At 46.7% G+C, this 72,089-nt stretch overlaps 1 protein-coding gene and 1 non-coding gene across 4 annotated transcripts; one reads left to right on the top strand and one right to left on the bottom strand.

The window, feature by feature from the left end:
* Positions 1-25,623: 25,623 nt before the first annotated feature.
* On the top strand, positions 25,624-70,561 carry LOC132209797 (neuropeptides capa receptor-like). 3 transcript variants are annotated; one of them, XR_009445880.1, is made up of 3 exons: positions 25,624-26,308; positions 30,058-30,312; positions 68,140-70,561. XR_009445880.1 is itself a non-coding variant. In XM_059646977.1 (3 exons), the coding sequence occupies exons 2-3, from the start codon at positions 30,261-30,263 to the stop codon at positions 53,357-53,359; spliced, it is 960 nt and encodes a 319-aa protein (XP_059502960.1). In that variant the 5' UTR covers positions 25,624-26,308; positions 30,228-30,260; the 3' UTR covers positions 53,360-53,605. The 3 variants fall into 3 exon arrangements, 2 of the variants coding, with proteins under 2 accessions (XP_059502960.1, XP_059502959.1); XM_059646977.1 differs by lacking the exon at positions 68,140-70,561 and adding an exon at positions 52,452-53,605 and having other exon boundaries at positions 30,228-30,312; XM_059646976.1 differs by lacking the exon at positions 68,140-70,561 and adding an exon at positions 52,452-53,605.
* On the bottom strand, positions 57,075-57,189 carry trnal-caa (transfer RNA leucine (anticodon CAA)). Its single transcript has 2 exons — positions 57,152-57,189; positions 57,075-57,109 (listed from the first exon to the last, which is right to left on the bottom strand). It is a non-coding gene; the product is annotated as a tRNA-Leu (tRNA).
* Positions 70,562-72,089: the final 1,528 nt, after the last annotated feature.

The raw sequence follows: 72,089 nt of genomic DNA, 5'->3' as shown, positions 1-72,089 counted from the left end.
TTCAGGTGGCATCATTGTGGCACTGCAGGAGGCCCAGGATGGACATATTGTCTGCAGAATGCGAGGGAGAGTTGAAATGGTTTGCGACTGGGAGGTGCAGTTGTTTGGTGTGAACCAAGCGTAGGTGTTCTGCAAAGTGGTCCCCAAGCCTCCGCTTGGTTTCCCCAATATAGAGGAGGCCACACCAGGAACAGCGGATGCAGTATACTTCATTGGAAGATGTGCAGGTGAACATCTGCTTGATGTGGAGAGTCTTCTTGGAGCCTGGGATTGGGGTGAGGGAGGAGGTGTGGGGGCAGGTGTAGCGCTTCCTGCAGTTGCAGGGAAAAGTGCCGGGAGTGGTGGGGTTGGCGGGGAGTGTCGAGCAGACAAGGTTGTCACGGAGAGAGTGGTCCCTCGGAAGGCAGATAAGGGTGGGAAGGGAAAAATACCTTTTGTGGTGGGTTCAGATTGCAGATGGCGAAAGTGTCAGAGGATGATGCGTTGGATCCAGAGGTTCGTGGGGTGGTGTGTGAGGATGAGGGGGCCTCTCTTTTGGTGGTTAATGCGGGGATGGGGTGTGAGGGATGAGTTGCGGGAAATGCAAAAGATACGGTCGAGGGCATTCTCCACTCTTGGGGAGAAGTTGCTGTCCTTGAAAAACGAGGACATCTGAGATGTATGAGACTGGAATGCCTCATCCTGGGAGCAGTTGTGGTGGAGGTGAAGGAATTGGGAATAGGGTGTGGCATTTTTGCAGGAAGGTGGGTGGGAGGAGGTGCATTCTAGATAGCTGAAAGGAGAGAAAAGTATTAGAGATGGTGCAGGTGAAGTTACGTTTGGAGTGGAAGGTGTTGGTGAAGGGGATGAACTGTCCGTGCACCTCGAGGGAGCACGAGGTGGCACTGATACAATCATCAATGTAACGGAGGAAGAGGTGGGGTTTTGGGCCTGTGTAGGTGTGGAAAAGGGACTGTTCCACATAACCTACAAAGAGGCAGGTATAGCTTGGCCCAAGCGGGTACGCATGGCCACCATCTTTGCTTCCAGAGGGGGACAACATTGGCCAGATGCCTGTTCCCACTGCATCCCATGAGGGACCTGCATGAGTCATATCTCTTTTTGACCCTGAGGTTTAATGTGGGGTATGGAGGAGGGCAGCGTGATAAAATGTGACAATGAGAGAAAGATTTGAAGAATTGAAAGAGTAGGACAAACAGGAGAGCCAGGGAGAGTATTTGAGATTGTGAATTAACTGTAATGTCAGATTCTGGGGTCACAGGAAATAATTAAATTGAGCCAGCATCACAGAAGGGGAACAAAATCAAATTATCTGGTTGCTGGTACACTGCTGCCTGTGGGATCTTGCTGTGTATTAATTGTCCCAGTGCCATTGTTACAGGCCGTGACTGTTTTATTCAGGTAACCCATCATTTCAAAGCTTTACAAAGGGCCTGGCACGAAAACTCAACGCATCACCTGATATGTTTGTGTTCAGATGTTGCTGAGAGATTGTCCATGTGACAGAGAGGAAATTCCAGAATCTTGCTGCACTGTCTCTGCTTTGCCTTTCAACCATTCCTGTCTCTTTTTTTTTTCCAAAGGGATTAGTAGATCCAAAGGGGAAGCGTTTGGGGCCCACAAGACATAGAACAAGGGCTTTCTCCAAAGGGGGACATCATCCTGAGGCTTATTGGACAGGCTGCGCCACAGGGTTTGAAGCCTGGGGAGAAAGTAAGCAGGGCCTTGGGATTTGACAGAAACGTGTGTCAGGGCTCCCCAAGGAGGGAATTAAAACTGTAAATGTGAAATCTCGCACAAGACTTGTTCTGTTGTCAGAGTAATAATGTGTGAATGTGAAGTCAACATTGGGAGTGACAGACAGACTTGCAACAGAGAGAGGGGCAGGGGAAAAGGGAGAGGGAGGGAGGGAGAGATATTTGAGATTCTTAAGTATCTGTCATGGTAGTGCCAGGGGATATAGAAAATATTTACCATTTAACCAACATTGGGTTTATCTTGTTCCTGACAGATTGCTGGAAGTGGGATCTTGCTGTGCCTCATTGGCCTGCAGCAATGCGACTGTCTCGATAATCTCCTCCTTTTAACCCTGCCTCATAGGTCAGGGATTGAAATTTCCCAAAGTTTTCCCCAATTTGGTCAGAGCCTGACATTGATAAGGGATGGCTTGTGTGAAGGAGAAACATCAAACCCTCACCTCTTGCTGTGCGATTACTTTAACACTGTCCTTCCCTTCCAGTTCCAATAACGTTCCCCCTCTTGCTCTATCCATTTCTTTTGAAACTACAATGGGACAAGAAATCCTTCCCTTGGACACAAGTTTCCTCCAGAGCGAGGAGGGGTGGTGGGGTCAGGCATTGGCCAGAGGCCTGTTCAACACACTGCACACCGCAGGGCCCATGCAGTTTGTGTTTGTTCATTACTTCAAGGTTTGAATTCCTCCGGTGTGCCCCGGTTTTCTTTTAGGAGCCTCCAGGTAACTTTAAAAAACAACTTTGAAGCCTGTGGTAAAGTAAGTGGGGCTTTGGGATTTGACACAAATGTGTTAATTCTCCTCCCAGTGAGTGTCTGACTGACAGAACTCCCCACGGAGGAAATTAAAACCATAAATGTGAAACTCTCTCCTAAGACTCATTCTCACATCAGAGTAATGTGTGATGTGTGTAGGCCACGATGAAAATAATTGAAAATCACAAAAATAAAATATTGTTTGGCCATTTTACTTCAACCCCCTGAGTATCTGCGAGGGCATCTCTGTCTTTCTCCATCTGTCTCCTCTCCTGAACCCTCTCCAGCTTCCTTTCATTGTTTTTTTGTCAAACAAATGGAAACATCCCACACACAGCAACATGACCCGTCATTATTTGAAATGGGGGAGTTCGAAATAGTTTGCAGTACAAGGTGATTTGGGACAAGAGGGATAAAGGGACAAAATATGTCTTTGTATCTGTGTTGGGAAAGGGAGGCAGGATCTGGGGGAGGGGGCATGTTGTGAGGGAGAGAACTGGGGTCTCCAATATCTCTTCACAGCTCCAATCACTTTGTTCCAGAAAGTGCCATCCAACAAATTACATCCTGGGATGGAGGGGGTGATTTTTGTCCCAACGAAACTGATAGCCTCTTGCCTGAATGGAAATTGTAATTTCAACACATTTTGGAGCAGGAAGGGGTGACCTGTAGGATCACACTGTGTATCAATGACCTGCAACATTACTGGCACAAAATGCTGGGAAACAGTGTCCCCGTTTATCAAACAGAATATCCTCAAATATAAATGTCACAGACTTTTTAAAAGATAAAGATTACAATGCTCAAGATTAAATCTGGGAGAGAGAGAGAGAGAAAAAGATCAGAGATAAGGGGAGGGGAGAGGGAACCAGTGAGAGAGGAACAAAGACAGAAAGATAAGAGATTTAGAAGGGAGAGAGAGTGACACACAAAGAACTGGGCAAGACAGTGTGAGAGAGATATATCAGAGGTGGAGGGGAGACACAGAGAGAGACTGAGAGAAAGAGAATGGAGTATTTTGAATTTCGTAAATGGGAAGATTTGTCCCTTTTTGTCAGCCTGGAGCCAGAATTGAACCCTTAACCAGCATCAGTGAGACACACAATCTGTCTACAGTCACACTGCTGCTTATGGGATCTTGCTGTGTGTCAAATTACCTGCAGTGTGGCCTACATTGCAACAAGATGCCCAGTGTCCAAATGTTGTTTACAGAGCCTTTGCTATTACATTTTCTTTGTCTCACTCTGTCCATCTCCTCCACGCACCTTCCTCAGACTGGGGTCTTCCTCACTTTCTCTCTGACCATACTCTGGCTCTTTCTTTCTCTCTTACTTTATCTATTCCCCCTTTCCCTCTCTCCATTGCCATTCCTCAGTTTAGGGCTTCCCCACTCCCACCACTCTCTCCAGACGGTCCCATCATTTTAGACAGTCAATGCTGCAGTATGACAGGTCAGGTTTACGAAATGACAGGGGTGACAACATTTCAGACACACAGGTTTAATTCAGAGAAAGTGTTGGGATGAAGGAGAAGTGGAGCCAGAGAGGAAAAGCTTAGAAAGGTGGGGATGGAGTGAGTTCGGAGGGCTGTGGGAGTGGGGAAGTAGGGATGTATGGGTGGTGGGGAATAGATACAACGGCTGGGGGAGGTGGAGATGGAGTCTAGAGTCATTGAATATTTAAAATGCAGAGGAAATTGTTCACAACACATGAGTAAGATGAAGCCTTGGATAGAGAGAATGAGACAGAGACAAGTCAGAGAGATACACAAACATGAGGGGAGGGGGATGATTGTCTCAACCTTTGCAGCCTCTGGTTTTGAACTGTGTTTGTGATGTGTTTCTCCTGGAATGCAGTGAGTCTGTGTTGGGATCTTGCTGTGTGGTTGCTCGTTCATTCTAATTTTAGCCACTTCTGGGTGTTGTGTATGGGGATGGGGAGAGGGGAGGGTTGGGGGAGACCAGGAATCCTAACCCAATGTGATACTGTGTGAGTCATATCTGTGTTTCAGATGGGGCCACGTGGCAGCAAGCAATAAATGGAAGGTACAGGCACCACTCGAATGAAGTGTATTGGCAAGCTGAAGGCTATAGGGGAGGGGAGGTGGGGGGTGGGTGAGCTGGGTACTTCTGTCCATCCATCAAACTGTTTTCTCTCCTGCATTTCATCTTGGAATATCTGGGAGAAACTCCGCTGGGACTTATTATCATTTTAATGGAGAAGTGGGTAGGTAGGATGGGGATGCCAGGTTGTGGGAAGGGAGGAGTAGGATCCCACAACCTCCCTCAACAGCCCCATGTCCCAATCCCGCCTCTTGGCCCCTCTCTGCCTGTCCATGAGGTTTTGGGGTGAGTGGAGGGAATTGTTCCCATTGACTGGGACCGTATTTTAATTTGTGGGAGGGGTGGGGGTTAGGAATTGGGGGTCAATGCAGGCTCTGGGACAGGGGAGGGGCTCAGCATTACAAAGGGGCAGAAACTGCAGGGTCTGACATCCCAACCCCACTCCCTCTATGCCAGTGTTCAGGGTGAGCTTCACCTTCTCCATCAACGTGTGGCCATTTTCACATTTTGCTGTTTGTGGGACCATGCACAGCGGGGAGTGTGGGGGTGGGGTTGGGGTGAAGATGGGAGTGTTGGGTGGGAAAAGGAATACAGCTGAAACAGGTAGATTTGTGCATGTTTAGTGGGCCTAGGTACAGGATCTAGGGAGGTGGTGGTGAGGGGTTAACTCCCGTGTTCAGTCTGAGCCAGCTCCAAGTTGAAATGGGGGAGTGTAATATTTGCTGGCGGGTTCAGTGGGGGAGAGGCCTGTTTTCACATTGCAGCCCATGGAGGGGGTGGGCCGGGCTCCGACAAGGTGTTGAGGGAATCCCTCAGCAGTCCCACACACATCTACGAGTGGGATCTTACTGTGCACCACTGCAGCCTGCAGGTCACCTTCATGTGCAACACGAGGCTGTCTACAGGGTCGTGGCCTGAGTCTGTTGACTGCCTGATAGTGAGTGTAGTGAGTGGGTGTGTCATCCCTCCATCCCCAGACAGCTCCCCCGCCCCACACAGCCCAGGCCCACCCCACATCCCATTACACCCTCAACCTCCAAAATGTGACATTGACATTGCAAATATCCACAAGACACAGCAGGGAGGTGGGAACACATGGCAAATTTGAGGCAGGAGAGGGCATTGCTGTTGAAACATGGAGGAAATGGAGAGAGTGATGGACATTGATCGATTCTTGAGCAGGAGAAAGTCAACAAAGTGTGGGGCTGTATGAACACAGCAGGCCAAGCAGCATCTTAGGGGCGCAAAAGCTGACGTTTCAGGCCTCGACCCTTCATCAGAGAGGGGGATGGGGGGAAGGAACTGGAATAAATAGGGAGAGAGGGGGAGGCAGACCAAAGATGGAGAGAAAAGAAGATAGGTGGATAGGACAGTATAGGTGGGGAGGTAGGGAGGGGATAGGTCAGTCCGAGGAGGACGGACAGGTCAAGGGGTGGGATGAGGTTAGTCGTTAGGAAATAGAGGTGCGGCTTGAGGTGGCAGGAGGGTATAGGTGAGAGGAAGAACCGGTTAGGGAGGCGGGGATGAGCTGGGCTGGTTTTGGGATGCAGTGGGGGGAGGGGAGATTTTGAAGCTGGTGAAGTCCACATTGATACCATTGGGCTGCAGGGCTCGCAAGCCGAATATGAGTTGCTGTTCCTGCAACCTTCGGGTGGCATCAACCTATTACCTCACTTCTAACAATATCTGAGAACCCATTCCTATTCTACTGTCCTATTTATAGATCAATGCACTGGTGTGGTCTGCACAGCTCTCCGTGCTGGACTGATATCTGTTTGACTGGTGAGGCCTGCACAGTGTCCCACTCTGGACAGATTGCCTGGCTGTATTGAGCAGGACATTAGCCTGGTCTGCATAGTGCTCCATGCTGAACAGATATTTCCTCTGGGTTTGTGGTGTCTGGGCTGGTTCTGTGAGGTGGATTGTGAAGGTGAGATAACTGACCACTTCAGCTGATCTGGCAATGCCTTTAATTTGTGTTTGTCAGTTGTGTTGAGTTTGGGGAGAGATTTCCACCGCGAGGCTGAGTGGGTCTCACCAAAACTGATGGACAGAAGGGCCTTTGTGTTGTGGATCTTCATGACTCCATCACATTCTGTTACCGACATTCCCAGGAATAGTCTGTTTGTGATATTATTTGTGAAGGGCTGGATGTCAATTAATTGAAGACAAGACAAGGTCCCAAGGGAAAAGACCCGCTCCAGGGAGAAGGGGACACTGTTTCAAAAACCCCTCAGACAGTTAAAGGGGTGAATACATTTTCCCTATGTTCATGTTTCTTCACAACCGAAAATTGACCACAATTTAGACGAAAAGACAGAAATTTCCAACCTCCGTTTGTGTTCAGGGAACTGCGAGAGAATCCTTCACAAAAAAACGTCTTCATCCTCTGTATCAGGAACTCTTAAGCAGTGACCTGTGCCTGTTCTCGAGTGATCGAGTCTGTGGGAATGTTCTAGAAACCATCCTTTCTTATAGATGTGCATTTTTGTGTTTGGGGAGGGAGAGTTTCTTGTATTTTATGGGTTTTTTTGTTAAAAAGAAACATTGCGATTTGCTATTTCAGCTTCATTTTTTTTATTTCAATAAATCAGTGATACAATTGAAAGTGTCACTGGATCCTCAACCAAACTGGTAACTTGGCCTCCAGGCTGATGTATAATTTATCTGTTTTCCTTCCCCACAGTTAACGTAGTGACAATCTAGAGACTATTTCCCAGGGCAGAAATGGCTAGTACGAGGGGTCATAGTTTTAAGCTGGTTGGTGGAAAGTATAGAGGGGATGTCAGAGGCAGGTTCTTTACGCAGAGAGTTGTGAGAGCATGGAATGCGTTGCCAGCAGCAGTTGTGGAAGCAAGGTCATTGGGGTCATTTAAGAGACTGCTGGACATGTATATGGTCACAGAAATTTGAGGGTGCATACATGCGGATCAATGGTCGGCATAACATTGTGGGCTGAAGGGCCTGTTCTGTGCTGTACTGTTCTATGTTCTATGTTCTATGTTACCTGGGGGCCATGGCAGTGGCCGATCTACTGGTCATTATCTTCGACCTGATATTGAGACACACTCCCATTGCTTATGAGGAACAGTTTTATTGCCTGTGGTACATCCCCGTGTGTAATATCCACGCCGTCCTGCTTTATGCAGCCACTGACTGTTCTGTCTGGTTCACCATCACTTTCACCTTTGATCGATTTGTGGCCATTTGTTGCCAGAAGCTGAAAAGTAAATATTGCAGTGAGTAAACGGCGGCTGTTGTTCTGGGAACAGTGACTGTGCTGAGCTGTTTAAAGAACATCTTCTGGTATTTTATGCTCACAGCTCGCTATTGGCTGGTGAACGTCCCCTGGTTTTGTGAGGTAACACCCGTTGTTCAAATGTCTCGTGCCTGGGTCACAATCGAGTTCCTCCACCACATTCTAACCCCGACTCTCCCGTTTCTCCTGATTCTGCTGCTCAATGTTTTCACTGTCAGACACATTTTAGTGACCAGCAGAGCCCGCAGGAGACTCCGGGCTCACACCAATGGGGACGGTCAGTGTGACACAGAAATGCAAAATCGAAAAAAATCCATCATTTTACTGTTTGTGATCTCGGCCAATTTCATCCTGTTATGGTCAATGTTAATTCTATATGGAACAGGATGTGGAATATGGGGTCGCAGCATGAGTGTTTACCTACATTTGTGCAGGAATTGGGCTTCATGCTGCAGCTCCTCAGTTGCTGCACAAACACCGTGATTTATGCCGTGACCCAGACTAAGTTCAGGCAGCAGCTGAAGAATGTGCTGAAATATCCCTTTACCCAAATTCATCCATCAATCAAATTCACTCATTAATCAATCCATCCAGGATTTTCTCATTTCAGTTCAATGTTTCAGCAGTGAAGCAGCCTGTCGCCTGTGCAACAGACTGAGGGTGATGCTGTTTTGTCCAAATATATTCCCCACAGGTTGACAGGAACACATTCCAATGTTCATCTCAACTCAGGGGACATTGAGAAAAGGCATCATTCCACTGACTCTACCTATAGCTTCAAACAATAAATAATATTATAAAAATGGTAAATAATAAAAAAAAGTAACATTAAAATGTAACAAGCAGCAGAGTGAACTTTCTTGTTCGCCTTTATGTTGAAGCAGCTGAGCTAGAGAGACAGACTTGCCCCCAAGTCCTGATCCTCAGGGAAGGGGAGGGGGCTGGGGCCGAGCTCAAGAGTTGAATTTCAGTCACTCTGTCCATGCTTTCACCTCTGGGTCATCCAATCTGACCAGGTTTTGGCAGAATCCACCTCTCTCGCTCGCTCTCTCTCTTGCTCTCTCTCTCTCAGTCTCTCTCACTACCTCTCCCTCCATATCTCCCTGCCACTCTCAATGTCCATCTCTCTCATCCCTCCTACACTGTTCATGTTTTTTTCTTTTCCAATGCCCTTCCCTCCCCCATCGTCATTCACAGTCTCTCACACCTGCACATTCTCTACCTGCCAAACTACCTGCGTTCCACTTGCCTCATACCCTGCATATCTTCTGTTACTAGGAAAACAGAGTACATTTTGGTTCACAGGTCAGTGAGGGCAACGGACTGGGGATGGGTTCAAAAGACAATGGCCAATGGAACAGAATGGGGATTGTTTCAAAGCCATTGTAAGAATAACAGAAGGGAGATAGATTCATTGGCCAGTGCTCGGGGACGACACTGGGGATGGATTCACGGGCCATTGTTTGGGGAACAGAGTGGGGATAGCTTCACAGGCTCTTGCAAGGGAAACAGAGTGGGGATGGGTTTACAAACCGCTGCTTGGGGAACACGTAGGGTCGGTTCACAGGATGTCCCTGGGAGAAGAGGGTGGCAATGGGTTCACAGGCCATTGCTAGTAAAAGAAAGAGAGGAGATGGTTTCAATGCCATTGCTTGGAGAAAAGCATGGGGATGGGTTCACAGGCACTTGTTAAGATGTGGCAGTGGGGTTGTGATCACAGGTCGTTATTGGGCAGCCGACTGGGGATGAGTTCAAAAAGCCATTGCTAGGGCAACAGAATGGGGATGCATTCACAGACTATTGTTCAGGTGTGCAGGCTAGGGATGTGTTCATTGGCTGTTGGTTGGAGAACAAAGCAGGCACAGGTTCACAGGCCATTGTTAGGCGAGCAGACAGGAAGTGGGTTAACACGCTGTTGCTCGCAGCTCTGAACAGGGGATAGATTCTAAGTCATTGCCAGGGGAACAGATTGGGGGTAGGTTCACAGGCCGTTGCCAGGGGAAAAAGTGAGTATGGTACACTGGCCATTGTTTGTTGTATAGAGTGGGGAGAGGTTCATTGGCCCTTGCTAGGTGAGCAGACGGGTAATGAGTTCTAAAGGCCATTGCAAAGAGATCAGAATATGGATAGGTTCACAAGCTTTTGCAGGGGACCAGAGATGGGATGTGATCACAGGCTATTGCGAGAGGAACAGGGTGGGCATGGATCGCAGGCCATTGCTAGTTGACAAAAAAGGGATGCATTCAAAACTATTGCATGGGATCACCAGCAATTGCTAGTGGAACAGATTAGACATAGGTTCACAGGCCATTGGTAGGGGAACATTTGGGTATGGCTCACAGTCCGTGGTGCAGGGAACAAAGTGCAGGAAATGGATTCACAGGCAGTTGCTTGGAATGGAATGGTAATGGGTTCACAGGTCATTGTCATGGGTACAGTGTGGGGATATATTCATAGGCCATTGCCAGGGGAACAGTGTAGGGATGGGCTCACAGTCCCTTGCTTGGTGAAGAGATTTGAGGCGGGTTCACAGTCCATTTCAAGTGGAACACAGTGAGGATGTGTTCGCAAGCCATTGTTGGGGATCAGAGTTGGAATGGGTTCACAGGCAGTTTCTAGGGGGGACATAGTGGGGCTGAATTTACAGGCAATTATTATAAAAAACAGAATGGTGACAGGTTGAAAAGGCCACTGCGGGGAGAACAGAGTAGGGAGGGGTTCACAGGCCTTTGCTGGGACAAATTGAGGATAGGGCATTCCAAAGGAACAGAATCAGGACATGTTCACAGGCCATAGCTCAGGGAACTGACTAGACATGGAATAAAAGGCTTTTGCTGGGGCAACTTTTGGGATAGTTTCACAGCCCATTTCTCAGAGAACACGGTGGGGATAGGTTCGCAGGTGTTTGCCAGGAGAACACAGTGGAATGGGTTCACAGGCCAATGCGAGGGCAACAGTGGGGACGGGTTCAAGGGCTGTTGTTAGCGGAACAGAGTGGGGACAAGTTCACAGCCGTTGTTGGAACAGAGTGGGGATTAGTTTACAGGCTGTTGCTAGAACATAGTGGGGGCTGGTTTACAGGCTTTTGTTAGCGGAACAGAGTGGGGTCTGGTTTACAGGCTGTTGTTAGGGAAACACAGTGGGAATGGTTTCACCCATTGTTGCTAGAGGAGCAGTGGGATTGGCTCACAGGCTGTTGTTCGGAGAAGAAAAGAGAATGAGTTTAAAGTCACTGTTGGGAGAAAACAGCAAGGATGGATTTGCAGGCCTTTACGTCGGGAAGAGTGGAGATGCCTTCATAGCCCGTTTTTGGAGGAATGGAGTGGGCATGAGTTCACAGGCAGTTGACAGGCAAAAAGATTGGGGATGGGTTCACAGGACATTGCTTTGGGAATGCTGTTGGGACAGGATCACAGATCATTGCTAGTGGAAGATTGTGAGGATAGGTCACAGACTGCTGTTCGGACAGCAGAATAGGAATGGGTTCTCAGATATTGTTAGAAGTGAGGTAATAGGTTGAAAGCCATTGCTGGGAGAACAGAGAGAGGATGTGTCCACAGGCCATTACTCGGGGTATAGAGTGGGGAAGGGGGCCATCGGCCGTTGCTACGTGAGCAGAAGTGTGATGGGTTAACAGGCTGTTGCTCAGAGATCAAAGTCATTACTAGCTTAACAGAATTTGCATGGGTTTAAAGGCCGTTGCTTGGGGACCACAGTGGGGATGGGTTCACACAGGCTTTTGCTAACGTACAGAGAAATGGCCAGTTAAACCTACAGAGTGGGGACAGTGTCACATAAGGCGAGCAGGTGGGAGATGGGGTTACAGGCAGTTGCTCATTGATCAGAATAGAAATCGTTTCACAGGCTATTGCCAGGGGAACAGAGTGGGAATGGGTTCAAAGCCATTGCAAGGAACAATGAGTTTCGGTGCGTTCTCAGGAGTTTGCTTTGGGAAATAGTGTGAGGATAGGTTCACAAGCTGTTGGTAGGGGAACAGAATGGGGATGACTTCACAGGCAGTTGCTAAGGCAACAGAGCAGGCATTGGTTCACAGGCCATTGTTCAGTGAACTGTGCCAGGATGGGTTCCCAGACTGTTTCCATGAGAAAAGTGCTGGGACGTGCTCACAGGCCCTTTTCAGTTAATAGATTGGGGATGGTCTCAGAGACTGTTGCCGTGGGAATAGAGGGGAGATTGGTTCACAGGCCGTTGCCAGAAGAATGGGATGGAGACGGGTTCACAGGTGGTTGCAACGTGAACAAAGTGAGGCTGTTTCTAGTGAAACAGCGTAAAGACGTGTTCATTGTCCACTGCTCGACGATGAGTGTGGAAGTTATGGCAGGACGTTGACACAGGACAGGATGGAGTTCGGTTCACAGGCTGTTGCTTGTGGAACAGTTTGAGGATGGATTCTCAAGGACAGAGTGGGGATGTGTTCACATCTTGTTGCGATGAGAACATTGTGGCTATGGGTTCAGAGGTTATGCTAGGAGAACAGAGTGGGAATGGGCTCACAGGCTGTTGCTATGATAAGCCATTGGGAGGGAAACTGAGATGGGATGGCGTCATACTTCATGCTAGGGGAGCAGATTGGGAATAGTTTCACAGGCCTTTGCTAGGAGAACAGAGTGGGGATGCATTCACAAGCTAGGAGAACATAGTGGGCATAGTTTCACAGGTTGTTGCGGGTGGATCAGATTGTGGATGAGTTCACAGACCATGGTGAGGGTAACACAATGGGAATGGGTTCGCAGGTCGTTGCTAGGGAACAGAGGGGGAACGGTGGGGATGCTAGGACAACAAAATGGCAATGGGTACACAGGCCGTGGCCAGGAGAAAATAGTGGGGATGTGTTAACAGGCTGTTGCTAGGAGCACATCGCAGGGATGGGTTCACTTGCATTTGCCATGAGAACATAGTGGAGATGGGTTCACAGGCCATAGCTAGGAGAATATAGGGGGTACGTGTTCTCAGGTTGTTGCTAGCGGATCAGTTTGTAAATAAGTTCACAGGCCGTTGGTCAACAACACAATGGGGATGAGCTCACAGGCCTTTGCTAGGGGCACAGAGTGGGGATGGGTTCACTGGCTGTTGCTAGGATTAACAGTATGAGTTGTTTACCCTGGGTCTTTCATTTGTTGGCTTGACAACTTTCTGTTATTTATGTACAAGATGTGCTGAAACCCCTGACAACTGTGTTTCATAATTTCTCGCCATTTTGAACTGGAACATTCTATTTTTCTGTTCTTCTCACAAAGAACAATGCAGTGCAATGACATGCCCTTTGGCCCACCAAGCCTGAAGTGATTCCTAATCCTTATTTAGATCCATTATTTGCAGTCCATGTATGGTGTCTATCCCTCTGTTCACCTCCCGTTCCCATGTCTATCGAGAGATGCCTTAAACATCACTATGCCTGCTACCACCACCTTCACTGGTGGTGTATTCCAGGCACCCTCCACTCCCTGACGGTGCATTTTCTCTGCACCTCTCCCTTAAACTTTCCCCCTCTCACCTTGAAGCTGTGCCCTCTCGTAGGTGACCTTTCGAAAGGATCTATGCCTGTCAAATTTGTAGACTGCATCCAACATGAATCACATTTCACCACGTTGATTTTCATCTGCCAACATTTAAATTATAATTCGCATGACAGAGACAGCAAAGTAGGTGGTAATGTGGGATGTAGTGAACCTTGTTATACTTAGTATCTTAATGTTGCAATGTTATAACATCCAATCAGAAAACTGCCCTCCCTCAGGGACAAAACCTCACTGGCTCTGGGTTGTGGACTGAGCAGGGAATGGGGGTTTTAATATTCCACCATATGTGTAAGCCTCTGCCACACATGGTATTTTCTCCACAGTATAAACCATTTCCAAATTACCTGTCCACTCAGTGAACCTGTCCATATGTGTTTACAGCGTGAAAATATGAGGGTCCCAAATCAAAACGTCGACTTTCCTGTTCCGCTGATGCTGCCTGACCTGCTGTGTTCCTGCAGCTCCACACTGCGTTGACTTTAACTAAAGCACCTGCAGTTCTTGCTATCCCATATTTGTTTACAGCCTCTTTGGTTTTCCCGACAGCTATCTCTCCCACCCAATTGAAGTCTTGTCAGTGAATTTGGAGACATTACACTTGTTCCCATTGTCTAAATCCCTGATATCAATTTTAAATGACTGTGGCTTTAGCAGTGACCCTCTGGCACCACCACTAATATCAGGTCACCAAGCTGAAAATGACCCTATTTACTGTCTATCAGCCAATTCTATACCCTCCAGAACCTTGCAAACACTGTAACACTCAGTACACAGTGTGCCTTAACATCACGATGCTACAGTGTACAGTTCTTGACATTTATCTTAAGACTATCATCTGAAAATTTCTTCCCTTCAAAAACCTGTAAAGATAGGAGAAGTCATCACTGTCAGTACAGGATGGAATTCAAATAAGTCCGGTCTGTATGGAATATAATTTCCTCTTTGTTCCCCAAACCTGTTTATCCCAGTCCCACATACTCTTCATTCTCCCTGGGCTGAAATCCAAACTCATCTCTCTATTTACTTCCTCCACTTCAAGGTTTCCTTCTCAATCCTGAGCATGCCCAGATCACAGTCCACTTTTGCATGATTACACTGGCCTCTGAATGTTAGAGCAGACCGGTGCACGGGCACAGGGCTTTACTTAATGTGTGAAGAGCTTGCACAATGTGACCCCATCCCATCATGTATCCTTGGGGCTTCCCCCGCCTTTCCTGGAGATATTAGTTAGTTGTTTAATGGGAAGGAGGCTGAGGAATCAGCTGGGTCTGAGACAAGATGAACTCAGAGGAAGCTTCAGGGGTGAGAAATTAGTGGAAGATCCAACGTCAGGGCCTAGATGAAGTTGAGGCTTCAGAGAAGGCTTTGTCCAGTGAGTTATGGCAAGCTTTTTTCCTTCCACAGTTAACTGCCAATGATAATCAGGTCTAGATGATTTCACTGACTCTGTTACAACTGGTTTTCAGATCCCAGTCTGCAAATTATTCTCAATTAATATCCTGCGAAACAAATTCACCAGGCAACTGTCACAGTCAGACCAAGACTGATATCTAGAAAAAATAAACACTATCTTGGTTTCAGTTTGCTGTGTGCAAGTCACCCTCTTCATATCTCCCCAACATCCACCCACAGGAAGAAATCTGTGTTTACGGTGACCCATGCTCAGAACTGATGATATCCAGGAACGCGTCAATTTATATTCAGAAGCTAGCTTGGGGGAGGGGTAAGGAGTAAACGTTAGGTGAGGATACAGCCCAAAGTGAGAGAAGAGCAGCTGAACAGACAAAGGAGTGAATAACAATCTGGCTCGGAGAGTGAATAGCTGCTGATGAGGACAGTTCCTAACAACACAAAGCGGGTAATGGCAGGTGACTGTTGAGAAGGCCTGATGTGTGTGGTTGGGGGTTAGAGCATTGGAGAGCTCAGGCCCTAAAATTACTGAACTCGACATTGAGTCCAGAAGGCTGTTGAGTCCCCAAGCAGAAAACGAGGTGTTATTCTTACAGCTTGTGCTGAGTTTCGCTTGAGCACTGGAGCAATCCTGAGACATGGATGTTGGCCAGGGAACAGGATGGTGTGTTAAAGTAGCAGACAACAAAAAGCTTGGATTTTTTTTGTCAGCAGTACATAGATGTTCTGCAAAGCTGTCACCCAGTGTACACTTTGTTTCCCCAGTGTAGAGGAGACCACATTGTGAGCAGCCAATGCAATAGACGAGATTGTGGGAAGTGCAGATAAAATGTTGTTTCACCTGGAAGGTATATTTAGGCTTTGGGATACTGAGGAAGGGGGAGGCAAAAGGGCAGGTGTTACAGCTTTGGCGATTGTAGGGGGTGGTTCTGTGGGGCTGTTCAGCGGGTGGTTGGGGGGTTGTTAGCAGTGAATGAAGAGTGGGTGAGAGTGTCCAGGAGGTAACAAAGGGAGGAGAGGGGGATTTGTGTGCAGTAGTGGCATCTCATTGGACATGGAGGAAATGCTGCTGATCTTCTGGATGTGGATGCTGGTGGGACAGTAGGTAAAGAGAGGGGTGACCCTATCGCTGTTGTGGGAGAGGAGAGAGGAGGGAAGGGTGGAAGTGCAGGAGATGGGTCAGACCTGGCTGAGGGCCCTGTCAACATTGGTGCTGGGGAATGCTCGGTTGAGGAAGAATGTGGACCTTTCAGACGCTCCCTTCTTGAAGTTGGCCTGTATTGGAAGAGATGCAATGCAGACAGAGGAACTGGGAGAATGGATTGGAGTCTTTACAGGAAATTGGGTGAGTGGATATAACGTTCAGGTAACTGTGGAATAATTTTAGGGCCCGAATTCTCCCATGTCCCAGCCCCCTTCCCCACACATCAAGACTTGTTATTACAGAGTCCGTCATCCATCGTTGGCCACTACCAGTCTCTATTAACAGCCATTCATCCTCCGAGACAGATGGTGATCCACGCCTTTATCTGTCCAATTGCTCTTCTCTCTCTCTATGGGTTCTATCCCCACCTATCGTTTACTCCATACCCTTCCTGTCACCCTACCTTCCACATTCAAACCAACAAATTCCGAGCTACTATCAGTTCTGAGGAAGGTTCACCGAACCTGAAACATTAATTTTGATTTCTCTTCACAGATGCTGCCAGACTTGCTGAGGTTCTCCAGCATTTTTTTATTTTTGTTTCTGATTTACAGCATTCACAGTTCTTTCAGTTTTCATTTACCAGGAGGTTCTAAGTCCGGTCCAGCAGCCTGCACTGCATGTTCATAAAACCTCTTGCTGAATCCATCTTTCTCCTGATCTTCTCTATCCCTCCTATCCCAATCTTTTCCATCATCTCCCTTTACACTCACTGAGGTGACACAGCACCTGCACAGTTCTTGCTTACATGTTGTCTTTCCAACCTGCCCCTCATTCACTCCCATTGGCTGGATAACCAGCCAGTTGCTCCCGGTTACACCCACTTTCTTCCTATAAGTCCAGAGCTGCCATCAATCTGCCAGGTCCTGCTGTGAGGCAGGAAGTGAGTGGCAGGAGCATCCCTCTTTCTGCCCTGAGATAGGCTTAGTGGTATCCCAGAGCGCAGAGGCTGTTCATCTGGCTGCTTTTAGAAATGCTGCAAATCTGCCCCAACTTCCCTGCAATTTGCCCATAACCTCCACATCTCTCTTTAAAAAGAGAAATTCAAAATTTCTTTTGAGAATAACTGTTCACTCAGCATCCAGCTTTCGTTCAGACAATTCCAGATCCTCAGAACTTACTGAATGAAATAATTTTCACCCCACATTATTTTCCGAATTACCTGGAAGTTGTTTCTAACAGTCATGACTACGTTAATAATATTTCTCTCGGTCTCTCTCTGCAATTTAAATATCATGGAAACAAAACTGCACCTGGACTAAATCATTGCTTAACCTTCACAGCTCCAAGGAGAATAATCTGAGCTTCTGCTTCCACAAAAGAGTCACAGAGATGTGCAGCATAGAAACAGACCCTTTAGTCCAACTCGTCCATGCCAATTTGGTATCCTAAATTAATGTTTCCCATTTGTCAGCATTTGCCCTATATCACTCTAAACCCTTTCTATTCATGTACCCAACCAGATGCTTCGACTTATTCTGTGCATGTACAACGCTCATCTTGAAAACCTTGCCCTTTTGATCACTTAACTTTTTCCCTCTTTAAACCTACGCCCTCTAGTTTTGGACTCACCTAACCCAGGAAAAAAAAAGTCCTGGCTGTTCATCCTATCTATGCCCCTCATGATTTTATAAAGCTTCCATAAAGGTCACCCCTCAGGCTCTGATGCTCCAGGGAAAATAGCCCCAGTCTATTCAGCCTCTCCCTATAGCTCAAACACTCGACGCCTGGCAACATCATTGTGAATCTTTCCTGTGTCCTTTCAACTTTAACAACATCTTTCTATTGCAGGAAACCAGAAGTGGCCTAAACAATGTCCCGTACAGCCGCAACATGGCATTGTAACTCCTGTGCTCAACACATTGACCAAAATAGGCAAGCGTACCAAACACCTTCTTTACTGCCCTATCCGCCTGCAACTTCACTTTCAAGGAACAGTGAAACTGCACCTCAAGGTCTCTTTGTTCGGCAACACTTCCCAGGATCTTACTATTAAGTGTATAAGTCCTGTCCTGATTTGCCTTTCCAAAATGCAATACCTCACATTTATCTAAATTAACCCCCATCTGCCACACCTTGGCCCATTTGATCATGGTCCCACTGTCCTCTTTGCCATGCACTGCAGCTCCAATTTTGGTGTCTTCTGTAAACTTACTGTCCATACCTCCTATATACATATCTAAATAATTTATATAAGTGATATAGCAGCAGATCCAGTATCAAACCTTGCAGTACACCACTGTTCACAGGCCTCCAGCCAGAAAAGTAACCCTCCACCACTACCCATTATCTCCGACCTTCAAGTGAAGTTTGTATCCAAATGGCTAGTTCCCCCTGTAATCCATATTATCTCACCTTGCTAACTTGTCTATTATGTGGAACCTTGTTCAATGTCTCTCTGAAGTCCACATTGGCAATGCCCACACCTCTGCCTTCATCAGTTTTCTTTATCACTTCTGCAAAAAACTCAATCAAGTTAGGGAGGCATGATTTCCATGCACAAAGCCATGTTGGCTATGCTGAACCATTCCTTGTCTTTCCAAGTACATGTAAATCTTGTCCCTCAGAATCCCTTCCAACAACTTGCCTGCCAATGACTTCAGGCTCTCCGATCTGTTGTTCCCTGACCTTTCCTCACAACCTTTCCGAAATAATTACATCCGTTTTCCAGCACTTCATTTGTGGCTATCGCTGATATAAATATTTCAGCAAGAGTCCCAGAAATCACTGACCCAGCTGTCCACAAAGTTTTGGGATGGGCCTGATCAGGTCACAGGGATTTATCCACTTTTATGCAATTTAAGACATTAGAAACTCTTCCTCTTCTGTTTGATAGACACTTTCAAGTTTTCACTATTTATTTCTCCACATTCTCTAGCTTCTCTACGTTTGTCCAGTAAAATCTGACATGAAATACTCACACAGTATCTCTCCCACCTTCTGCAGTTCCATAGGTGGACTTGTTGATATTTCGGGGCTCTATTCTCTGCCAAGTTACTCTTTTATCTTTGATGTATATGTAGAATATCTTTGGATTCTCCTTAAACCTATTCCATAAACTGTCTCATGCCCCCTTTTTGCCCTTCTGATTTCCCTCTTGAGTATACTCCAAATGCACTTATACTCCTCCAGGGATTCACTCAAACCCAGTTGCCTATACCTTACATGTGTCTTCTCCATTTTCTTGACAAGTGCCTCCATTTGTCTCATCATCAATCATTCTCTACACTTGACAGTCTTGCTTTTAACAGGAACATACTGTCTCTGTACTCTTGTTGTCTTATTTTTGAAGGCCTGTACAGGCAATGGCAGATGAAGACACAGAAACGATCATTATCACTAAAAAGGTATTATTGGGAAGCTAACGGCTCTAGGTAGACACGTCTCTTGGCCCTGATTGAATGCATCCCAAGGAACTAAAAGAGATGGCAGGGCAAATAGCAAATGTGCGTGTGACAATTCACTAAAAAAATGCTGGACTCTGGGACGGTTGCGGCAGATTGGAAAACAGTAAATGTGATGCCACTATTTAGAAAGAAGGTGGACAAAATGTGGGTAACTATAGACCCGTTAGCTTTACTTCTGTTGTGGGGAAACTTCTTGAATCTATAACAGATAAAACAGCGAGACATCTGAATAGAAATTGTCCCAAACAGTAGACACAGCATGTATTAATGAAAGGCAGGTCATGTTTAACTACTTTACTGGAATTCTTTGAGGATATTACACAATGGGCAATGGATAACCAGTGGATGTGGTGTATCTGGATTTCCAGAAGTCATTTGACAAGTTGCCACACGAAACACTGTTCCAAAAGGTAAGGATGCATGACATTATGGGTAAGAATTAGCATGGATCGGGAATTATTTAACTAACCATAAGCAAAGTTTGAGGATAAATGGGCATTTGGATTAGTGTTGGGACCCAATTGTTTACAATTTACCCAGATAATTTGAAGATAGAGAACAGTGTAGTGTGTCATAGTTTGCAGATGACTCTTAGACGAGATGTAGAGCAAAGTGTGCAAAGGCCACTGTAAGTGTGTAGAGGGATACAGATCGGTTAAATGAGTGGGCAAGGGTCTGGCAGAAGGAGTACAGTGTGGGTAAATGTGAGGTCAACCATTTTGGTAGGAATAACAGGAAATTGGACTCATCTTAATGGCAAAAGATCAGTGCATACTGCTGTGCTGGGGGAGCTGGGTGTCCATATGTATGGATCACAAAAAGTTGGCTTGCAGGTGCAGCAATTAATTAAGATGGTGAAAGGAATGCTACGCTTCATTGATAGAGCAATGGGGTTTAAAAACAAGGAAATTATGATGCAGCTGTATGGGTTCTGGTGAGGTTATGCCTGGAGTATTGTGTTCAGCTTTGGTCTCTACTTCAGCAAGGATGTACTGGCACTGGAGGGAGTGCAAAGGAGGTTTACTGGTTTGATTCTGGAGTTGTGAGGGTTGGCAAACGACAAAAGATTGAGTTGACTGGTACTACACTCGTCAGAATTGTGAATAATTCGGTGGAGGCATCTTACAGAGAACTATAAAATTATGAAGGGAATAGATGGGATAGAAGCCGCGAGGTTGTTTCCACTGGCGGGTGAACGAGACAGCATAGCCTCAAAATAAGGGGGAGCAGATCTAGAATGAGTTGAGGAGGAACTTCTTCAGTTAAAGGATTGTGAGTTTGTGGAATTCCCTGCTGAGTGAAGCAATTGAAGCTACATTCTTGAATGTTTTTAAGGCAAAGGTAGATTTTTGAGCTGGAAAGGAATACAGCATTATGGTGAGCCAGCAGGAAGGTGCAACTGAGTCCATAAAAATATTACCCATGATTATATTGAATGGCGGAGCAGGTTCAGCGGGGCCAGATGGCCTATACCTGCTCTTATTTCTTATGTTCCCACTAACCAGCCATCCATTTACCAGTGTATAGCTCCCCCAGTTTAAATTAAATTTTGAAAGTTTTTGCCGCGTACTGTCAAAATTAACCTTAGTCGAATTTTGAACTTTAACTTTTAGATACAGCCTATCCTTGTCCATAACTATTTTTAATCTAATAGAATCCCTACAGCGTGGAAGCAGGCGATTTGACCCATCAAATCCACACTGACCCTCTGAAGAGCTTGCTATCCTAGTCCTGTAATGCTGCATTTCCCATGGCCAATCCATCTTGCGTGCACATCCCTGGACACTATGGGCAATCCATCCAACCTGCATATCTTTGGAGTGTGGGAGGAAACCAAAGCACCTGGAGGAAACCCATGCAGACAGAGGGAAAGTTTGCAAACTCCACATGGAGTGTGACAGGTTGGAATGAACAACAGCAGAATTGTATTCCAGCGCAATATTTAATCTCATAACCCAGTGCATCTCACACTTAACTAGTACCATCAATCCAGGCGATAAGCACTGATTGAATGGATAGTACAGGAAGGCATGCCAGGAGCAGCACCAAACATACCTAAAACTGATGTACCAACCTGGTAAAGTTACTAAACAGGACCACCTGCATGCCAAACAGCATAAACAGCAAGTGACAGATCTATGTGACTCCACGACCAACAGATGACATCTAAGCTCTGCAGTTTTGCTACAGCCAGTCGTGAATGGTGATGGACAATTAAATAACTAACTGGGGCATACAGCACAAAAATCACCACCGTACTGGAGAAGCCTAACACATTCGCACAAAAAACAAGACTTGGGACAATCTCCAGCCACAAGTGGCAAGTGGATGATCAATCTCCAGGCTTCTCTAGAGGTCACCAACATTACAGGTGCAAGTTTCCAGACAATTTGATTCATGTCACATAGTATAAAGAAATGAACTCACTGTGCAAAGGCTACAGGCCCTGCCAACCTTCTGGCAATAGTACTGATGAACTGTTCTCCAGAACCCGCTACCTGCCAAGCCAAGCTGTTCCAGTACTTCTACAGCACAGACATCCTTGACAATGTAGAACATTGCCCGGGTATGTTCAGCACAAAAACACAGAGTAAATACAACCCGGCCAACTTCCCCTCCATCCATCTACTTTTGATCATGAAAGTAAACGAGAAGTGTCACCAACAGTGCTGTCCAGCAGCAGCTGCTCAGAAATAACCTGCTCAGCGACATCCAGCTTCAATTCCTCAAGGGGCACTCAGCTCTTGACTTTATTACACACTTCATTCACAACTAACAAATGACTGAATTGCAGGGGGGGAGGTGAGAGTGACAGCCATGTTCCACACCGAGATCACCTATTTCCGCTTTTGTGACATCACCTGATTCCACCCTACTCTCACGCAATCCCGTGTTAGCTCTGGACTTAACTATCCAAACACACACCTAGCGGGCCTCCCTCATTCAATTTCCCTGTAATCTGAAATACATCTAAAACTCTGCTGCCCACATATTCACTTGTACCAAAACTTGATCCCCCATCAAAAGGCTTCTATTTATAAACAACACTTTAAAATTTGTACCCCTGATTTAAATCCTGGTTAGGATCATGCTTATCTCCCTGTACCACACAACCTTTGAGAGTTCAACAACAGATTTTGTTTCAGACTCCAACAATGCACTTTTTCACTGCTTCATGACAAGTAGCTGTTTCTTTAGTTGCTGAGGCAACAATAGAATTACCACCCTCAACCTCTCAAGTCTGTTTTCCAGCTTTAAGATATTCCTGAAAACCTGCTCATTTGGGAGTGATTTTGGTCACCTGTCTTAATGTCTCCATCTGTGGCCTCACATCAAAAGTTCCGAAGAGAATATTTTCGTCAAATTATATATGATATAAAAATACAAACCACTGCTGATTTGGAATTTCATAAACTTTTCACTGTCGCTGGGTGAATGATCTGTAACTTCTTATCTAAAAGCATTGTGGAAGGACCATCACCATACAAACTGTAGCAGGACAAGGGAGTCGAACATCACCTTTGCCTCAGGCATGAGGGGCCTTGGCAATAATTACTGGTATCTGTGGAGGGAGAAACAGTTGATATTTTAGGGAATACGAAATGAATTACAATGAAAATGGTGCAGACAAGGGAGGCCCAGTTGTAGTATGGTGCACTGACCTCAACATTGCCGAGTAAAGATGCCAGCTCTGTGACCCCTCCTCCTATCACCCTCTTGATCATCACCCCACCCCCGAGCACCAAACCATCATCTCCCAAACCATCCACAACCTCATCACTCAGGTGACCTCCCACCCACAGCCTCTCACCTCATTGTTCCCCGACCCCGAACCACCCGCTTCTATCTCCTTCCCAAAAAACACAAACCTGACTGCCCTGGTCGATCCATTGTCTTCGCCTGCTCCTGTGCCACCGAACTTATCTCCACCTATCGCAACTCCATTTTTTCTGCTTGGTACAGGGACTCCCTACCTAAGTCTGTGACACCACTCACTGTATCCTATGCCTTGAGAACTTCCAATTCCCTGGTCCCCAACACCTCATTTTTACTATGGACGTCCAGTCCCTATACACCTGCATTCCGCATGCAGATGGCCTAAAGGCCCTCCATTTCTTCCTGTCCCGCAGGCCCGACCATCCCTTTCCACTGACACCCTCATCCACTTCGCCAAGCTCGTACTCATTCTCAACAACTTCTCTTTCAATTCCTCCCACTTCCTACATTCAAAGTGGGTTGCCATGGGTACCCGCATGGGCCCAAGCTAGGCCTGCCTCTTTTGATCATACGTGGAACAATCCAAAGCTGCACCAGCCCTATCCTCCACCTCTTCCTCCGTTACATTGATGACTGTATCGGCGCTGCCTCGTGCTCCCACAAGAAGCTTGAACAGTTCATCCACTTCACTAACACATTCCCCCCAAACTGAAAGTTCACCTGGACCATCTCTGCTACCTGTCTCCCCTTTTTGGAACTCTCTGTCTCCACTCTCTGCAATCCACCTGGAAACCCATACCCATTTTCAGCTTACCGACTCCCACAACTACCTAGAATACTCCTCCTCTCACCCACCTTACTGTCAAAAGGTCATCCTCTCTTCCCAGTTCCTTTGCGTCCACCGCATCTGCTTCTGATATGAGGCATTCTACTCCCGAAAATCCCAGGTGTGCTCTTTTTCCTCAAGGACCGCAACTTCCCCTCCAGTGACCAAAAATGCCCTCAACCATGTCTCCCGCATTTTACGCAACTCATCCCTCATACCCTCTACCCCCAAAAACAAAAACATAATCGCCCTTGTCCTCATGTACCACCCCACCAACCTCCAAATCCAACACATCATCCTCCAACATTTCCGCCATCTGATATCTGACCCCACTACCAAAGGCATTTTTCCCTCCCCACCCTTATATGCTTTCCAGGGGGACCACTCTCTGCGTGATTCCCTTGTCCGTTCCACACTCCCCTCCAGCCCAACCACCCGGTACTTTTCCCTACAACTGAAGCAAGTGCTACACCTGCCCCTATACCTCCCCACACACCCCCATCGCAGGCCCTAAGAAGACCTTCCACATCAAACAGATGTTCACCTGCACATCTGCTAAAGTGATATACTGTATCTCTGTTCCCGTTGTGCCCTCCTCTACATCGGGGATACCAAGCGGATGCATGGGGGCCTCTTTGTGGAACACCTCCGTTCAGTTCACATCAAACAACAACACCTTCCAGTCACGAACCATTTCAATACCTAACCCCCAACCACCGACTCCTCGGAAGACATGTCTATTCTGGGCCTCCTGCATTGCCAAAATGATGCCACCCAAAAGATGCAGTAACAGGATCTCATATTTTGCTTGGGAAACCTCCAGCTCAAGCTGATCAATGTGGACTTCACAAACTTCAGAATCACCCCTCCCCCGACCACATCCCAAAACCAGCCCAGCTCGTCGCGCCTCTCTAGTCATTTCTCCCATCTCAAGCCCCACCCCATCCCCTATTCACTAACCTCATCCCGTCTCCTTGACCTATCCATCCTCCCTGGGCTGACCTTTCCCCTCCCTAACTCCACACCTACGTTCACTTTCTCTGGCTCTAACATTGTCCCTTTTGACCTGTCTGTCTCCTCTCACCCTATCTTCTCCTCTATCCATCTTCTACCTGCCTCCCCCTCTGTCCCTATTTATTTCCGAATCCTCTCACCCCTCCCCCATTTCTGAAGAAGGGTCTCGACCCGAAACGTCAAACTTTCCTGCTCCTCTGATGCTGCTTGGCCTGCTGTGTTCATCCAGCTTCACACCATGTTATCCCATGGTACAGAACTTGATGGTCAGAAACGGAAGGGAAATAGACTCTCTTGCTCGTAAAATAATTCCAGACTGTGAAAGATATTGGGGAAAATGAATCTTGGTAATACAGCAGCACAAGATTTGTGAAAGTAACAGTAAAATACGAAACAGAGACAAAAAATACTCATTCTTAGAGAGTGAAGTTAGATATTGACAAAAAGGCGATCAAGGAGCACAGAGGAGAATTACAGCAGTGTTGGCTGTTATGAGCCTACGATTTAGGAAAGAAATCCAGAAGAAACAAACATTTCCCTTGATTTAACTTTACTCTGTTTAAATCCTCCCCTTGCACTCTCCACCAAGGAAGGCTGTGTATATGTCCCACCGCAACTTGCCCTCTACAAAGTCGGTGGCTGCGCATGCGTCTCGCTCATCATTGCCCACCACTAAAATGGCGGCGGTCAGTGGGGTCTGTCACCGTCTGAAGTGTTTATTCGTTTTCTGCAAACAGGCCTAGGGAGTTTCATTTTGTGTTTTTCGACGCATAGCAAGTGTTTGAAAAACTTCCAATCTCATAAGAAGATAATTTTTCTGCCGTTTAACTTTCTGTGCCGTGTCCTACTCTGGCCTCAAATGCGCAAACCTTGGTCTCAGCGAGTGGGCACTGCCCGCGTGGATGATCACGTGGTTTACACTGGTTCTGTCCCTTGTTTACTCCGAGATAACAAACTGTGAGGCTGGATGAACACAGCAGGCCAAGCAGCATCTTCGGAGCACAAGAGCTGACGTTTCGGGCTTAGACCCCTCATAGGAGCAGCTGCCTCCGCCCAGTTCGCTAGCACCGCCCCTGTGCTCCGATTGGTCCAACGCTGATATCAATCACCCAGGTCACCGAACGTCAATTGGAGCATGCGGAGTGCTTCTTGTTGTCATCAGAAGCTTGCGTTTTCAGTCCAGGAGAAACGAAACTTAGAACTACATTGAGAGGATGTACACTAGAGACCCTGGGATTTTAATAAGCTTGAAAGAGCTGCCTGCAGCTAAAAGCTAAAGATAGCTCTTGACGTTGCTCTGTCAGCGAAGAGAGCAATGTTGGTGAAATAAACGGAATCAATATCGACATAGCAGTCCTCAGGTAAGATGTCACAAGGTTGTCATAAAACGATATTTGATACCAGGCACTTTTGGACATATTAGGATAAGTGACCAAAAACTGGCCAAAGAAGTAGGTTTAAAGGAATATCCTGAACAAACAAAGGGACTTTGAAAACCAGGGATGTTCAGGGAGTAAATTCAAGAGCTTATGGCCTTGGAAACTGAAAACATTTAAAAGGTGGGAGAGTTAAAACCAGAAATCCACTGGAGGTTGGAAGTCAGGGAGAACAAATGTCTTGAAGGAAAAACCAAAAGAACTGTCGATGCTTGAAAGTAGTAACACAAACAGAAACTGACGAAAAATTCAGCATGTCTGGCAGTGCCTGTGGAGAGAAAGCAGGATTATCGTTTTGGGTCAGGTGAACTTTCTTCAGCTCTATCTCAATGGGTTTTCAGGCTGGGGAGATTATCAAAAGGAGGTGTGATGGCAAAATTTCAAAATAAGGATATGAAATTCAATATCTTGGTGCTTTGCCTCCCAGAAAATGTGTGTGTGAGTGAGCACAGAATGGAAAAGCACCACGATATTGAAATGTTGAGAGTAAACACATGGGCAGCAGGTTTTTGGATGACCTCAAGATTATAGGGAAGTAGAACAGAGGATGCCAGCTCGGAGTGTGTTTGGGGAGTTTCATCAAGAGATATCAAAGGAATGGATGTGAGCATCAGCAGCAGATGAACTGAGATGGTACTGAGGTTGAAATGTATGTGTTTTTTGTGATGATGGGGTTGGGGGTTGTGTAAGGTGGTTGGAAATTCACACAGGGGTAAAATATTGCACAATATTTGTGAGCAGTGTGGTTCAGCTTCAGCCAGTTACTAGGAAGAGGGATGAAGTCAGTGGTGAGGGAGTGGAGTTTGGCTGCCAGCCTGGGATTGACATGTAGCATTGTCTTTTTAAATGTGATAAACTCCCCTCTCCAAGCAGGGGTGGGCTTGCAGCAGAGTTGAGTTGTAAACCAATGATCAGTTTTCTTGAGACACTGTGGAGATTTTTTTTCTTCTGTTGTGAAGCAAACTGCAGTGACAAACTCAGAAAGCTGTTTTGAGTTGAATGCAGGTTATACTGTACATGCCAATAGCTAGACAGTGGAGCTCTGAAAGGACCCATTGTAGGCTTTGCAGCCATGGCCTTCAAACTTTTCCTCTAACTTTAGTTTTTATCTTCTGATTCTAGATGCCTTCCATTGCACCACCTGTTTCTATCTCCATCCCAAAATCCACAAACCTGACTGTTCTGGTCAATCCATTGTCTCCGTTTGTCCCTGACCCACCGAACTTATCGCCACTTATCTCGACTTTATTTTCTCCCCCTTGATCCAGGAACTTCCCACCTACATCCATGACACCACCCACGCCCTCCACCTCCTCCAAGACTTCTGATTCCCTGGTCCCCAACACCTCCCTATTTCTGAAGAAGGGTCCAGACCCAAAACATCGGCTTTCCTACTCCTCTGATGCTGCTTGGCCTGCTGTGTTTCTCCAGCTCTACACCTTGTTGTCTCAGACTCCAGCAGTGGCAGCTCTCACTGCCTCCATCAGCATTTATGACTGGTTGTAGTAGGATTGTTAGCCTGTTGATCTTTCAATCATTTCGCCCTGACTGCAAAGCATTAGTTTTGTTGTTTGTAACGCAAACAGTTGAATGTTGTATCTACAACAGTAAGTGCAGTGTAATTCAGCTGCCTGTCCCCCAGTTCATACCGAGTCTCCATTGCCCTTGTACGTCATGACCCACTCAGTTTTCTGATGTGGCAACACTTCCATTTTAATATTCTGATTCTTCTGATGGTTTTACCATAGTGCCACGTCTCCAATTTGTCACATTCCTCAAAACCCTTTGACATATTCATCTGAGCCTTTTTCCTTCCAGTAGGGGCATTTTTGGGCAGCATGGTGGCTCAGTGGTTAGCACTGCTGCTTCACGGCACCTGGAATGTAAGTTTGATTCCACCCTTGGGTGACTGTGTCTGTGGAGTTTGTGTATTCTCCCTGTGTCTGCTTGGGTTTCCTCCAGATTTTCTGGGTTTCCTCCCACGGACCAAAGAGGTATAGGCGAGGTGAATTGGCCATGCTAAATTGCCCGTAGTGTTGAGGGATGTGTAGATTATGTGGGTAATAGTGGTATTGGTCTGGATGGGATACTCTGAGGGTCGGTGTGGGATTGTTAGGTTGGAGGACTTGTTTCTGCACTGTAGGAAGGTTTTAAAAGTGAATGTTTTTCTCCCTGACCTATGATTAAGAGCTCTGTAGTGTCAATGACGCCAGTGTTATGTCGTTTGGAACCAATGCATTTGTGAACCTTGCGCTGCCATTCACTTCTCAGTGTTTGGTGCTCCATGTTGGAGGGCGTTTGAGCAACTTCGACACACATTTTTGGAATTTATTCAAAAACACAAATTGCTGAAGAAACTAAGCAGGTCTGGCAGCATCTATAGAGTGAAGGCAATGTTAAGCTGTTGGATCCAGTGACGCCTTTTCAAAGCTCCCAGTTTCTCCAGCAATTTTTCTTCTTGTTTCAGAGTTCCAGCATGCACGGTTCTTTGTTTCATTGAAAATTCAGTTAGTGCTGATTCACTTCTGAAGAAACTCAGCAGGCCGAGAGCATCTGTGGAGACACAAAAACAAAGTTAAGATTTCAAGTCCAGTGAGACCCTTCTTCAGAACTGAAAAGGATTGGAAAATGATCTTTTTAATCCCTTGACAGAGGTGGGGGAGTGGTGACAGAAAACAGAGTGTGGGGATGCAGTGCAAAACACAAATGGGCTTTTAATTGTGGTCAAAGAGAAGCAGATGTACAATGGGAATAAATAAAGGTGTGAACAGGGGAGACTGATTCTCTCTATTGAGTGCAATGTTAACAAGATACAAACAAGACAAGGTCACATCATCTGCATCATTTTGTACCAACTATGTCTCCATTAATAACTCTGAATGTCTTGCGCATACATGACCAATCTTATCTATCTGCACACACACATTGATTAAACAGTATATATAAACTCATTTCTCCTCCATTCCATTTCAATCTATCGTATTTTGTTTACATTGTCACTCGCCATTCCTTCAACCAAATTTATTCTGTTTCTTTCTCTGTGTTTTATTCTGTCATTGAAGAAGGAATTGCCTACTGGACGATATCAGGTTATTTCAGTCCCGTCTGCACAGCCACCGTTCTCCTCTTCCTTACTGTTTCTTATTCAATCGGCAACTTCAGAAGCAAATTATTGAAAATGTTGTGTTAAATATAAAATATTGCCTTATTAGAGCAGTGAGAGAAAAGTTCAGCGACATCCACATTTCTTGTCATTCTTCTGGGCAGTTGTGGCCAGAGACAGTTTTTAGATGGGCAGCTGTTGTGGTGGAGGAGACTTCAGTGAGGTAACAAATTCTTGATTGGCTCTGAGGTGCACGGTTACATATGGCATCGCATGTGGATGACATGGAGGAATCATCGAACCTGTGCAGAGAAAGCACCACCTTTCTCCTCTGTCTCTATCATTGTGAGAGTAATTGGAGATGGGCACTAAGACCAATAGCAAGTGATGTCAGCATCCCACCTAGACCAGGTATTGTTGTTATATTAAAAGTGTCAGAGTGAAAGGGGTTAACTGGAGCTGTTTGTTCCGTGACTCTAATTAATGTCAGTCTCCATGGATACTAACTGTGTCACTGGAGGGTTTCCCTCGTCTATTAATAAGAGGTTTCTTTCAATGCGTTATCCCCCAGTATCAGTGGCTGTGCAACACAATTGGGATGTTCCAATTATGGATCAGAATGTGAGAACAATGGATGGGAATGTTACAAGAACGTACCAGAATCTGAGAGGAATAGATTGGAATGTTCCAACAATGGACAGGAGTTTATCCAATGGCCTTCACTTGTTTTCGATCGATCAGGTACCATTAACATGGCGGATCGAAGCTGTAGTGATGATTATTCAAGCGGGTTACTATCCCATCCTCGCTTTTGTTGGTGTTCCCGGTAAGTCTCTCTAAATCTGTCCATATATTAATTTTGTCAAACTTTGTGAACAACATCTTAATTTCTGTGTTTGTTTGGCAAAGATGGAAACTGTTGTATTCACTTTCAATTACAAACTCAATTCTTATTCAATGACTTTTTTTCACATTCACTTACAAACATCTGAGGATGAATAAAAGTGTTCGGAACCACCATTGGCCCATTTTGCCCTGAGCTGTTTCATATCATACTATTCACTTTATCACCAATAATATTCCCAGTTTTCACTTCTGCCTCAGTGCTCTTTCTGAATACCCCATAATCTTCTTTCCAGTTGTAGCTGTCCTCTGGCCACACTTGAAGTCACTAAAATTTTGATTTATACTTATTCTTATCTCTACCGGGACCTATGCCTGTACCAAACTGTGAAGCTATTTTGATTCCAAAATGAGATGGTCACAGCTTTGTGTCACCAGTTACAGTGTACTCCATCGATGGCCATCAAATGACAGTTTCATTGAAAGCTTTAGATTCTAGAACTCTCCGAGCAGGAGTGAGTGCCTTGTCCATCATCTCCTAAGTCAGTGCTCCGGTATATTCACTTGGTGACAGAGGCCATCTCTCTTCACCTCATCCCCACTGCTGACTGGGATACGTTACTCTGTCTCCATAGAAGAAGATGCAGAAAATCTTCCAGAAATTCTACAGGACAGTGACTGTGAAAATGAGAAACTGTGGGAGATTAAAATTGATAAAGAGGAATTACTCAAAACTAATTGAACTGAAGTTTGGTACGTTGCTCTGGTATGTCCTAGGGAACACATGAAGGTGGTAATAGTGCTCGTGAAAGAGTTACAGGGTCAGACAGCTCTTCAGTCTAATCAGTCCATGTCAAATATAATCCCAAACTATCCTAGTCCCACCCGCCTGGGCTTGGCCCATATCTCTCCACCTATTTCCTGTTCATGTACTTATCCAAATGTCATTTAAAATTTGTTACTACAAGAGAGAATTATTGATTACCATTCAAAATTCTTTAGATTCTGGAATTTCTGGTTCCTACACTGTGGAAGGTAACTGTTATGACCCAAATAAAAACTGGAATGGGAGGGAAAATAAAATTGAATTAAATTTGGACAACCTGATGTCAGTTATGAGGAAAATACTGGAATCTTTTATGAGGACTGTGAAAACTAAACGTTTTGGGAGTCATGATATGATCTGGCAGAGTAAACTTAGATTCAGAAAAGGGAAGTTATCTTTGGTAAACCTGTGGAGTTTGTTTAAGTAAAGCATCCGTAAATTATAGGTGTGTGCCCAAATTATCCCTAGAAATGTTTTCCATTGCTGCTTCACCATCTTCCCCGCTAAGATGCGAGTCCGATTGATTCTGGCCAGCTGCTCCCTCATGATTTTTTTTTAGTTTCATTAATCAATTATAATCATGGCGTATCCAAATGTGAGCAATACATTTAAACTGAAAGAGGTCGGTTTGAGAGACAAGACATTCAGAAATATTGGAGTATTTATTAACTCAGTATATGTAATATATGAATGAGAGCAAGAGAAAGAGAGAGAACTTGATTATCAACAGAAGGAGATGTACTTTCCTGTTTGTTTTGGCAATTCCTGTGTGTTGCAGTCTTCTGCCCAGTGCATGTAAGACTGAGTAATATGCGTATAATGGTTGAAACATCCACAAATGAGAACCAGTGGGAGTGATGTATTTGAATTGACAGAATACTTTTGAATTAGTTGCACACATGTCAGTGAGTAAAGCTGGAGTCCAGAGGAAACGGGAAATATACTACATGGATTGAGAATTGTTTATTTGAGGCAATGCAGAGAGTTGAGCCCTTTTCCAGACTAAATGCTGTTACGTGTGGGGTATCACGTTATCAGCATTTGGACCACAGTAATTTGAAAGGCAAACAAACAATTTGGATGTGGCCAGCAATAGCATACATCTCATTTTGTAATGATTAAATGGCGTGAGGTTGGGAAGTGCTGTTGTCCAAAAGGACCTGCATGTCCATAATCATTGGTCGCCAAAAATAGTACATACACGGGTGTCAGGAATGAGGGAAGTAAATGGTATGTCGTCCTTCATTGTAAGATGATTCCAGTAAATAAATAAAACCATCTTTCTGCACTTGTAGAGCCTAGATGAGAGAGTATTTATGGGCATTGTGTGCAGATTTGATCTCTTTTCGAACGAAAGATCTTGCCACAGACACGGTACAAATGAACATCGCCAGTCTAATCCCTGAGATGATGGTACCATGAGGAGAGAGTGAAGAAACTGTGTATTTACTCTGTAGCGCTGTGTGAGAATAAGAGATAATTGCATTAAAAGTTGAGTGTTGGCAGTAAGCACTTATGTCCAAGGAAGGCATTGATAGTTTGAGAAATCCCATACATTCCCCATGTAAGTACATATGGAATTTACACATAAAATGACATTGAGCTTAGCAGCAATTGAGAGAGGATGGTAGACTCTGAATGAACTCTCCCCACATTAACGTGTGACCCTACACTGGATGTCATATTGTTCACAATGCCAGCATCAGCCGTAATACTCGCCTTCTGAAATGGTGAGACATCCCAACCAGATTCTGATCTTCAGAGAGAACCCAAGTCTGTTTTCTCGGATTATGCCACTTTGAGATTTTTCGCAAAACATTAGGCTTCCCACCTCAAAGCTAGAAAACTGCATTGAAGTCCCACATGTGTACCATGAGCAATGGATGCATGAAGAGTAGTGTGAAGCAGATAATCTGTGCAGCCTCTACCCCATTTGCTTGCCATATTGGAGCATCAGTTACCTCACTCTGTTTCCATGTAAGTGACTGTGTGGGCTGAATTGCCTCCTCCTGTTCATAAGTCAGTGACTCAAGGGGCTGTACAGCAGGGCCAAGTGCCTAATTGGGCTTCCCCAGGTTCCTGTGTAATTGCACAATGTGCGAACTAGTGAAACAATGCTGTAACTGTAAGGCGTTATTTTGTCCTGGTTTCTTTTAAGAGAGGGATTGAACGAGCAGCACAAAGCTGTCTGGTTAAGACTACTTGAGTAAATAGCTTGAGAGGTCTCAGACTTTTTTTAAAGCAGCCTGAATGAGTGCAACCAGCTCTCACAGACTAAAATTTTGCTGTTTCGCTTTTCAGTTGCATCAGTAGCTGTTGGGGTCTCAACAGAGTTGGAAGCTTCAGTGAATGTTTTCTGGCTGCAGAATTTTCTGTGGATGATTTGTTCTCCTACTGGATTGGAGGAGTGCATGTGCAAACCTGTGTCTGAATATCATTTCTTGCCAAAGAGTGTGATTATGGGCTGTGACCATATTGGAACAGTTAACAGTAATACTTGCTGTAACTATTACGTTGTTCGGTGTTCCAGCAGAATTAGGTTATTCTAAATTCCTCTTTCTTTGGTTGTATTTTCACTACAGTGTTTAAATAAATTGTGTTTCGCTTAAGATCTGTCAACTATTTCATTACCTTAGCTCTGAATAAATTTCAACAGAAATGCACCACAGCCTTCTATGGAAGATAATTCCCACTCCAAATTCCCTTTTAGAATTCCTTCCTATCCATTCTGCAGACTCGGAAAGTCACACAGCACAGAAACAGACCAGTAAGTTCATCTAGTCCACGCTGACTCGATATGTAATCTGATCTATTTCCATTTGCCAATATCTGGTCCAAATCCCTCTAAAGCTTCCCTATTCATGTATCAATCAAGATGCTTTTTAGCTGTGTAATTGCACTCACCTTCACCACTTCTGACAGCACATTCTGTTCACACACCACTCTCTGTATGAAAACATTGCCCTAAGTTCCCGTCTCAGTCGTTCCCCTCTCACCTTCAATCTTAGCACTTTACTTTTGCCCTCCCCTGTCCTGAGAAACAGACATTTGTTATTCAGACTAGTCATGCCCCTCATGATTTCATAAACCTCTGTCATGCCACCCCTCAGCCTCTGACACTCCAGGGGAAAACACTTCAAACTGTTCAGCTTCTCCATCCAGTTCAAATCCTCCTGTCCACGAACATCTTTGAAAATCTTTTTTTCTCAAGTTTAACAACTTCCTTCCTTTTAGCAGAACCAAACAAAATGTACACAGTATTCTTAAAGTGGCCTCATCAATGTCCTGTGCAGGATCAACATGCCATCCCAGCCCCTATACCCAATGCTCTGACTGATTAGGGCGCGCATGACAAACATGTCCTTCAGCATCCTGTCTACCTGCTACTCTACTTTCAAGGAACTAAGTGCCTGCACCCAAGGTCTCTTTATCTGGCAACGCTTCCCAGGGCCTGAGCATGAACTGTATATGTTCTGTCCTGCTTCACCGTAACAAATGCTAAAACTCTTATTTATCTTAAGTAATTTCTATCAGCCGCACCTTGACCCATCTGCCCATCTGATCAATGTCCCATTGCACTCTGAGATAATCTTCACCACTGTCCACTGCACCACTTTTTAATGTGATCTGTAAACTTATCAACCATGTCTCTGATATTCACACCCAAATCCTTCATATCAATGATGGAAAGCAGTGAAATCAGCACTGATACTTGTGGCACACCACTGGTCATCGGCCTCCAGTCTGAGAAACAATACTCAGCCTTCAAGTCAATTTTGGAATTCAATTGGCTAGCTCCCTCTGGATCCCATGTGAACTACCATTAATAACCTGTCAACCATTTGGAACATTAGCGAGTTTTGAGAAGATTTGTAGCTCAGGTCGAGGTTCTGGATGTGAGTTTGCTCGCTGAGCTGGAAGGTTCGTTTTCAGACGTTTCGTCACCTTTTTAATTTTTTTTATTTGAAAATATATACTTTATTCATAAAGATGTACAAAAAAACATATTTATACACCTACCCAGTCATGCAAGCCGCTCCGCCTTACCCAGGAGGTACGTACACCAACTAAAGGAAAAAAAAACAAACAAAGAAGAAAAAAAAACAAAGCAAAAAAAATACCCCGGCAGTAGTCACCCGGCACAGTCCCATTTGGCCCCCTGACCAGGTGGGGAAGGCGCCAGCTAGGCCCAGTTTCCAGATCGGGCCCTTTTTTTGATTCTGGATGAGGGGTTTCATACCGTGGTCTTTCCCCACCGCGCCTTGGCGGCAGCTGCTCCAAGCTTTAGCACGTCCCTCAGCATGTAGTCCTGATCCTTGGAGTGCGCCAGTCTGCAACACTCGGTTGGGGTCAGTTCTTTCAGCTGGCAGACCAGCAAGTTGTGGGCAGACCAAAGAGCGTCTTTCACCACATTGATGGTCCTCCAGGCGCAGTTGATGTTGGTCTCGGTGTGTGTCCCGGGAAACAGCCCGTAGAGCTTGGAGTCCCGTGTCACGGAGCTGCTTGGGACAAACCTCGACAAATACCACTGCACCCCCCTCCAGACCTCCTGCGCATAGGCACACTCCAGAAGGAGGTGATCGACAGTCTCGCCCCTTGCAGCCACCTCGAGGGCAGCGTGCGATGGTGCAGAGATTCCGGGCATGCATAAAGGATCTCACTGGCAGAGCCCCTCTCACCGCCAGCCAAGCAATGTCCTTGTGCTTGTTCGAAAGTTCTGGCGATGAGGCATTCTGCCAAACGACTTTGGCAGTCTGCGTGGGGAACCACACGACTGGATCCACCCTCTCATTTTCCCGAAGGGTCCCGAGGATACTACGTGCTGACCACTGCCTGACGGCCTTGTGGTCAAAGGTGTTTCCCTTCAAAAATTTCTCCATGATGGGCAGGTGGTACGGGACGGTCCAACTACTCGGAGCATTCCGTGGCAACGAGGCCAGGCCCATCCTTCACAACACCGGGGACAGGTAGAACCTCAGTAAGTAGTGACACTTGCTGTTTGCGTACTGAGAATCTACGCACAACTTGATGCAGCCGCGCGCAAAGGTAGCCGTCAGGGTGAGGGTGGCATTCAGTACGCCCTTTCCCCCAATTTCCAGGTCTTTGTACATGGTTTCCCTGCGGACCCGGTCCATCCTTGACCCCCAAATGAAGTGGAAGATGGCCCGGGTGTCTGCAGTTCCGCAGGTCCAGGGAATAGGCCAGCCCTGCGCCACATACAACAGTACCGAAAGCCCCTCTCACCTGACAACCAGGTTCTTACCCGCGATGGAGGGCGACCGGAGCATCCACCTGCCCAGCTTCTGCTTCAGTTTGGCGATATGCTCCTCCCAAGTCTGAGAGCACGCCCCAGCTCCACGGAACCAAATACCCAGCACCTTCAGGTAGTCTGTCCTGATGGTGAAGAGGATGGAGGAGCGGTCGTCCCAGTTCCTGAAGAACATGGCCTCACTCTTACCCCTATTGACTTTGGCACCCGAGGCCAGTTCAAACTGGCCACAGATGTCCAACAGCCTACTCACCAACCGACAATCGGTGCAGAAGATGGCGACATCGTCCATGTACAGGGAGGTCTTGAACTGTAGGCCTCCACTGCCTGGGATAGTCACTCCCTTCAGGCTCGTGTCCGTCCTGATGGATGCGGTGAAGGGCTCCACACAGCACACGAACAAGGCAGTAGAGAGCAGGCAGCCCTGCCTGACTCCAGATCTGACGGGAAAACTGTTCAATTCCCACCTGTTGATCGAGACTGCACTAACGATGCTGGTGTAGAGCAGCCGGATCCAATTGCGGATGCCCTCCCGTAACCCCAATTTGGAGAGGATGTCCCTCATGTAAGCATGAGAGACCCTGTCGAAGGCCTTCTCCTGGTTCAGGCTGACGAGGCAGGTGTGCACCCGCCTGTCTGGCACGTAGGCGATTGTATCTCTGATGAACGCGAGGCTCTCAGCAATCTTCCTGCCCGGCACAGCAGAGGTTGTGTCAGGGTGAATCAGCAACTCCAGGACAGACCTGACCCGGTTGGCTATGACCTTGGCCAGGATTTTGTAGTCCACGTTCAATAGTGAAATGGGACGCCAATTCTTAATTTCTTCCCTCTCCCCCTTCCTCTTGTAAATGAGGGTGATGATGTCCTTCCTCATGGACCTGCACATTTCCCCTGCCTAAAGCGCATATTCGTACACCTCCAGCAGGTCCTGGCCGACCAGGTCCCACAGAGTGGAATCCAGCTCAACCGGTAAGCCGTCACTCCCGGCAGTCCTATTCCTCTCCAAGGACTTGAGGTCTCTGGTCAGCTCGTCCAGGGATATCGGCCGGTCCAGCCACTGTCTCATGCCGTCGTCTAAGACCTCCATGATAGACGACAGGAACGACTTGGAGGCCGTGCTATCCACGGGCTTCATGTCGTACAGTCCGGCATAGAAGGATCTGCTGATCCTCAAAATGTTGGGCCGAGACGACATCACCGAGCTGTCGTCCTCCTTCAGCCGGCTAAGCACAGAGCTCTCTTTGTGCACCTTCTGAAAGAAGAAACGCGAGCATGTCACGTCCTGCTCCACGGAGTGGACCCTGGTCTGGAAGATTATCCTGGAGGCCTCTGCGGCAAAGAGCGAGGCTTGCTGGCCCCTCACCTCGCAGAGGTCCTCCGTGACATTGACTCCCATCAACTGCAGAAGGAGGAGGTTCTGCACCCTTTTCTGGAGTCGCAACAGCTTTCCCTGCCTCTCTTTGGCCTTCCGAACACCCTTGAGGACAAAGAACCTCTTGATGTTCTCCTTCACCGTCTCCTACCAGTCGCCCGGAGACTCAAAGAGGGGTTTCACTGTTATCCAACCAGCGTACTCCCTCTTAAGCTCCTTGACGTTCTCTGGGGTCAACAGAGTCGTGTTGAGCTTCCACGTCCCCTTGCCAGCCGGCTGGTCATCCTGTAAGTGACAGTCGGCCAGCAGGAGGCAGTGGCCAGAGAATAACACCCGCTCGATGCCAGTGGACCTGACTGAGAACGCCCGTGACACAAACAGGCTCCGGTCGCCCAGATCTGGAGTCAGGCAGGGCTGCCTGCTCTCTACTGCACGTTACGTCCAGTTGACTCCCCCCACCCGCTGTCCCCACGCCGGATCTTCCATCTGCATCGATGATGCAGTTGAAGTCTCCGCCTAGGATTACCGGCCTGGACGTAGCCAACAGTGGTGGAAGCCGCTGCAGGACGGCCAACCGCTCACTCCGTACCGCTGGGGTGTACACGTTGATCAGCCTCAGGGAGCGTTCCTGTAGGTGGCATCAGCCACTAGGAGGCGCCACCCCACCAACTCCTGAACTTGAGAGATGGTGAAGTTGCGCCCCCGCAGCAGAATAGCCAGGCCCAAGGAGCGACAGTCATTACCCCCCGACCAGATTGAAGGCCCACAGGTCCATGCGCCGGACCATTTCCCGTACCTGCTGAGGTGTGGTATCCCGCACTCCTGCAGAAACAGGAGGTCTGCCTTGATGGTGGTCAGATAGGCCAACGTGGACACACATTTTGCAGTGGACTTGATACTGCGCACGTTAATGGTCGGAACTCGTACCCCCATTGTGGGCAGTGACCGCAGTACCCTCCCCAAGTCCAAGGTCTAGCCCATCCATCTGTCCCATCATGCCCATTGCCCGGGCTAACTGCTGGACGCTCTCTGGGCTGAAGAAACCGTCTGTGCTGTCTTCCAGGTGGCATCCCCCCGCGTTGGGGGTACTGATGCAGGAGAGTCTGGCTCTGGGTCAGGCTGGGGACGTGCTGTTTCCTCCTTCCCGCCTGGAAGTTCCAGAGTTCCCTCCCGGGCCCCAGCGGCGCGTGGCTGGGTGCCGGAGGGAGACTCAGGATGCCTCCCATCACGTGGAAGCAGGGTGCTGCTTTCCTTCTCCCTTGAGATCTTTAGCTTCTGTTTTGGGCGGGCCCCATCGAAATCTCCCTCATCAGAGGAGCTTTTATAGCCCCCCTGTAGCTGCCTCTTCCCGCCTGATGGTTGCGGTTCCTGGGCTCGCCGACGCACCTTCCTCCTCGCTTTCCGGACCATCGTCCACTCCCCTGGGTCGCCTGTTGCTGCCTCTGTCGACTCCAGGCTGTCGCGGGGGAGCAGAGCCTGGAGGGTCGCTTTGCTGGCCTCGGGCCCATCCTGCGGGGCTGGGCCCTCCTGCATGACCTGGCCCACCTGCACATTAGTGGGGTCACTGCAGGGCCCTGGTGCCTTCCTCTTCTCCGGTGGGGGGCTGGCCCCGCATTTTCCCCTGCCAGCGATCTGGGCGTAGGTGGTCCCCTGCCGTGGGCTTGCCCTATCGATGTGGCCCGCTTCCCCGCAAAGGTTGCAGCTTTTTTCCTTTGGGCATTCCTTTGCAAGGTGTCCCTCGTTCCTGCAGATGGTGGCTTTGCAGTCGGCCGCCACGTTACCTGACCTACCACAGGCATGGCAGACTTTAGGTTGCCCTGCGTACGTCAGGTAGCCCTTGCTCCCGCTGATCGTGAAGCTGGACGGGGGGTGTACAATGTTTCCGTCCGTGCCCATCCTCAGCGTCACCTTGACCTGCCTCTTACTGGTCCAGATGCCAAAGGGGTCCATGATGTCGGTTAGGTCCCCTTCAACCTTCACGTACCTTCCCAGGAAGGTCAGGACATTAACTGCCGGCACATGCGGGTTGTATATGTGTACAGTCACCATACGGCTCGGCTGCGCTGGCATGACAAACTTCGGGACAGCGGTCAATACAGAGAGGGGGCCCTCACCTCCTTTCTCCTGGAAAACCTCCAGGAAGCGTTCACAAAGCTGGGCACTCCTGAAGTTTGCGTCGTGAAAACCTCCTCCGGGGAAATCCTGCAGGCAGTAAATGTCCACAGCAGCGAACCCACAACAGTCCAACAGGACCCTCTTCACCAAGAAGGTGCGGTCCACTGGTGAAAATTCATCCACCTTCTTCACAGAGACACAGACGGTGTTCGGGACCCCCTAACCTGGGGCACGAGCACTTGCTGCAGCCATCGTTGCAGGTTGGCTGCTCCCCTGAACCAGCGTTAGGCCGAAGCCAGCATTAAGATCCACCAGTTGCAAGGGTGCACTGCCAACCCGACGTCTTCCTTCCACCTCCAACACAGCGCTCTCCTCCTCCCGGTCTACAGAAGAGTGGGTCTTTATTTTGTTCCAGATGTAAGCTGGTTCACTGAGCTGGAAAGTTTGTTCCCAGATGTTTCATCACCATTCTAGGTAACATCAACAGTGAGCCTCCAACGAAGCACTGGTGTTATGTCCCTCTCTATTTATCTGGTTAGGTTTCCTTGGGTTGGTAATGTCATTTCCTGCGTTGGTGATGTCATTTCCAGTTCTTTTCTCAGAGGATGGCAGATTGGCTCCAAATCAATGTGTTTGTTGATGGAGTTCCGGTTGGAATGCCATGCTTCTAGGAATTCTCGTGCGGGTCTCTGTTTGGCTTGTCCTAGGATGGATGTGTTGTCCCAATCAAAGTGGTGTCCTTCCTCATCTGTATGTAAGGATACGAGTGACAGTGGGACTTGTCTTTTTGTGGCTAATTGATGTTCATGTATCCTGGTGGCTAGCTTTCTGCTAGTTTGTCCAAAGTAGTGTTTGTCACAGTTCTTGCAAGGTATTTTGTAGATGACGTTCGTTTTATTTGGTGTCTGTATAGGGTCTTTTAAGTTCATTAGCTGCTGTTTTAGTGTGTTGGTGGGTTTGTGGGCTACCGTGATGCCAAGAGGTCTGAGTAGCCTGGCAGTCATTTCAGAAATGTCTTTGATGTAAGGGAGAATGGTTATGGTTTCTGAGCCCGCTTTGTCTGTTTGTTTGGGTTTATTGCTGAGGAGTCGGCGGACTGTGTTCATAGGGTACCCATTCTTTTTAAATACACTGTGTAGGTGATTTTCCTCTGCTCTGCGTAGTTCCTCTGTGCTGCAGTGTGTGGTGGCTCGTTGGAATAATGTTGTAATGCAGCTTCGTTTGTGGGTGTTGGGATGGTTGCTCCTGTAGTTCAGTATTTGGTCCGTATGTGTTGTTTTCCTGTAGACGCTGGTTTGAAGTTCCCCATTGGCTGTTCGCTCTACTGTGACATCTAGGAATGGCAGTTTGGTGTTGTTTTCCTCCTCTTCTGTGAATGCTATGCCAGTAAGGGTATTATTGATGGTCTTGAATGTTTCCTCTAATTTGATTTGTTTAGTGATGACAAAGGTGTCATCAACACAGTGGGCCCAAAGTTTGGGTTGGATGATTGGCAGAGCTGTTTGTCCGAGTCTCTGCACTACTGCCTCTGCTAAGAACCTTCAAGACCATCAGTTATACCCTTACTGGCATAACATTCACAGAAGAGGAGGAAAACAACAACAAACTGCCATTCCTAGATGTCACAGTAGAGCGAACAGCCAATGGGGAACTTCAAACCAGCGTCTACAGGAAAACAACACATACGGACCAAATACTGAACTACAGGAGCAACCATCCCAACACCCACAAACGAAGCTGCATTAGAACATTATTCCAACGAGCCACCACACACTGCAGCACAAAGGAACTACGCAGAGCAGAGGAAAATCACCTATACAGTGTATTCTAAAAAGAATGGGTACCCTATGAACACAGTCCGCCGACTCCTCAGCAATAAACCCAAACAAACAGACAAAATGGTCTCAGAAACCATAACCACGCTCCCCTACATCAAAGACATTTCCGAAATGACTGCCAGACTACTTGGACCTCTTGGCATCAGGGTAGCCCACAAACCCACCAACACACTAAAACAGCAGCTAATGAACTTAAAAGACCCTACACAGACAACAAATAAAATGAACGTCATCTACAAAATACCTTGCAAGAACTGTGACAAACACTACATTGGACAAACTGGCAGAAAGCTAGCCACCAGGATACATGAACATCAACTAGCCACAAAACGACATGACCCACTATCACTCGTATCCTCACACACAGATGAGGAAGGACACCACTTTGATTGGGACAACACATCCATCCTTGGACAAGCCAAACAGAGACACGCACGAGAATTCCTAGAGGCATGGCATTCCAACCGGAACTCCATCAACAAACACATTGATTTGGAGCCAATCTACCATCCCCTGAGGAAAAGAGCAGGAAATGACATCACCAACGCAGGAAATGACATCACCAAGCCAAGGAAACCTAACCAGATAAACAGAAAGCGGGACATAACACCAGCGCTTCGGAGGCTCACTGATGTTACCTTTAGTGGTGACGACACGTCTGAAAACGAACCTTCCAGCTCAGCGAGCAAACTCTCATCCATTTGGAACATTATTGAGAACGTTCCTGAAGCCCATATAGAAGATGTCTGCCACACTGCCTTCAACAATCTTCTTTATCACCTCTTCAAAATAATCAATTTAGTGAGACAAGCCCTTCTTACCATCCCTAATCAATGCTTTCCTTTCCAAGTGCACGTAAGTCCGATCCCTCAGAATCCCCTCCAGCAACTTACCCAGCACTCACTTCAGGCTCACTGGTCTAAGATTCCCTGGCTTGTCGTTCACTGTTTCCTTTTTCAGTCCCACTCCTCCACTGGTCACAAGAAATTTTAAATGTAACCAGATTGGTGATGTGGCCGATTGATGTTGTTCTCAGATTGGATCAGGGTCAGAGTAAGGACCGAATCAGGCAGTTTTTCTTAATCTGCCAAAACAACATGTTTATGACCAAAACAAATTTACTCAAATGATGATGGACTAAAGAATGAAACACACACACACACACACACACACACACACACACAAGTTCTTGGGAATGGGGTTATTTCCTGGAGCAGTTAGATTTGGCTGAATTCCCTTTGCTTCAGGCAGGTGGAGATTCCAATGAATCCTTGTCATGAATTCTCAGGAGTGGTAAAGATGATTGGTGCGCTTTCAGCTCTCACACGTTGATGTGATGAGGAACAAGGAAATAGAGAGGGACCAACAGGCTGTTGCTTTTGAGGCGGGTTGCATTTTTTTTCCGTCTGAGTTGAATCGCGCAATAATGTTATCCAACCCCCAAACTTGAACATGTGAGGTCTCCTTGAACATTGTCTGAATTATATGCTTCCATCATATTCCCTGCTTCATGTAGGTGTATCGTTGCTCCTGTCATACACAGAGCCATTTCCTTAACAACAAATGGCCCCACTTGTCTTAAAGATATGTTTATATGTGCCTGCATAATTTAAAAAATAACATGTTTAATATCTTCACAATATCTATGTTAAAATGAATCTGTCTTATTCCCAAAGAAATACAGAAATTACTGGAAAAGCTCAGCAGCCTGGCAGCATCTATGAAGAGAAATTAGAATTAATGTTTCAGGCCAAGTGAACCTTCTCTGATGAAGGGTCCAGGCCCGAAACGTCAGCTTTTGTGCTCCTGAGATGCTGCTTGGCCTGCTGTGTTCATCCAGCCTCACATTTTATTATCTTGGAATCTCCAGCATCTGCAGTTCCCATTATCTCTTCCTCAGAAACTGTTTTTTTTTGTTTTTACTTTATTTTCCCAGTTTTATTCTTTCATACAAGAGCAAATATCTCTCAGGTTCATCATTTACACTCTCCTCCGGATCTTATATGGTCAAGAGCATTTCTCGTTCTCAGGCCGAAACTGTTAATCCTCCAGAAACGTAATGCCTTCATCACTGGTCAGTATAGAGAGAACCAGCTCTGAAAAGTTTCAATGGCCACTTTTTTTTGTTCAGTTGAGGGAATCATAACTACAGATAGTGCACCAGGTGGAATCTCAGCATTGTCCTCGACAGAAGCAGGGAAACTTGCCAAAGATCATACCCAGCACCCTTTGCAAGAAACAGCACTATTCCATTTAATTTCCAAATCATTTGCGATATCTTCAGACAGACTTCGTATGATTTATGTACCAGGACACACAAATCCCTCTGCAGTACCGAGCTCTGCGTTCTCCCCCCAGTTAAATAATCTACTGTCGTTTTATCCTTTTTCCCAAAACACAAACATCCCATAACATTGTACTGATTTATTTGCATTGCTGAAAGTTTGCTCACTAACATCCCCTGTCTGTACCCCATTGTACATGATCTGCCTCCAATTGACATTTTATTGGATGACTACACTGGTGTGCGTGGAAATTCAGCACCAACCTTTTCAGACCTTTGTCCAAATCATTAATCTAGAGTGTCAACTGTTCATGACCTCACAATGATCCCTGATAAATTCCACTAGTTGCAGCTTTCCAACCTGAAAATAAATTATTATCTCGAATCTGCATTTCCTGTTAGCTAACCTGGGCTCACTGTGTAGCAGCCTAGAGAGGTTGCAGGGCCTCTCCTGTGGTGTGCAGCTGGTTGTTGAGGTGTTTCTGAGCTCAGCAATACACCGTGAGGGCTATTTGTCGTCAGATCATCAGGCAGAGGTTGGACTGTCAATGATTCCGATCCTTGAGCGTTTAAAAGACAATAACAGAATATAGACTGACATTTGAGTAGAATATTGCACGTCAAAAATGCTGCCTTTCAGAATCTGTGATAAATCTAGTCTGCCATCTCAATCAGGTGCTCAATTTTCCCCGGAAATGTATTGAGGAGGAGGGGAGATTTCCGACAAGCCTGGTTTACTTTTGTCTCTTTACAAACACCACAAGTGCAGATAATCTTAATGATTAATTTCATTTTTGGCTGTCGGTGCTATGTGGAAAAATTGCCACAATTGGTACACAATAAAATAAAATAAAATGACTTTGACGAGTGACCTTACAGACGTTTGTATAGTTAGAAGGGGCACAGATGTGTAAAGAGCCAAGGTCTTTTCCCCAGGTTGGGGGAGTCCAAATCAAGAGGGCACAGCTCTAAGGAGAGAGGAGAAAGGTTTAAAAGGGACTTAAGGGGCAACATTTTCATGCAGAGGGTGGTGTGTTTATGGAATGAGCTGCCAGAGGAAGTGGTGGATGCTGGTACAATTATATTTAAATGGCATCAGGGTGAGTATATTTTTAGGAAGGTTATGGAAAGTTATGGGCCAAATGCTGGCAAATGGGCCTTGATTTATTTAGAATGACTGGATGGCACGGACGAGTTGGGCCGAAGGGTCTATTTGCATGCTGTATATCTCTGTCTCTGACTCCATGCCTGAATATTTTTTCTAGTCCTGTGTAACTCTGGAGGGAAGAAGAATGATCTCCTATCTCGGTATAACAACCAGGACTGTTTGAATGGGGACTTACTTTCCTTTTGGAACAACCTCGAGGGGTGGACTGAGAGAACAACACACAGGATAGGAACTGCAGTTGGCCATTCAGACACTCTGGCCTGCTGCTCAGTTCAGAAAGATTATGACTGATCTGTTTGTGGCTGAACACCCCTTTCCTGTGTAATCCCTGTAATGGACGCTCCTGTCCATTAAAGTTCAGTTGAGCTCTGCCTTCAATATCTTCAGTAACCCAGTCTTCACTGTTCCCCGGGGATGGGAACTCCACAGACAGCAAAATATTAAAGAGAAAAATACATTCGTATCTCAATCTTAATTAGGAGACTCCTTAAAGTGTGTTAACCTCACAGCAGGTTACCTCCTCTTTAAAGAGCACAACAAATAGGAGCAGATGTAGGTCATTCATTACCTCAAACCTACTCCACATTCCCATTGACTCAGTTCAGTAAATTATTTATCAATCTCAGCCATTTTGGGAAAATATTCCCGATACCTTCAGATCAGATAGCTTGAGAAGTTGGAGTAGATTTGCCATTTGGCCCATCAAGTCTGCTCTGCAGTTCGATTATGCTTGACATGCTTCTCAAAACAATTCCCTTGCCTTCTCACCATGACCGTTGATCTGCATATTCATCAGAACTTATCAAAGTGTGTGCGTGTGTGTGTGTGTGTGCGCACGCCAGGAGACAGGGTAGTCATGGAGGATTCTTCTTTTGACTGTAAGCCTGTGATTTAGCAGTGATCCCCAGGGATCGGTGGTGGATTTACTTTTGTTTGTCATTTAAATAAATGATTTAGATGAAAATTGTAGAAGGCATGGGTATCAAGTTTAAGGATGCCACTGAGATTATTTGAACTGTTGACAGGGAAGGTTATCCAAGATCACAAAGAGATATTGATCAGCTGCATGAATGAATCATAAAGATGGACAGTATGGGAATAATCCCTTTGGTCCAACATGTCCATGCTGACCAGGTATCCGAAATTAATCTAGTCCCATTTGTCAGCATTTGGCCTATATTCCTCTGGACCCTTCCAATCCATACATCCATCCACATACCTTTAAATTGGTGTTTTCACAAGCTTCCAACATTTCATCTGGCAGTTCATTCATATGTTTTTAAAATCTCTCCCCTTGCACCTTAAACCTGTACCTTCTAATTTTTGACTCCCCGTACTCTGGGGGAAAAAAGACCCTGACTATTCACCCTCTCCATGCCCTTTATGATTTTATAAACATATGTAAGGTGCACATTTTACTCCAATCAACACGAATGGCTGTGCTTTCTGTTATCCCGGGCCTGAATTCTGAAATTCAACACTGATACCACTTCCTTCTCGGTCAAGTCACAATTCGAGGAAAGAAAATCGTTTATCTAACTTGTTGAGATATTTTATGAAATACATCTGTGGGATTTGAATCTTGACCTTTGGGCCCAAAGATGGAGACACTACTACCATAATGCAATGGCCCCTGAATCTGTTACATTACTCTCCTGTGTATTTGCTCATCAACCTGTTCTGGCAGGCTGTGACACACCTCTGCAAGTGGAAGGACTTGAATCCAGAAGTTTTGTTTCAGAGCTGGTGACGTTGCCACAGGCTCAGGGATGGGAATATAATCCCGAGCTCTGGCACAGAGGTATTCTACTCATTACACAAGACTGAAGTCATGCCCAGATTTTTGAGTCACATTTTGCATGCCAGCTTTCAGCTGAGTTTGGATTTATCAAATTCTGGTTAACTTTACTGAATTACACAGGGAAGATTTTTCAGTGTTGAACAATTGAAAGGTACTTGCCCCAAATACAGGATGTTGAGGGCATGTGCTGTCACATTGAGATAAATTATTAACATCTTTAATTGCTTGGCTATGATTTCCAGCTTTAGCGGTTATTGTCTTTAACCCTCCCTCGACTAACCCCTTCTCCCATCGCCAACACATCCTGTCCTCCAGGACACCACCACAAGGCCTCCTACACTCCCTCAACACATTCATCTCCAACTGCCGCCAATACATAGAACATTACAGCACAGTGCAGGCCCTTCGACCCTCGATGTTGTGCCGACCTGTCATACCGATCTCAAGCCCATCTAACCTACACTATTCCATGTACGTCCATATGCTTATCCAATGACGACTTAAATGTACCTAAAGTTGGCGAATCTACTACTGTTGCAGGCAAAGCGTTCCATTCCCTTGCTGCTCTAAGTAAAGAAACTACCTCTGACATCTGTCCTATATCTTTCACCCCTCAATTTAAAGCTATGCGCCATCGTGCTCGCCATCACCATCCTAGGAAAAAGCCTCTCCCTATCCACCCTATCTCACCCTCTGATTATTTTATATGTTTCTATTAAGTCACCTCTCAACCTTCTTCTCTCTAATGAAAACAGCCTCAAGTCCCTCAGACTTTCCGCGTAAGACCTTCCCTCCATACCAGGCAACATCCTAGTAAATCTGCTCTGCACCCTTTCCAAAGCTTCCACATCCTTCTTATAATGCGGTGACCAGAACTGTATGCAATACTCCAAGTGCGGCCGCGCCAGAGTTTTGTACAGCATCACTATAACCTCTTGGTTCTGGAACTTGATCCCTCTATTAATAGAAGCTTAAACACTGTATGCCTTCTTAACAGCCCTGTCAACCTGGGTGGTAACTTTCAAGGATTTGTGTACATGGACACCGAAACATCAATTGCCTCAACCTCTCCACCCCTCTCACCCATTCCAACCTGTCCCGTGCAGAGCGTGCAGCCCTCCGCTCCCTCCTGTTCAAACCCACCTTCACCATAAAACCCACAGACAAGGGAGGCGCAGTTGTATTATGGCACACTGACCTCAAAATTGGTGAGGACAGGACCAGCTCTCTGACACCACTTCCTTCCGCCCCTTCATCATGACCCCACCCCCAACAAACAAAACATCATTTCCCAGACCATCCACAGCCTCATCACCTCAGGTGACCTCGCAACCACAGCCTCCAACCTCATTGTTTCCCAACCCTGCACCGCCCGCTTCTATCTCATTCCCAAAATCCAGAAACCTGACTGCCCTGGTTGACCCATTGTCGCCACCTGCTCCTATCCCACTGAACGTATCTCCACTTATCTCGATTCCACTTTATCCCCCTTGGTTCAGGAATTCCCCACCTATGTCTGTGACACCACCCACGCCCTCTACCTCCTCCAAAACTTCCGATTCCCTGGTGCCCAAATCCTTATCTTCACTATGGACATCCAGTCCCTATATACTTGCAATCCCCATGCAGGTGGCCTAAAGGCCCTCCGCTTCTTCCTGTCCCGCAGGCCTGGCCAGTCCCCCTCCACTGACACCCTCATCCATTTTGCTGAACTCGTCCTCACACTTAACAACTTCGCCTTCAATTCCTCCCACTTCCTGCAGACAAATGGGGTTGCCACGGGTACCCGCTTGGGCCCATGTTATACCTGGTTCTTTGTGGGGCGTGTGGAAAAATCCCTCTTCTGAAGCTACGCTGGCCATGTAACCCACATCTTCCTCCGTTATATTGATGACTTTATCGGTGCTGCCCTGTACTCCCACGAGGAGCTTGAACAGACCATTTTCTTCACCAACACCTTCCGCCCCAACCTTAAGTTTACCTGGATTATCACTGACACCTCTCTCTCCTTCCCGGACCTCTCTGTTTCCATCTCTGGAAACCCCCTGGAAATCGATATCCATTTCAAGCCTACTGACCCCCACAACTCTTCCCACCCATCTTCCTGCAAAAATACTGTCCCCTTTTCCCAAATACTTCGCCTCTGCTGCATCAGCTCCTGAGATGAGGCATTCTACTCCCAAACATCACAGACATCTTCGTTTTTCAAGGGCCGCAAATACCCCTCCACAATGGTCGAAAATCCCATCGACCACATCTCCCGTGATTCCCACAAGTCACCTCTCACACCCCTTGCCTGCAATAACAACAAAAGTAGAATCTCCCTCCTCCTCACATTCCACCCCAAGAACATCCGGATCCAATGCATCATCCTCCAGCACTTCCACCACCTGCAATCTGACCCCACCACCAAAGACATTTTTCCCTCCCCAACCTTATGTGCCGTCTGGAAAGACCACTCTCTCCGTGGCTCCCTTGTCCACTCCACACTGCCCATGAGCCCCATCACCCCCAGAAATTTTTAATGCAACTGCAGGAAGTGCTACACCTGCCCCGAAACACCCCCAACCCCCATCGCAGGCCCCAAGCCACCTGCCCAGACACACCCCCTCACCCCCATCCCAGGCCCCAAGAAAACCTTCCACATCAAACAGATGTTCACCTGCACATCTGCTCATGTGGTATATTGTATGCCCTGTTCCTGATGTGGCCTCTTATACATCACAGAAACCAAGCAAAGGCTCAGAGGCCACTTTGCAGAACAACTATGCTCGTTTCGTGACAAACGACTGCACCTTCCAGTCGTGAACCACTTCAACTCCCCCCAACTCTTTGGACGACATGTCCATCTTGGTCCTCCTGCAGTGCCACAATGATGCCATCTGAGGGTTGCAGGAACAGCACCTCATATTTCACTTGGGAACCGTGCAGGCCCAATGGTATCAATGTGGACTTCACATGCTCCAAAATCTCTCCGCCCCCAACTGCACCCCAAAACCAGCTCAGCTCGTCCCCGCCTCCCTAGCCTCTTTGTCCTTTCTCCCACCTATCCATTCCACGCACCTCAACCCTCACCCCCACCTCCAACCTACCAGCCTCACCACGGCTCCTTGACCTGTTCGTCTTCCCTTGGCTGACCAACCTCCACCCTAACTCCCCACCTACACTCCCCTTTACTGGGTCCACCCCCACCTCCATGACCTGTCCATCTCCTCTCTGCCAATCTGTTCCTTTATCCATCTTCCACCTGCATCCCCCCTCTCTCTTTATTCATTCCAATATCCCCTTCCCCTCCCCCATTTCTGGAGGTGTTGCACCTTCGCCAGTTACAGGGCAAGGGCCGTCGGGCTGTGGGGCGGTGTTGGGGGTGAATGAATTGTGGACCAAGGTATCCCGGAGGGAATGGTCCCTGCAGAAGGCAAACAAGTGTGAGGGAATTTGTGTCTGGTGGTGGCATCTTGCTGAAGTTGGCGGAAATGGCGTCTGATGATCTTCTGGATATGGATGCTGGTGGGATGGTCGGTGAGGATAAGGGGAACCCCATCCCTGTTGTGAGAGGAAAGAGAAGAATTGAGGGCAGAAGTGTGGGAGATGGGTCGGACCTGTTTGAGCGCCCTGTCCACACGGAGCTGGGGAATCCTCGGTTGAGGAAGAAGGTGGACAAGTCGGAGGCTCCCTTGTCGAAGGCGGCCTCATCTGAACATATGCGACGGAATTGGAGGAACTCAGAGAATGGGATGGAGTCTTTACAGGAAGTGGGATGTGAGATTGAATAGTTCATGTAGCTGTGGGAGTCTGTGGAATTGGAATGGACATTAGTGGCCAGTCTATCCCCAGAAATGGAAACAGAAATGTTGAAAAATGGAAGGGAGGGGTCGGAGGTCGATCAGGTGAAAGTGAGGGCAGGGTAGAAATTGGAAGTAAAATATTTGCAGTTTTCCAATTTCAGATCAGAGAGAGAAACAGGGCCGATGATATCATCGATGCATTGGAGAAAGTGGGGGCGAGAATAACACAGGGAAAAGGAATGTTTCACGTACCCCATGAAGAGACAGGCTAAGCTCGGGCCCATCTGGGTTCCTATGGCAACCACTCTTACCTTATAAAAATGCGTCTCCTCACCACCGGCTGGTCTGCAATCCATCCACAACCGGAATCCTCCTGCCCACGCAAGGAAAACCAAGCTCAGGGTCTTTGGGAAAATAAAGACGGAGTTTGTAGGCCTGCTGGAGATGGGAGGGCCTTTCAAAACATGTCAGGTTTGGTGGTGAGAATATCACTCACTGGGCTGAGGGGTGGCAGACTGTGTTTAATTTGCACAAATGCGAGACATTGCTTTTTGTAAAGCAAAAACGGACAGGACTTATACAGTTTACATTAGGACATTTGGTAGTCTTGCAGAACAGAGGCCCTGGGTTTACAAATCAGTTCAGTTGTGTTCACTTCACAGAGCCCCGTGCTGGAGAGATACCTGGTCCGGGTTTATAGATCAATGCACTGGTGTGGTCTGCACAACTCCCCATGCTGGACTGATATCTATTTGACTGATGAGGCCTGCACAGTGCCCCACTCTGGACAGATTGCCGGGTTGTATTGAGCAGGACACTAGCCTGCACAGTGCTCCATGCTGAACAGATATTCCATCTGGGTTTGTGGTGTATGGGCTGGTTCTGTGAGGTGGATTGAGAATGTGAGATAATTGACCACTTCAGCTGATCTGGCAATGCCTTTAATTTGTGTCTGCCAGTTGTGTTGAGTTTGGGGAGAGATTTCCAACGTGAGGCTGAGTGGGTCTCACCAAAACTGATGGACAGAAGGGCCTTTGTGATGTGGATCTTTATGACTCCATCACATTCCATAACTGGCATTCCCCGGAACATTCTTTAACCCGCATTATTTGTGAACAATTGACTGTCAGTTAATTGAACAACAGATTAGATCCCGAGGGAAACGATCCAGTTCCAGGGAGAAGGAAACACTGTTTCTAAATCCACCCTGGCATTTAAAGGAGTGAATACATTTTCCCTGCGCTCATATTTCTTCACAACCAAAATTGACGACAATTTCGATGAAGAGAGAGAAATTTCTAACCTCCATTTGTCTTCAAGGAACTGGGGGATATTCCTTCAGGACGTCAACGTCATCGCCCTCTGTATCACAAACTGTCAAGAAGTGACCTGTGCCTGCTTTTGAGTGATTGTGGGTGAGAATCTTCTAGGATACATCTATTCTTATAGTTTTGCCTTTGTGTCTTTCGGGAGGGAGATTTTCTTGTGTTTTACATTGCATATTTGTGAAATAAAATTGAGACATTTCTATTTGCTATTTCAGCTTCATTTTCGTTTCAATAAATCAGAGATACATTTGAAAATGTCACCAGGGCCTCAACCAAACTGGTTACTGTGCCTCCAGGCTGTTCCTATTTTCTATATTTTTTCCTTCCTCACAGTTAACGTATTGACGACCCACGTGCTGCTTTACAAAGATTGTGGATTGTCTCCTTGTGTCAGATGTTACCTGGGTTCCATGGCAGTGGCGGATCTACTGGTCATTATCCTTGACCTGATATTGAGACACATTTCCATTGTTTATCGGGAACAGTTTAAATTCGTGGAGTCCATCCCCGTATGTAATATCCACGCCGTCCTGCTTTATGCAGCCACTGACTGTCCTGTCTGGTTCACCGTTGCTTTCACCTTTGATCGATTTGTGGCCATTTGTTGCCAGAAGCTGAAAAGTAAATATTGCAGTGAGAAAACGGCGGCTGTGGCTCTGGGAACAGTGACTGTGCTGAGCTGTTTAAAGAACATTTTCTGGTATTTTATGCTCAGAACTCACTATTGGCTGGAGAACAACCCCTGGTTTTGTTATGGAACAATCGGCGTTTATGACTCTCGTGTCTGGGTCACAATCCAGTTCCTCCACCACATTCTAACCCCGACTCTCCCATTTCTCCTGATTCTGCTGCTCAATGTTTTCACCATCAGACACATTTTAGTGACCAGCAGAGCCCGCAGGAGACTCCGGGCTCACACCGATGGGGACGGTCAGTGTGACACAGAAATGAGAAATCGAAAAAAATCTGTCATTTTACTGTTTGTGATCTCGGCCAATTTCATCCTTTTATGGTCAATGTTAATGTTGTATTCTGTATGGGACAGGATGTTTTGGCTTGGGTACTACTCTGTGTATCTACATCTCTTTGTGCGAGAATTGGGCTTCATGCTGCAGCTCCTCAGTTGCTGCACAAACAACGCGATTTATGGCGTGACCCAAACTAAGTTCAGGCAGCAGCTGAAGAATGTGCTGAAATATCCCTTTACCCAAATTCATCAATCAATCAAATTCACTCATTAATCAATCCATCCAGGATTTTCTCATTTCAGTTCAATGTTTTAGCAATGAAGCAGCTCGTCGCTATGGTAACAGACTGAGGGTAGTGCTGGATATCCAACCTTATCCCACAGGGGGTCACAGGGAAACATGCCAAAGTTTCTGTCAACTCACAGGCCAAAGAGAAAAGGCATCATTCCACTGACTGTATCCATAAGTTCAATATGTAATTAACGTTCATTAAAAAGTGCCAAGCAGCACAGCAAACTATATTGCTGTTTGTCTTTGTGTTGAAGAAGCTCAGCTGGAGAGAGACAAACTCGGCCCCAAGGGAATGGGAGGTTTTCGAAACTGAGCTCAGGAGTTGCGTTTAAGTCTCTCTGTCCTTGCATCCACCTCTGGTATCTCTGTGTTTTTTGCTTTCTCCTATCCCTCCTTGCTCGCGCTCTCCCTCTCTGACTCACATTTCTCTGTGGTCCCCATCCGTCTCTCCATTCCCTTCCTTCTCTCTTTCCAGCCACCTTCTCCAAACCACTCCCTCCCTCTCTCCCTGCGTCCTGTCTCTCTCTCCCTCCTCCTCAAATGTCCTCAACCCCTTCTCTCACCCTCTGCCTGTGTGAACCCCATCTCCCACTCTGTTTTTTTCTCTCTGACCCCACCTCTCCCTAATCCCCTGTCACACTCTTTCCCTCTCTCTCTGTCCCCCTCCCCGTCTCTACCTCTCTCCATATTCCCCTCTGTAGCCTTTGTCTCTCTCCTCCCACCTCGCTCTCACCTCTCACACTGCCTCTGTTTCATTGTCTCTACCCCTCTATCGCTGACCCGTTTTCTCTCTCTCTCTCACTCTGCCCCTCCTCATTTTCCTCTTCTCTCCCTTCAAGTCCCTCACTTATCTCTGTAACCCCTTGGCTCCTGTCCCCTGCTCCCCTGTCCCCCAGCCCTGTCTCTGGCTCCCTGGGCCCTGTACCCAAGCCCGTGCCCCTGCCACTCTGTCTCTCCCAAACACCCTCCCTGTCACTCCCTCCCTGTTGCTCTCTATCTCCCTCCCAGCCTGTCAATTCCTCCCTACCTCCCAGTCGCTTGCTCGCTCCCCCAATCCCTGTCACTCAGCCCAACGCTCTCTCTCACCATTGCTTGGTCGCCATCCCTTGCTCCCACCCCATCCCCCAGACCCATCCCTTCATCGCTGTCCATCGCTCCCTCCTGGCCCCTCACTCCTTCCAGTCCCTCGCTCCCTGTCCCTTGATCCCATCACGTAGCTTGCTCCACGTCCCTCACTCCCTCCTTGTCCCTCGTTCCGTCCCTCACACCCTCACACCCTCCTGCCCCTCGCTCCCTCCCTCCCTCTTGCCCTACTCCCTGTCACTCCCTCCCTCCCCATCCGTTACTCCCTCCTCGACCCTCGCTACAATGCTGTCCCTCACTCCCTCCCTCCATGCTGCCCTACGCTCCATTCCACCCTCACTCCGTCCTTCCTTGTCCCTCACTTTCTGTCCCTCATTCCCCATCCGTTACTCCCTCACTCTCCATCTCTCCCTATCTGTAACTCGTTCCCTTCCCCCTCCCGCAATCCTCCCCATCCGTCACCCCCTCCCTGTCACTCCCTTCTGGTCCCTCACTCCCTCTCTATCCATTGATGCATCCCCATCCCTTCCTGCCACACTCCCTCCCTCTCTGCCCCTCACTCCATTGTGCTCTTCTCGTGCCTCGCTCCCTCCCATTGGTTGCTGCCTTGTTCCCTCGCTGTCTATTCCCTGTCCCCTTTCCCTCGCTCCCTCTCTGTCCCTCCGTTCCTATACATTCCTCGCTCGCAACGCATCCCTCGCTCACTCCCAGTCCCTCGCTATCTCACTGTCCCTCGCCCCCTCCCTGTCCATCACTCCCACCACGTCCCTTGTTCCCTGTCCCTCCCAGTCCATGTCACTCGCTCCCTCCTCCCTGTCGCCATCCCTCTCCCTCGCACCCTCCCTGTCCCTCGCTCCCTCACACCCTCCCTGTCCCTCGCTCCCTCGCCGTCCCTCGATACCATCATCCCTCCTGTTCTCCTCTGCATTCCTCCCTCACTCCCTACCTCCCCATCCCTTGCTTCGTCCCTGTCCTTCGCTCTGTATCTCACTCCCTCCCCATCCCTCCCTCCCTTGCACCCTTGCTGTTGCTTGCTTCCTCCCTCCCTCACTCCCTCCTTATCCTTCCCTCGCTCCCCGTCCCTTGCTCCCTCAATCCCCATCCTTCCCTCCGTGTCCCTCGTTCTGTCCTCCCTCCCTCCACATCCGTCCCTCCCTCAATCTCTCCCTGTCCCTCCCTCCCTCCCCATCGCTCTTTTTTAGTCACTCGCTCTCTCCCAGTCCCTCGCTTCCTCCCCATCCCTCGCTGCCTCACTCCATCCCTGTCCCTCCCTGTCTCTCCCTTATCCCTTTCCTTCGCTACCGCTCTGTCCCTCCTTGTCCCTGAGCCTTGCTCCCTCCCTGTCCCTCCCTGCCCAACTCCCAGTTCCTGTCCCTCGCTCCCTCCCTGTCCCTCACTCCTTCCCTTTTCCTCGCTCCCTCCTTGACTGTCCAACACTTCCTACCTCTCCGTCCATCGCTCCCTACCTCTCCCTCCCTACCTGTACCTCACACCCTCCCTGTCACTTCCAACCTGTTCTTCGCTTCCTGCCTGTCCCTCCCCCTCCTTGTCTGTCCCAGTCCCTGTCCCTCACTCGCACCCCATCCCTCGCTTCCTTGCACCCTCCCTCTGCCTCGCTCCCTCGGCTTCCCTCGCTCCCTCCCACCCTACTCCACATCCCTCCCTCACTCCCTCCATCTCTGTCCCTTGCTCTCTGCACCTCACTCCTCAACCCTTGCTTCCTCACTTCACATCCCTCGCTCCTTCACCCCTCATCTGTCCCTCCCTCAATCCCTCCCGGTCCCTCACTCCCTACCCACCCCTTGCTGCCTCGCTCACACCCTGTCTCTCCCCTGTCCCTTTCCCTCGCTCCTTACCTGCCCCTTCCAATTCCTGTCCCTCACTCTATCCCTGGTCTTTGCTCCCTTTCCTGTCCCTCCCTGTCCCTGAAGTGCTCTCCCCCCTGTTCCTCACTCTTTGCCTGACTCTCGCTCCCTTCCTGTCCATAGAACCCTGTCTACCACCCTGGCCTTCAGTCCCTCCTTGGCCCCCTCACCCTTCACTCCCACCCTTTCCCTCACACCCTCCCTTTCCCTCCCTCCTTGTTCTTTGCTCCCTCCCTATCCCTTCTCCTACTTTTCCATCCCCATCCCTCGCTCCATCCCTTTTGCTCCCTCTTCCTGTCCCTCCCTGTACCCTTCCCTGCCCCTTGCTCATTCCCTTTTCCCTCTTTGTGCCCATCCCTCTCCGTCCCATATCCTTTGCTTCGTCCCTGTCTCTCGCTCCATGTCCCTCGCTCCCTTCCTGTCCCTCGGTTCCTACACATCCCTCATTCACTCCCTATCCCTCACTCCCTCCCAGCCCCTCACTCCCTTTCTCCCTCCTGCCCATTCTTCGTCTCTCTCACTCCTTCCCTCTCCATCCCTCACTCCCACCCTGTCCTTCGCTCTGTACCTTACCCCCTCCCCATCCCTCGCTCCCTCACACCGGAACCATCCCTCACTCCTTCCCTCCTTCCAAAATTGCATGATGTTAATATCAGGCTGCAAAACTCTCTGGAGTAAAATTTGCTTAGGAAGATGCAGACCCCATCAGGGCACTGAGCCGAGGTGAGATGTGCAAAAGGGGCTGTCGTTGTCAGAAGTGGGATTCGAACCCACACCTCCAGTCAGAGACCAGAACACCCAGCTTTTTAGTGGGAGGACTCTATTCCTTGAGACTGGTGCCTTAGACCACTCGGCCATCCTGACACACTTTGGTTACTCCAGAGTGATCTGTATGCCAGGGTAAACAGGAGAAAAGAAACAGTCTTCAGCACCCACACTGAGCCTGGCTCCATGAGGCCCACTGTCATCTCTCACAAACCACCGTTGTCCTTCACTTTTCCTGCCCTCCCCTGTTCTTGTCTTAAAGAAATTGCACGTCAGGCAATTACAGCTGACAATGCTGATGTAGATCTGGGATATATATTGAAGTGATACCACCTGGTCTATGGCATAATTCTGCTTCTAAAGGTCAGTCAATATTTCTGAGTTATCATTGCAAATATTAACCACGAACACGCCATGGACCGGCCATTTCAGATGTTCACACCCCGTGGCAGTGAAGGCACTGAATCCTAATCAGCAGACTGTGATCTATAGACTTATGTCTCTATCGCCCTGGTCGCTGCCTGATTCAGCATTGTGTCTCTCATTCTTCTGTGCATGATCCCCTCAGCTCCATCACGGAGTTGTCGCATTGTCTTGGTTAGTACTGCACAGACCATCCTGCCATCTATTACATTGCAGTTTCTAATGCATGAAACCCTACCTTACAGGGCACAGTCTTCGCTCTGTAGCGCAGTATTGAAAGCAATGGTCTTGTAAAGCACCGGTCATGAGGTTACTTCTAACTGGGGGAGATGAGAATGTTTGTACAACTGCGGCATCCAACATCTAAAAGAGGACTTTCAATATTGTCTGAAATTATGCCAATGTCATTTCCTCCACAGGCCAGCGGTGAGGTATTATAAACTGCAGGTTGACAAGGAAACAATGGGGGACAAACACGGAGAGGGGAGCGGCCGAATGCTTTATTTCTTTGCTGTAATCAGATTCTGGTTTTGAAGTGTGAAATGGGACTGTAGAACCCAAATGTTTGAAACTCTACTTTCTGGGGGTTGGTGTCTGCTGACGCCTTGGTCACCTTCTGCGAAATGTGTCTGTGTGTTACTTTCTGAGGGTGAACATGTGGTCCAGTTCCCCAAGGGAACGTGAACATCTGAAATGGCCGGCCCATCGCCTCGTAGCACACAAGGCTACGGGCAAAGGCTGGAAACTGGGATTTTGAGCCCCTTTCTGTGCTGTAAAAACATGATGATTTGTCGTCAGGAAGCTACAATTCACCCGATCGAGTCTGCTCAGCCAGTCACTGAGATCGCTGCTGATCTGATAAATGTCAACTCCGCTTTCCTGCTTTTCCTCCATAACCTGAGGTAAACTCGAGCCTATTCACAACATCATATATTACCGATATTTTTCGGAAGTTTAGATGACTTCAGTGACCTGTGCATGCTTGCATGAAATTGAATCATATGAAATGAGCAAAAAAAGCCCTCCCACAATTCAACCCAGTGCAGGGTCAGCCATATGACAAAAGTAAGAGAGGAAAAACGTTACCTCTATTTCTCCCAGCACAGATTTCTCTCTTGACGAGTTGAATATTTGCAGCATTTTTCATTATAATTGTGGCATTTTCATGGACAGGTCCTCACTCAATACAGAAATAACTGAGCTTCCAAAAACTATTTTACCTCAGATTAAAACTGCTGTGTATCTTTTCATATGGCTTGAGGTCGCAATCATCCCTGCTCCATGTCAATAGAAGCTGCTCCAGGTGAGGTTGGAGCTCACAGACTCAGCATTTCACGCACCTCAATATCGTCACAGAAGGACCGAGTGCTTATCGATTGCGTCATTTCTATCTGTATCCCCCTGGTCACTGTCTGATTCACCATTGTATCTCTCATACTTCTGCACATCATCCCCATGGCTCTGTCTCGATTTTGTCACATTGTCTTGGCTCATAATGCGCAGACTATCCCGTCATCTAATGTCACAGTGTATGTCTGCAGGCTCATTGCCATCCCCATTTCTGGTTATATCTTCGCGCTGGGTCACTGAGTTTCCCCGGTTCTGGGCCTGGGAACTGGGATTATATGGTCGTATGCAGAAATGGCTACTTCCTTGTGTGAGGGAGCTAATGAAGTATCCGATGTTAAACTAGATTACTATTGAAAGGTACATTTCAACAAGAGCCGGCACTATACACTGAGTCTTTGATATTTAAAAGAAATCTATCAATCTCAGCCTTCAATATATTCATTGGTGGAATCTCCATAGTCTCTGGTAGCATCGTAATTACAGATTCCAGTCCTCTGTGAATATCCACATTACAGCGCACTGCATGGAAAGAATTCCTGTTGTGGATCTGGTGCTGTTCCTAACATATCCTCTGCCACTGTAGTTATTGCTTGTTGCACACCAGCGAACTCATGTGGTGTCGTGATCGTATAGTGGTTAGTACTCTGTGTTGTGGCCGCAGCAACCTCGGTTCGAATCTGAGTCATGGCAGTGGGCGCTTGCTGTATTTGTTTTTAATCCTTGTGCCATGGGTCACAGAAATGCGGCAAGTATCAAACATTTTTACGTGAAAATATTCTTTGAGGTGGTGACAATCATCTCCCAACCCCGGCTCTCTCACATATCTGCATTTGATGTGTCAGAATTCAAACCCACCACTTAGAGAATTTTCTCCCTCCCACAATCACGAACTCTCCTTTACGTCCCTCCTTCCACTTCACTGAGGCACTGCACAATCTAACATCCATTTTCACATTGACATTGTTCATTCTGTCTTGTTGTGGTCAGTGTTGCTGAGTGAACATGGCCTGTCTCACCACCAGGAACTCTAAACCAGATGAAATATTTAGATACTGGGATGGTGACGCAAGACTCATGTAGCATCTTTAACTGACACAGAGCAATGATTATAGGAACATCAGACAGGAAAAGGACCCACAGCAATAATGAGCAAAATGGACTTCATCAGAAAAGACCAGTTTCTGTGGCTTTCTGGATCATTTATTGTATTTGCTCATTTGGCTATAGGTAGAGTATTGTGTGCAATTCTGAAATTCACGTTATTGTGAGATGTGATAGCACCAGAAACGGTGCAGAAGAGATATACCAGGGTATTGTCTGCACAAGAAGAGCTTCCGTTATGAAGAGAAGTCCAACAGACTGTGGTCATTTTCCCGAGAGCAGAGGAGATGTACAAAATAATGAATGATCTTTATTGGGCAAACGCATGTAATCGCTACCCCTTGATGGAGGGATCGAGCACCAGGGACAATAGATTTAATTTAAGACGAAGGAAGTTATGAGTAAATTTGCAGAAAAATGCTTTCAGCCAGTGGGTGTTTGGAATCTGGAAGCCACTGCCTGCAAGTGTCCTTAAGGTCGACATCCTGATGACATTAAGAAGTATTCAGATGTGAATTTGTGATGCTATGGTATTGATGACTGTGGGCTAAACAAAACAAATAGAATTTGGACACTTGCGCAATTATTTTTTTTGGTGCACACTTAAAGGGCTGAATGGGCATTTACACATGATGCCCTCATTAGTATTGTGGTCAGTATCCCCGCCTTTCACGAGGGAGACCGGGGATCAATTTCCTACCGGGCCTGATCCAAGCATTTGTGGGGCCTTTCAGCAAAACGGACCCAGCTTTGATTTCAGCTTCAGCTGATGTCAGCATGGAGTTTGCACATTCTCACCATGTCCGCGTCTGAGTGCTTCAATTTCTTCCCACGGCCTAAATGTATGCGGGTTAGGTGAATTGAACACATATAACATAGAAGAGGACAGCAGAGGTCCTTCGGCCGTCAATGTTGTGCCGAAATATTACTCTGCTCTAAGATCAAACTACCCTGCATACACTATATTTTACGATAATCCATGCACCTGCCCAGGTCTCGCTTAAATGTCCCGAATGTATCTGACTCGAATACCGCCGCCAACAGTGCAGTCCAGGCACCCACTGCTCTCTCTGTAAAGAGCCTACCACTGACATCTCCACAATACCTTCCTCCAATCACCTTAAAAGTATGCCCACCGCCCCCACCACAATTGTAACTTGTGCTCTGGGAAAAAAGTCTCTGGGTATCCATGCTTTCTATATCTCTCATCATCTTATTTACCTATATCAAGTCACAGCTCATCATTTTTCACTCTAAAGAGAAAAGCACGAGCTCCCTCAACCTTTCCTCATTAGACCCGCCCTCCAGTCCAGGCAGCATCCTGGTAAATCTCCTCTGCACCCCGAGTAAAGCTTTCGCATCCTTCCTATAATGAGGCGATCAGAACTGAACATAATATTCAAAGTGTGGTAGAACCAGGGTTTTAAACAACTGCAGTATATCCTTGTGGCTTTAAAACTCAATTCCCTGGTCAATGAAAGCCAACACACCCTACACCTTCTTTACTACCCTGTTAACTTGGTTACCAACTTTGAGGGGTCTATCGATGTGGACCCCAAGATCCTTCTGTTTCTCCGCATTGCCAAGAATCCTGCAATTAACCCTATATTCTGCATTTAAAGTCAACCTTTCAAAATGAATTACTTCATACTTTTCCAGGTTGAATTCCATCTGCCACTTCTTTTCCCAGCTTTGCATCTTGTGAATGTCCCATTGCAACATCCAACAGCCCTCCACACTACCCACCAAACCACCACCCTTCTGTCATCATCAAACTGATTAACGCACCCTTCTACCTCCTCATCCAAGTCATTTATAAAGACCATAAAGAGTGGGGTTCCCAGAACAGATTCTTTCAGAACACCACTGATCGCCGAGCTCCAGGCTGAATAATTTCCATCTATTACAACCCTCTGGCTTCTATTGGACAGCGAATTCTGCCTCCAGACAGCCACATTTCCATGAATCCCATGTCGCCTAGCTTTCTAAACGAGCCCACCTTTGGGAACCAAGTCAAATGTTCCTCTGAAATCCATGTGCACCACATTCATTGCTTGATCTTCATCAATGTCATTTGCCACATCCTCAAATAATTCAGTAAGGCTTCTGAGGCATGGCCTGCCCCTCACAAAGCCACACTGATTATTTCTAATTAGATTGTGCATGTCCAAATAATCATAAATACCGTCTCTCAGAATCCTCTCCAATAATATGCCCACCACAGAATGACTGATGTTCTGTAATTCCCAGGATTATCCCTATTCCCCTTCTTGAACAAGGGAATAACATTTGCCACCCTCCAAGCATCTGGTATTACTCCAGTAGGCAGTGAGGACGCAAAAGTCATCACCAAAGGCAAAACATTCTTTCCCTTGTGTCCCATAACAACCGTCGGCTTATCCCTTCTGGCCCAGGGGACAAATCTATCCTCATGTTTTTCAAAATATGCAGCACATCCTCCTTCCCAACATCAACCTGTTCGAGTGTATCTGCCTTTTTCATGCTATCCTTACAAATGTTATGGCCCCTCTCACTGGTGAATACTGAAGCAAAGTATTCATCAAGGCCCTCTCCGACCATGTCTGACTCTAAGCGCATGTTCCCTCCCACTATCCCTGGTAGGCACCACTTTTACTCTGACCATCCTCTTGTTCCTCACATAAATATAGAATGCCTTGGGATTTTCCTTCATCCAACTGTGGATGCGTGGGGACTGTTGATCTGCTTCATGTGTGAGAAGGCTTTCACAGCGGTTTCACACTGGAAAGGGGCTGTTTCCCTGCTGTGGGAGTGGCAAGGAATTCATTCAGTCTTCCCACCTGCTGGCACACCAATGGGTCCACACTGGGGAGAGACCATTCACCTGCTCCAGGTGTAGGAAGGATTTCTCCCGGTCATCCAGCCTGTTGAAACCCCGACAGGTTAACTCTGAACAGAGTTAAATGTACATATTGTGGGAGGTGCCATTAAAGCTCAAGAGGATCGATGGACTGTCAACATGCTCACACTGAAGGGAGACCGTTCATGTGCTCTCACTGTGAGGCTGGGTTCAGGGCATCATCAACCCTCACTGTACACCAGCAAACACACACTGGGGAGAGGTCATTCGCCTACTCTGTGTGTGGGAGGAAATTCACTCAGTCATATAGCTTGAAGAAACACCAGTGAGTTCACAAGTAACTACAGTAATTGGATATTTCTTTTGCTTGTTCATGGGATCATGGCATCAGAAGCTCAGCAAACTTTTATCATCTGTTCTGACTGGCCAGAGGATGGTTCAGAATCAAACTAATGGTTATAGCATGGAATCACATGTCGGTCAGAATAAGAATGGCCCCCAGGCCCAATGGCACTGAGTTGATTTTCTGGTCTCTTGTCCTGTTTCTGAAGCAATAGTGAATAAATTGTTGCAATTGATTTAAAAGTGAAAGACCAAAATGTTTTTTTTCTCTCTCTCTGATTCAGCATGCCCAACTGTTTTCTCAGATGTTATTGACAACCTCATGGCCCTCACACCATCACCTGTTCTGGAGGGTGTTACAGGAAAGGGGGGATGGTCAACTGTATCTCGTCACTCAAAGGGTCACTGGACCTGAAATGGTAACTCGGATTTCTTTCATAGATGCTTCCAGGCCTGCTGAATTTTTCCAGCAATTTCTGTTTTTGTTTCTGATTTCCCTACATTTGCAGTTTTTAATTTTTTTTTTCAATATTCACTTTGTCTGTTTCAGAGGAACCTCATTGATAGGTTTGGTGAGTTTTGGAAATTGAAAGTTGGGCCACAGATCAGGCAATGATCTAATTGAGTGACAGAACAGGCTTGAGGGGCTGAATGGTCTACTTCTGTTCCGAAAAAAAGTTTTCCATCTGTAGCATGTGGCATTATGCCCCCTCACTACTCACTTCACATCCCTGACTGTTACACTATGTGCTCTTACTGGCTGAGCAAATCTCCTGTGTTTGAACTCAGTCTGTTACTATTCAGTGCCCCATCTTCACCTGCCCGGGTTTGACTCTCATCAGAGAATTTTTTCTCGACTGCAGAAATTCACCAAAGATCCTCAGGCAGCACCTTCCAAGCACATAACCACTTCCATCTGGAAGAACAAGGGCAGCAGATATATGGGAAGATCACCACCTCCTCATTACCCTCTAAGTCACTCACCATCCTGACTTGGAAATATATCACCGTTCCTTCACTGTCGCTTGGTCAAAATCCTGGAATTCCCTCCCTAATAGCATTGTAGGTCACCACACATCAGGAGGACTGCAGTCATTCAGGAAGGCAGCTCACCACCACCTTCCCAAGGGCAACTACTGATGGGCAAGAAATGCTGGCCAGCCAGGGCCACCCACATCCCACAAATTAATTTTAAAAATACTGTGTGAAAAGTCACAACAGGAGGATCCTTGAGTTTCATTCCCCTGGAACAAAAACAAAGTTGCTGGAATAGTTCAGCAGGTCTGGAAGCATCTATGGCCCTTCCTCACTCCCCTGAGATCTCCCAAACCTGTTTATTATTTCCACTTCTTCTTTCCTTCTAACTCTTTAATTTCGCAATTTCAGTCCACGTGCCTTTTGAGATCTTCAGCAACTCCATTTGGGAAAATTAGAGAACACTGGAATTAACGCAGGGAACTGGGAAGTGGGCAGAAGTATGAGGAGAGGCCTCATCAAAGAAAGCTCCCATTCCAACAACAGAGCTTCTCAAAACACAAAGGCAGCATGAAAGCTTGAGCTGAATGAACATGGTGATGTGTGGGCTGTCATGAGGAAAATGTGACCATGATCACAAATGTTTAAGATCACAGGATCCCGATAGTGCAGAAAGAGGTCATTCAGTGCATCCAGTCTGCACTAGCTCTCTATCCCACCCTATTCCCCACAAAGCCACATTTTACCGCAGCTAACCCAACCACCTAACCTGCACACTCGGGGACAATTTAGTGTGGCCAATCCACCTAACTTGCATTTTTGGACTGTGGGATGATCGCATTTTAGCTCGAAAGAGGTGAGATTGTGGATTAAGGCTAAAAAAAAACAAACCTCAACTCTAAAACAATTTCATGGTTTTTGTTTCCAAATTTAAAATCTGGGGAAAGCTGCAGCCACAACGATTTCAGATTCGCTCTGGAGAGAGCAAATTCAAAACTCTGACCCGCGGGTGTGTTGAGTTGACAGAGGCCTGGGACCAGAAATGTAACAGATTCTGAGCAAGGCGGAGGTGAGACGAGGGCAAAAGGCAGATGTCACAGGGGAAGGCTGGAGAGATTAAATTGCAGAAATGTTATTAGTCCTTCAAGGCTGCACGGAATGGAGTTAGCGCAGGAAATTAATTAATTAAATAAATAAATAAAAGACGTGCCTGGAACCAGGTGTGCAGCGGTCCCAGACACAAATTGAAACAAGAAATGTAAACAAATTGGGGCAGAGTTCACAGTCTGATATTGTTGATCTCAATGATGAGCCCAGAAAGCATTTGCAGTTTGTTTCGGATGATGGTTATAACCCTAAAATTAAACTAGAGTTTAGGACACTAGAGAAATGTAAAATAAGTCAGTTTTGCCGCAAATACATCACTGTAGTTTGTTGTATTTGTCCTGAAGGTTGAACAGCACCTGGAGCTCAGAAAGGACAATCTCAGGGTGGGGGGTAGGGGAATCATGCACAGCGACAGAGCTTCAGTCGGGGCAAATCCTTCAGGCTCACACTGAGGGGGTCAGATGGCACTTTACTCTTTCACGTCTCTATTCACTGACAGCCAACCACAGTGGTGTTTAATCCTGCTGTGTGTAAGAAATGTGTCCCAGCTACTGTTTTCCATGGCTCACAGCTCCTCGGCACGGAACAGAATCTCGTTTCCAACCAGGTTTAGAGTCAGGGGAAGTACATCAGTGAATGCTGAAAATGTGCTTCTAATCAGAGATTAGTGTAAATCAATGATCTGTTCCTGACTGGAAGTGAACTGTCTAGTTCAGGTTGAGGTTTCCTCTACATTGGTAATGATAAAACAGTATTTGGGAATTGTACAGCACTGAGACCCAGAGCAGTTGGAGCAGGGGTATGAACATCCTGTCCCTGCCTCTGCTGTAACCACACAGAATGCGCCAGGGTGAAGTGAGACAAGGGCCTGGGTTAGAAATTATGTTTCACCAACAGTGATGACACAGGGAGTGTTGACAAAAATATAATTCTCATTTTCAGTATCGGTACGTAATATGAATGAATTGGCCAGGAAAGGATGAAGAGGGGTTCGTGCTGGCAATGGGAGGAAGCTTTTCTGATGGAGTCTCGTCTGAGACTTTATCACTTTCTGATGCTGTCTCCAGGAGACGTCTGTTATTCCCACTTTGATATCATTTTCCAACTTGACTACCTTCCATTCACTTGTCTGATCCAGAGGTGACTGCCAAAAACAAGTATTTCACTTTGTAGACAGTTTCATATGAAAATGTTTTTTTTTTATTTCAAAAGTCTTCCATCAGGTTTAATACAATCGAACACAAAACAGCCCTCTTGATTTGCTTCTCAATGACATCCACGTACTCCCTACACCACTGATGAAACGTGGCAGCAGCCACTGCAGTAGGATGCACTGCAGTGACTCAGCAAGGCTCCTCCAACAGCACCTTCTGAATCTGCAGTCTTTACCATCCAGAAGGACAGGGGCAGCAGTCACATGGGAACGCTACCACCTGCTAGATCCCCTCTAGGCCACATACCGTGCTGCCCTGGAAGTGTGGCGTGGAGATGTTGGTGAAGTTGTGGGTGGGCAAAATCAGAAATCAGATTACACCAGTTTATAGATCAACAGGTTTATTTGAAAATACAAGCTTTCTGAATGCTGCACCTGACTTTATCACTTTCTTAAGATGTGTAACAAAGTAATAAAATAGCGCTTCACCTGATGAAGGAGGAACACCCTGAAACCTTATGATTTAAAATAAACCTGTTGGATTTTAACCTGATGTTGTGTGACTTCTGACTTTGACCTGGGAATATATCATGTTCCTTCTGCGTTGCTTGGTCAAATTCCTGGAAGTTTCCCTGAATGGCACTGTGGATCTACCAACAGTACGTGGGCTATAGCTGGCCCCATCCTCTCCTGGGTGTTTTGCGATAGGCAATAAATCTGACCCAATCCAGCAATGCTAATGTCTCATAAGCAAATAAAATTGTTATCACATGTAAATATATGCTAATTAGCAAGAAAACGAGAACAGAATATTTACAGACCCCATGCTGAAGGAGTGTGGTTCTCTTTATAGCCCCTCTATCATTTGCACTTTGTTATTTTCCAGTTCTGTTCTGGCCCCTGCTGGGGTCACATCGATTTGACCTGTTCTTCCTTTGAGGAGTGCCATGAGTTTATAAATTACTTCTACACAGATACGTGAGCTTCAAGCAACAGATCAAATATGGCTGTAAAGATTCTATAATCTTTTTATTCACCTGTGTCCTAAATGTGGACAGTTCTTAATGATCCCAATCTAAGTGTACAACCCCTTCCTAATGAACCTCACTGACTTCCTGACCATTCCCCGTGGGTTGAATTCTTTCCGGAATGTTTCAGGTCAGTTTCTCTCGGGAGAAGGTGTCACTGTTTTGATGATGTCTCAATGCTGTCTCGTCACCCCCGGCCACATTAACCATTTCATGTCCGGCTGTTTCTCTGGGAGCTGCATGTGTTGGGGCCCTCTCTGCAGTGCAGGTTCACTGTGAATTTACATGCCATTTCTTTCATATATAACATATTATAACTACACATCCACTGATAGTCCAACATCGTGGCACATATTAACATTCAAGTGCATTTATCAAAATGGATGTCTGTCTCAACATCTTCCCATGACGCGCTGATCTGTCAGGGAGTGGCCAGATTGTCAAATGTGCTTTCACAAAACAACATTAGAACAAAAATAAAATGTAAGTTTTGACAAGTAAAGATATCAATTTATTGATATCATCTCAATATTCCATGTTTTAACTACAACATAGGTGGATACTAGATTGCAACGTTCTCCTGAACTACACCTGAAATTAATTATTCCAGTTCGTTCGTCATCCTGAACAACATATTCATTATTTTCTTTTTGAAAATTGGAGGTTCTTTGATGCATATAAACTTGCAGGCTTGTTTAGATTGAACAATGTCTCACATTTATTATATACAGAGCCAACATGACATCAGAAGGCTGAATTGTCTCTCTCTCTGCTCGACCGCAATGACTGTAGGATCCAACGAGAACAAGATCAGCTGCTCCAGTCTCTCCAACCAACTGAAGTCCTGAATCCCTGATGACATTCCTATAATTCCAGTCTCAAACTTCTCTCTGAACGTAATGCCTTTCTGCAAAGGCACAGCCCATGTTTGGGCACCTTTCTGCAGAGATAGAATTGAAAAGGAGGAAAATGATGTTGCACTTAGTTGAAACCAAAGTTTGACTCCACTGGGAGCACTGTCAACATTTGTCACTGCCATTTGGTCAAAGGAAACAGAGGCACTGGAAGTGTGTCACGCTGATTCAAAAAGACACTGTCAAAACAGAAAACATGTAACCCTCAGGCAAGTCTGGGGAGCTTTTCTCCAGAAAAGAGAAGACTAAAGGATGATCTAATGGAAGCCTTTAAAGTGATGAAGGGTTTAAAAATCTATTAGTGGTTGTATGAGAAACCTCTTTACCCTGCGACAGGTCAAAATGTGCAACTCACTCCAATAGCACGAGATGGAGGTGAACAGATGAATATATTTGAGAAGTTGGATGCATACGTGAGGGAGAAAGGAATAGACAGATCTGTCGATGGGCGACACAGAAGGGAAAGATGTGGAGCATAAATACTGATGGAGACTAATTGAGTTGATTGGGCGAGAGACTCAATGGATCAAAGACAAACATATTTACTTCTGATCGAATTGGAGTAGTGAGGAAAGCATTGTTTCATATCCAGGACAAATTAAATTTACTTCATCATTTCTTTGGGAATGCACAGTCCCAGACTCAAAGTACATCAGCCTCACTGGAAGCAAAGTGGTGCGAGCGGCCAGTCCAGCAGAAAGAAACCATCTGTCCCTCCCACTTACTCACTGTCAGAATGAACATGGCTCAGTCTTGGATGTGATTTTCCCTCATTTTCAATTCAATTCATGGGATTTAGTATCACTGTCGAGGTCAGCACTTATTGCCCATCCCAGTTGTCCTCCTTGAGAAGATAGTGGTTTCTGGGACTGCAGTCTTTGAGGTGTAGGGTCACCCACAGTGCTGTTTGGGAGAAGTTCCTGGATTTTGAATCATTGAGAGCAAAGGAACAGACAATATGGAAGAATATGATATTCAAGTCCCAGGTATTTCAGTGACTCCATTACATCTTCATGTGGTGGCCACTTTGAGATTTCTGTTTTGCAAATCTTCCCCTTCTAGCATCCTGTTAATGAGAATCGTGTGCAGTATTGAGAAGAGCATGCTGGAGCATGTATGTCCCATGTAACTGCTTCACTTGTTCTTCTAGGCAATCGATACTTTCTGTTTGAAATGAGCTGTCTAGCAGCATATATGATGCAGATTAACAGCAGATCCAACTCCTGGGATTATTTGTGTAATTTCTTGTACTTCTACAGACTGGATGACTGCATGAATCCTTTCCCTCACTTAGAACATATGAATGGCTTCTCCCCAGTATGCACTTGCTGGCGTACCTGTAGGCCAGATGGATCTCTGAACTGATTCCCACACGTGGAGCATTTGAAGGATCTCTTCCCTGTGTGGATGCAGATGGTGGAATTTGAATTCAATAAATATCTGGAATTAAGAATCTAATAATGACTGTGAATCAATTGTCAATTGTTGGAAAAACTCATCTGGTTCACAAATGTCTTTCAGGGAAAGAAATTGCCATCCTTACCTGGTTTGCAATACATGTGACTCCAGACCTGCAGCAATGTCGTTGACTTTGAACTGCCCTCTGGGCAATTAGAGATGGGCAATAAATGCTGCCTAGCCAGCGATGCCCTCATCATATGAATGGATAAAAACAAATTCAGAGCAGGTGCACAGCCTCTCTCCAGTGGCAGCACATTGGCGTTTCCACAGGGCAGATGAACCAAGGAATCCCTTCCCACAATCAGAGCAGGTGAATGGTCTCTGCCTCATGTGACTGCATTGATGAAACTCCAGCACTGACAGGCAATGGAATCCTTTCTCACATTTCCATGGTTCTCCATTTTACAGGAGATCTTGTGTCTTTGTAAGTTCCTGCTGTGAATGGTATGATGTTTCTTTCAGACTAAGTAAAGGTATATCAGTTCACTGGAAGTCTGTCGCTTGGGTGTATGTGTTTCAGTACATTTCCAGACAAACTGTTGTTTCAAATCTTTCGAAACAGATAGACACTTCTTGATCTATGGTTTCAAGCCAATGATATTCAAGTGTGGATGATTTCAGAGACTCCATTGGATCTTCACGTGATGGTTGTTTTGAGACTTTTGTCTGAAAATCTTCCGTTTCTACCATCCTGCAAAAAGATGATGATGATGATAATAATAATAATAATTACTATTAATATTATTATTATTGCTGTTGATGTTAGTATTATTGTTATTATTATAATTGTTGTTGTTATTATCAGATTAGAAATTAAATTAAAAAATCAAAAGTCAAATCTAATTGCCCATCACTTCTTTACTGGACAGATTCTGCTCCCTCCCTGGATTCACGTCCTTTCCTTTCAGCTGCTGCAAGTAAATCATTTCACACCAGAATGAAGAAAAAATGAAATCGGGATAAATTGTTTCCTCAAAGAAATGGCGGACAGGAGGAAATTTCAGTCTGGGTGAATCAGTGTGACTAAGCCCATGCCCACTGAAATTGGGGGGCCGAGTGAATCCCTTTCCAAACATGGAGCAAGTAAAATGTTTCTCCCCAGTGTGAATGACTGGTGTTCACTGAGTATCAGACGTCGGAGTGAATCCCTTCCCCCACTCAGTGCGGGTGTACGGTCTCTCTCTAATATGGCCATGCTGGTGTATCAGAAGCTGTGCTTGTTTAATAAATCCCTTCCCACACACTGAGCAGACGAATGGTCTCTCTCCAGTGTGACAGGCCTGTCATAAGTGAGGTGGGAAGAACAGGAGAATCCCTTCCCACACATGGAGCAGGTGAATGGTTTCTTCCCACTGTGTACACATCGATGTTTAGTGAGGCTGGGTGACTGACAAAACTGACTGAAGCTCTTCCCATGTTGAGAGCAGATGAACGCCCTCTCTCCAGTGTGAGATGTCTTATGTGACTTTAGGCTGGATGATGATGTGAATCCCCTCCTACACACAGGGCAGGTAAAATATCTCTCTCCGGTGTGAACTCGATTGTGGGACATCAGGCTGGACCATGAATTCTGTCACTTCCCAGACACAGAGCAGATGAAACTTCCTTCCCCGTGAAGAGTGTTGTGTGACATTAGGCTGGATCTCCAAGTGGCTTCCTTCCCACATATGGAACAGCTGAACGAATTCTCCCCCATGTGAACAGGTTGATATTGAATTAGATCTTGAGATCTCTTAAAGCTGTTACCACAGTCAGAGCATTTAAAAGGTCTCTTGTCAGTGTGAACCCACTGGTGAGGCACGAGGCTGGGTGACTGACCAAATCCCTTCCCACACATTTAGCAGGTGAATGTTCTCTCCCTGTTGTGACAGTGACGGTGAGCTTCCAGCTGGACTGGGTATCTGTATCCCTTCACACAATCCATACATTTCCACGGTTATTCCATGAAGCTGATCTCCTGGCATCTCTCCAGATTGGATGATCTGTTGAATCCTTGTCCATAAACTCAATGCGTGTACAGTTTCTCTGCTCTGTGGATTTTTATTTTCAGAATGTTGACTGGATGATGTTGAATAATTTCTGCAGTTAGCTCACTGGAACATTCAGAATCAGGTGTGTCAGTGTGCGGGTGTTGGCGCTTTCTCACTCACACTGATGTTTGAAATCTTTTCCCACAGACATACCAGACAAACATATTCCTTTCCGGTCCTGATGAATTCAATAACTTGGTTGGATCTTAACATAGTGTTTGATTTGGCTCTCCCATCTTCATTGTCTTTCTTTCTATTACTCTGTGAAATATTTAC

The sequence above is a fragment of the Stegostoma tigrinum genome, chromosome 7 (genome assembly GCF_030684315.1).
Source record: "Stegostoma tigrinum isolate sSteTig4 chromosome 7, sSteTig4.hap1, whole genome shotgun sequence".
Classification (NCBI taxonomy): domain Eukaryota; kingdom Metazoa; phylum Chordata; class Chondrichthyes; order Orectolobiformes; family Stegostomatidae; genus Stegostoma; species Stegostoma tigrinum.
Note: the sequence above shows the minus strand (reverse complement) of the source record. Positions and strands in the feature narration are given on the sequence as shown.

Bases quoted from the DNA above. Each gene is read 5' to 3' on its own strand.
- LOC132209797 (XM_059646976.1), top strand. From the start codon at position 30,096: ATGGATCAGAATGTGAGAACAATGGATGGGAATGTTACAAGAACGTAC. The intron at 30,313-52,451 runs GTAAGTCTCTCT...CCTTCCTCACAG, and splicing joins CGCTTTTGTTGGTGTTCCCG to TTAACGTATTGACGACCCAC.